Source organism: Coffea arabica, chromosome 11c, assembly GCF_036785885.1.
Source record: "Coffea arabica cultivar ET-39 chromosome 11c, Coffea Arabica ET-39 HiFi, whole genome shotgun sequence".
Classification (NCBI taxonomy): domain Eukaryota; kingdom Viridiplantae; phylum Streptophyta; class Magnoliopsida; order Gentianales; family Rubiaceae; genus Coffea; species Coffea arabica.
Genome location: NC_092330.1, coordinates 29,016,371 through 29,088,459, shown reverse-complemented (window position 1 = coordinate 29,088,459; position 72,089 = coordinate 29,016,371). Strand labels below are relative to the sequence as shown.

The window sequence follows — 72,089 nt, the reverse complement described above, 5'->3', positions numbered from 1 at the left end:
ACTAAATGTAAAACCTGTAACAAAAGTCATACGGGAGTACGTCATTCAAAAACTGGTGCATATTTCAAATGCGACTAACTTGGACAGCAAGTGAGGAATTGCTCAAAATGAATGAATTTCATGAGGGTGAAACTGCTTTAATAGTTAAGTTAGCCATTAGTGATGTTTTGCTTGAAATAGTTGTATTTATTAAGCTATGTGTAGTGAAAGATTTATATATATGTCGTTTCTCCATTAGGAACAGTGAACGTGAGGTCTGATGTTTTGATTAGTGATATTACATATCTGTGTTTGGTTAGAATTAAACCCCTATCTGTGATTCAATTTCTACACCTTGTTCCTGGATTTGAGCATGAATTCTTTATTTATGACTAATAATGAGGAAAGGGGTTCTAGGAGTTGAATTTGAGGCAACTTAGATGGGTTAAAATTTTGAAAGATTATAACTGTATGCTTAACTACCACCTTGGAAAGGAAATTTTGGACAAAATTATAATGTTGCATGGGATGCCTGTGAGTATAGAATTGGATCGGGACCCTACGTTGTGTCTCGATTTTGGCAAAAGTTGCAAGAGATCTTTGGGACTAAACTAAATTTTAGTACCACCTACCACCCGCAGACCGATGGGCAATCAAAAAAGACAATCTAAACCCTAAAAGACATGTTAAGATCTTGTATCGTGGATTTTGGAGAAATCATGGAATTGAAGTAGCGACTTGGGAAGTAGAAGAGGAGATCCGAAAGAAATATCCAGAACTGTTTCTGAATCAAGATATGAATTTCGAAAACGAAATTCTTTTTAAGAGAGGAGGATGTGAGGACTCGAATTTTACTTACTTTTATTTTATTTTACTGACTTATTTAATTATCAGTTTTCTCCAATTAATTTATTTCATCCATTTTAACTTCATTTGCATAGAACAATTTCTCATTTTATATTTTAAAACGTATCGCGAGTAAATTTAATTTTTCTACTGCTCGTTTAGTAAGAAATAGCGAATACACGTTTTTTGAAGCAAAATTCGATCCGAGAATGCAATGATCTTGGAGAATGATCAATAGTAGACTAAGAAAAGTTAATTGAGGGATGAGAGGTGAGTGAGTTTAATTAATGTCAATCAGGAGCACTAATGACCCACTATTCATATGTTGACTTTTTGCACCAAAAGCAACTTTAGGTCATGTGTTCTTTCACTCCATCACTTCACCAACAACCCACACAAACCCTCCCTTTCCCCTTCCCTCTTGGCCAGCTTGTCTTCCTCATTTCCTCACCAAAATTTCAGCTAGCATTCCTTCCAATTTGCTCCAAAAAACTCACACCAATTTTACTTGTTGTCTTGGAACATCACTCAAGCTTAAAAGGGGACTTGGAGGAGGAAGATACTTGGAGTCTTAGAACTTGGTTTCCTTGTAGTCTTGCACCCTATACTTGGAAGAAGGGTAAAACTCCTAAAGCTCTCATTTTTCCTCCTAACTTATGGTTAGTTTAGTTAGTTTTAACTAGTTAAACATTGGGTTGTTGATAGGTTCTAAGAACCTTGATACTAGGTAGATGTCTTGAGATTACTTTTAGGTAGTGGCCTTGAGGAATTGCTTATTTGGTTGCTGTTTTGTGAATGAAATCTTGGTTTAGGTAGTGAGAGTTGAAAAGAAAACTTGAGGAGAGAAAGAAGCATGCTGTCCGAAATTTCTGCTGTCTTGTTCCTTTGCTTTAATTTCGAATTTTGTTGCTCGAATAGCTTAAAAAATGCTTGTTATATGTTGTATTGTGTGTGTAAAAATTATATCTCAAAAATTGTTTCAATTGGTTGGGTAAAACTTGAGTTTTGAGAAAAGGAAGAAATCTGGAAAATCTGCATAGGTCAGCCGACCAGGGTCTCTTTGACTGTGCACATATAATCTTTGTACAAAGTCAAAATCAAGTGCTGTTTGCGGCATTTGAAACTAGACACCAAGGGCTTTCTAATGGTATAAAATTCCCCTGCTAATTTGTTTTCTGTGAGCCGTAGCGAACCAGCAAAATGGACTGATTTGCTTCTACTGTTTACCTGAGAAACTTGTACAGCTGCATTTTGTAGCTCAATTTCACTCCTCTTGCGAAAAGAATTTAAACACGATTTCTTCTGATGATTTATAGCCTTTTGAATCTAGTTTTCAACACCATAAAGCACTTTCAATTTGGACTTGTGTAGCGTGAGTTTTGACCTGATTTCAAAAACTGTGTCGAAGCTCCAAGGCTGAGAATTCGTGGAACAGGTTCCAAAAACCAGTTTTCTTAAAACTGTTGTAACTTAGTGTAGGAGAATCCAAATTGAGTTTCGTTTGTTGCATTTGAAACTAGACTTTGAGTTATTTCAGTGGTATAAATTTTAAGAGCTGTTCTACTTCTATAAAGTTTTTTGAATTTTCAAAGTTTACTGAAATTGCAAGCCTATTTTGCTCTGTTCTGTCTGTAACAGTGGCTTTGAGCTAAGATTTGAGTAATTTCGGATTGCAATGTGGAAAAATGTCTTCTAGTGCATTGAGTCTAGTTTCTAACAGTACAAAGTTTTCAATTTTTCGAATTACGAAACTCGAGATATGATTTTTTCAAATAGTGTCGCACCAAGTTGGAAATTTTCTGGTTTCAAACAAAAATTCCTTTTAAGAACTTTCAACCTTCCTTTGAGATTGTTTGTCCATTTTAAGTTTAATTTCATGGTTGGATACAAGATCTCTTTGAACATTAGAACTTCATTTTGAATCTTGGTTTCCAAAGGATTAAACCTTTTTTGATGCATTTTCTTGGTTGCCTAACTTTCTTGATTAATTGCACCTCATTTCATACTTGAGAAGTGGACTGCAACCTCTAGTCTTGTACCCTTGGTTTCATGAGATTGAACTCTAAAAATGGAGTGTTTTACTAGAGTAATTCTTGGAGAATTTCACTAGTTTTAAACTCAAAACTTGGAACCTTTAGCTTTGATATTTACGATGAAAATAAGTGGAGTTTTGATGAATTTTGACTCCATTAGTTTAGAAAATGTTAACGTTCCTTTACATTCTAAAACCTGGGCATGGGACTAGAAGTTTTGAGAGATGAAAACTATCTATTCTTTTCTCGATTTTCGTGCTAAAAATATATATGATACTTTTTTTTGGAATTGAGATTACTTGCCACGACTTGAATCGAAACAACTTTTGAGTTCCCTTTAAGCATTATTTCAATGATTTAGCGAGAAAAGCTCCTTTAACTTGACTCGAACTTGTGACCTTGGGAGTAGATAGCAGGAAGATGTTTTTCTTTTTAACCTTGGTCGAATACCTAGATAATCGTGATTATGCATGTCTCAGGTGGTCATGAGGACGCTGAGGAGCTTGTCTGATCTCTTGCTTTGCTCTTGTTTTGCCTTGACTTTTGGTGAGTGTCAGGTGCATGTTCAATGTTCCTATGATTGAAATAATATTTGTACAAGTGTTATATGATACGTGAACTTGTCGAGGTGAGGGTGTACTTTACTGCTCTCGTTTTCTCTCTTTCTCTCTCTCTCTCGATTGAATGATACTTATTAAATGAATGTATATGACTTACACTTGTGCTCGAACATGTTTTTACTTATGGGCACTGAGTTGTAGTATGTACCACACCCTATTTGGATGGGAGGTGCCTCTCATTTCGACTTAAAGCTATGAATAATTCTAAGTTGATTGGAGCGTTGTGTCATCAACCAATTATACTTGTGGGGACGCTCCATCCCATTAGTTAACCTTGTAACTTGAGTCGACGAGTGCTTGGTCGAGAAACTTGGTGAACGATGGGATATTTTATAGATTGATCTTTTGAAATCTTGTTTGGCATAGTCGATTAGTATTTCCACCTTATACGTGTTTGATTCCTGATCCTAGAGGGCATAGTTATTAAACCCGGCCCGGTCCGGCGGTCGAACCGGTCAAACCGGTGGACCGGTCATTGGACCGGGCCGGGTTTGGAATCAGATTGTTTGTGCACAGAGACCGTTGACTTAGTCAACGACCCGGCGGTCGAACCGGGTTAAACCGAAAACCCGGCCGGTTTTGGCCGGTTTTGTCACTAACTGGATTTTGTGGAAAAATTATATTGCTATTGTTGGGACTCGAACTTCCGACCTTTGCCCTCACACTACCGCTTGCTTACCACCAAACCACTTCCAAATATGTTGATATAGTAGCTTTAGTATGATATATAAATGTTTTTTCAATTCTATCTTTTTTTCTCTAAAACAAATTTATTTGGAATCTTTTAATAAAAATTTATTACCCTCCAAACTCTATAAGTTATAAAATGGATTCCAAAAATAACATATTACATAATTCATTTAAAGACAAATATTATTTTTAATAAATTTTTACACTTAAAATTCATAAATAAGCTAGATAATTACACTAAATATAGATAAAATTTTACACTTGAAGTTTGGTATATTAATAAATAACTTTATATTTGATTGATTCTTATATGAATTAATTATTTTATAACAAATTAAATTAAATGAGCTTTTGTTATGACATTATTTATTACAATTTATATCATATATCTTATATAAATAATTATGAAATATAATATTTAAATATATGTAGTGACCCACCGGTTCAACCACTCACCCACCGGTTCAACCAGTAACCCGTTGACCCACCTCCTTCGCCAGGTTCCTTCTCGGGTTGGGTTTAATAACTATGCTAGAGGGTGTTATGTTGGATGGCGAAAGTAAGTGGAGCACTATGGTCATGTTACTACTTGAGTTGACGGAAAGTCAACCTCAGATGGCTTGAAACGTTCAAGACGTGGAAATAGTTCCTGAGAGCTCCCGTATCCTTCCAATATGTGTTTATTTCCTATTTGTGTACTTAAATGCAAGTTCATGTTAAAGTTGCTTTCAAGAATGCTATTTGATTAATTGGTGTTACTTACTTGCTTGCTTGATTTTCTTAGGCTCACTGAACATTAGTTCATCCCTTTAAGTGTATTTTCCTTAACAGGTTTTGGAGGTGAAAGTTGGAAGTTCTAGACTAGCGACTTTTGGTGGAAACTAGTATACTTTTGTATGTTATTGGAGACCATTAATGTGTAAATTTTGTTATATTTGGGATTTGTGGTTTGTAATCATAAATGGTTTACTTGGGAGTTTTGAACTTGTATCTTCGAAATACTTCTTAAGTAAATCGATGGTTAATTGTGGTTTTTTATTAAACTTGAATGAGTGTGTGAGTCCTGACGAGAGTTGGGTAGGCGTTCCGCTGATACTATAGGATTTGCCCCAGGGAGAGGGAGAGGTGGGGGCGTCACACTTTGTCCTTACTCAATGGTCTATTTTTTTGCCAGGAAAGAATTTTAAAAGGTTTATGGTTGAGGTTGATTAGGGTTCATTAGTGGCGTTGCTCTCTTCTAGAACTTTGACACATTGGCCCATTTGCAACGTTCTACGAAGAATTCGTTAGCTTTTGTCTAAGTTGGAAGCTTCTCTATCCCACATCTTTTGGCAAGCTAACCTGGCTGCTGATACATTAGCTTCCTGTCAGTTAGGGTTTGACTAGTTATTTTTTTGTGAGAAGTCTTTTCCCTATAAGGTCAAAGCAGCAATTAGGCTAGACAGGCTCTCAGTCCCATCGATTAGGCACTAGATTGTAAATTGTAGTACTCCATGTTCATGATGTTGTGATCAGCTCGCTTTGGCCCTCCAATTCTCTGTACTTCTCATTGACGTGATTAGTAGAACTTAGGTTTGGCATCTCATCTCTGCGTATGGGGTTTGCCGATAAAAAAAAAAGAACCTATCTATTTTTCTTTGTAGTTTATATGATACATGTCAAGTAAAATCTTAGTAATTAATTAGCTAGTTTGAGATATCTTGTTCAATCTCATCCTACAATGGATGATTCACAATTTCTCTCATGACCTTATTTATTAGTTATGTGAAAAGAGTATATTTTGAAGGAATATTTATGGTATAGCTATGTGGAAATGCAAATTATTCAAAAATCTTGTCTATCCTCCTGAATTTGAGGCGCACCAAATTGTTACAGATGCAATGGGATTAATGTCTGGTTAGAGGGAATTTTAAGATCTTATAGGAAGTTTTTAACCCCTATGCAACATTAAAATATTCACAAACTGTCAATAGGTTACCACTCAATTAGAAATTTAGTTGCCGATTTATGGATTATCTTCCTAATCTTGTTTACTTGATAAGGGACCTTTCCTTCACTTTTGAGATATAAAGAAGAAAAAAGGAACAACCTCATTTGTAAATCAAGCAACTAATTAGAAATTACCTTATAAATCGTTTATGAGTTTTGAGTTTAACCATCTATGGGTGGCAAAAAATTTTAGTTAAACATTAGAGAATTAACTAATAATAGCACACTATGTAATTTTTTCCCCAAATAAATAAGAAAAATCATGGGTAAGGACTTATGTTTTCCAAACAATTAAGTATTTCTTTAATTTTTTTTTTCCAAAATGGGAAAACTCCCCAACTTTTATTAATTGCAAACGCTAAACATACGAAAAAAAAGTATTTCTTTAATTTTTTTCCATGAAATTCTTTAGTGAGACATGTCTCTTACAATTGCATATACCACATTTTAGATTTGCGTGTTTCAATATCATTAAGAAAAGTAAAAGGAGTAAGAATTGCATCTACCATTCAAAAATGAAATGACAAAATTTTCTTTTACACTTCTAGAAGAAAACATCAAATACTAGAATTAAAAAAATGAATATAGTGGAATTCAAGAAGATATACATAAGTAAAATCAATGTTTTTACAACAACAATTTAAAAGGACAAGACTCAACAAGAGCAACATCTATAGTATTCTTACTCAATAAGGATTGCTTCTGTTTCATTATCTTGTATTCTAATTATCTGCAAGGTAAAAAAGTGAATTAGGTCTAAGTGGCTTAATATGTAGGATATCATAATTATTTCTAACTCTATAAGTATATATCACTCAGCAAACTGAGGTATTCAGAAGTATGAAGTAAAACATTTCCTTCTTCTTTTTGGTATATGCCATTTAAATATATACATGTTGAATTTCTACTTCTAGTATTGACTTTTTTTTAAATTAGATATATTTTGGCAAATATCTCTCCCGTAAATTTTCAAAACAGAAAAAGAAAATTGTAGATTTTTTCCTATTCAATAAAATTATTCTTTTACAAACTCAATAGTATCTTCTTTAACTAAAGAAAAATACCATGACTTACACTTTGTTTCAAAAATATGATTGAATGCTAATCCTGATTCTTGTGCTGGAAAGGGCTCACATACTTATAGCCAGAAAATTAACTATGGTGTGGATTGAACGTTGATCAAGAGATTGAAAGGAAAAAATAGGGATGGATTTATTTCACATTTTCTTTCTCTAGAGTGTTGTTATGCTTATATCCTCTAACAAATTTGATTTATGGAAACTGTTTACACTTTTACATTTATCTTCCAACTTTAGAATTGTCGTTTCTAGGGATAAAGCCCTTTTAATTAGCTAAATGCTAAAACTACCATATATCATAATGTTGGAGAAATTGTTTAATTTTCTTTGATAAGTTTATTGATATAGTTTGCTTTTAGAAGTTTGTAAGCTTAATAACACGCTTCCTAATTGTTCTCCTATTGTACAAGTGACACTGACTATGCTCTTGATCTATGTGTATAATTTAGAGTAACTTTTGAATTGTATTGACGTCAAGCGTTTAGGTTCACACCATGTTTTGGTTAATTTGATAGAATTTCTTTCCCCAAAGTATATAGACACATGAGCAAGCCTACATTAGTGTTTTGGTTTATGTAAATCAAAGATTTGTATTCTAGGTTGGGTACCCAATTTTTAAAAAGAGCACCTTATAATAGATTGTAATCAATTATTTTGTAGAGAATTGCAAATTATGAATGACATAAATTCTTATCTATTTACTTCTATTAGCCTATATGGTAGAGGTCTTTGATCTGTCTAGGATCATGCAACTCGAATTAAGTCCGCTAAGTTCTCTTCATATGAGTTGAATATATCCATTAGGAAAATTTGTGTTGCTTGATTTATGGTTGCGTCCTCTTACAAAATGTCATACTTCTAGTTGTCCAAGAGCTATGGAAATATATATTAGGAGGAGATTGGCCAGCTTTAGGTAGGGCATTGATGATTATGGAAAATGTATTAGTTGATTTCAGGAAGATTATTGATGCTAAAGGTTGAGGATTTGTACTTAGGGACATAGGCTTACAAAGCAATGCTAGAGATTTGTAGTTATCTTAGTTAGTTGGTAAGTAGTTTGCTGAAAGCCAAATATGCGTAAAAAACCTATAACGATCCCACCTCCTCCTAGGGCGTACCTAAGGGTTTGGCGGACCATCTACCCAACTCTCGCCAGAACTTACTCACGCATCACAAAATTTACAAAACAATAATCTCAACAATAAGAACAATAGCAATTCCAACCTTAGATGTATACGATCTGGGACAGCAAATACCCAAACATCCCTAAATATAACCAGGGCTCCAAGCATATAAAGTAAAACCAAGCGAATCCCATATGGAGCTAAGAAGTGCTCACGCAAGCAACTAACAAAATTTAAACAAAGATTCCATCTTCTCCAACTCCTACTCTCACGTTCTCGCCCTCTGTAAAGAAAACAACCTAATGGAATAAGTTTTTACCCAGTGAGATTCTAAAAAAAACATGCAAGGTAACTAACATGCATGATACAATTCGCAGGATATCAAGAAGCAGGTCATATCCGGATAGATCATAACTTAATATACAGTAAAGCAGGTAAATCAGATAGATCATGCAATAATGTATAGTAAAGAACACATTTATGTCAAAGGATATAGTCTGGTCTCAGGAGTAGGTTCCACAGCAGTATGTCCAAGGTCTGTTGACACTCCGTCAACCAATTATAATGTCCATAGACCACCACTTGTCTCCAATCCAGTTTCTACGATCATCCCCTGTACCAGGCCTGCACGTCAAACAAGTACTCAGGGTTTGTCAATCTCCTCAACCAATCCCTTTGCCTGCTCGGTTCAACCAACTAGTCATGGGATTGGGTTTAGAGTCCTAAGTGTTCAAGTATTCATGATTTGGGATTGGAGTTCCAAGTATTCAAGTGTTCACGAGTAGATTCATTGGCTGTCACCCAATGCTCAAGTATGTTACGATTGGAGACGTTAGCAATTACCTAACGCCCCAGTATTTAAACATGTCATGAGTTCAAATCACTGGTAAATAGGTTAGGAAATTCTTCCTTTACCCAAGGCTGTACAACTTACCTGACCCCTCTAAAGCTGGTCTCAAGTAATAGTTCCAGCGAAGGGCCCAATTTAGCCGTTATCGGCTTACATTCGCGCATACGTACGAGTAACAAAAGGCTATCTAATTTACCCGACGTCTCAGATAAGGGTGCTAGCTAAGAGCCCAGTTCAGCTACTACAAGAAGATATATAGCTAGCCTACATTCATGCACATGTACATTCAAGTCCGCATACAGGATTATATAATTCAACTTTACAAAACGAGTGCAAATAAGTACACATTCGCCTAGCCAAAATCAAGTCAAGTAAACTTAGCATGTTAAGTATTTCAAGTATTTCAAGTCAAGCCTCAAGTCACATGTATATCAAGTTACTTATACATATATATCCGTTCACTTATAAACAAGATAGCCAGAGCCCAGTCAAGTTAGGTCTAATGCGATAAAGTATACACTCACCTATGAAATAACAATTCAAAACCCCTAGCAATTTCTAACAACAAGTCACATTTAATCAAGTAACATGGAATATGCAGTTGGAACACTCACCAATTGATCACAATCTTTTTATTTCAAACCATGGTTCTTTCCCTTGGTCACTCTCAAGTCATATGGTCATGTCAAACATACATCAAGAGTCTAGCCATTTCATCCCAATATAAATGTAAAATATGAATTTCGAAACTTTACTTAGCCAATAAAGCAATTTGCAGGTTTAACCCTTATATAGCTATCACAAGTGCAAAATTTTCTTATTCAAATCTAGGGGTAAAACATCATATATGATAAATTAATATGTCAAGTATCATATGAAGCAATAACATGTCAATGATAGCCAAGACTTGTAAAGAAAACGGGACAAGAATCTCAAGGTTCAAAGCCAAAAATTCCCATGCTAGTTCAAGTAATCGGTATAATGGCTACCTTTCTCACCTAACCATAATAATAAAATATCAATTACAATGTTAAAGATGCCACACTACTCCAAATTATCATAGAATTTTGTGAACATTGTATTCTGGAAAAACAAAGAAGAGTGAAATTTGGCACTGGTATCCATAATACCAAGGGTATTTTGGATTATGTGCATTCAGATATGTGGGGACCTGCCAAAACTCCATCCCTTGGTGGCAGGTATTATTTTGTCACCTTTATTAATGAATTTTCCAGAAGAATTTGGGTGTTTACTATGAAGAGCAAGGATGAGGTGTTAAGGATTTTCCTTAAATGGAAAGCTCAGGTTGAAAACCAGATGAGAAGAAAGATCAAGATCCTCCGAACAGACAACGGTGGAGAATACAAGAGTGATCCCTTCCAGAAGATATGCCAAAAATGTAGCATAGTTCGGCACTTCACAGTTAGAAAAACACCGCAGCAGAATAGGGTGTCAGAGCGTATGAACAAGACACTAGTGGAGAAAGTACGTTGCATGCTGTCTACCGCTGGGTTAGGCAGAAAGTTTTGGGTTAAGGCTGTGACATACGCTCAACATCTCGTTAATCACTTGCCATCATTTGCAGTCGGTAGCAAGACTCTATTAGAGGTATGACTTGGAAAACCTGTAATAGATTATGATTTTTTGCGTATTTTTGGTTCTACTGCATATTATCATGTAAATGAATCAAAATTGGATCCACGTGCAAAGAAGGCTCTCTTTATGGGCTTTAATACTGGAGTTAAGGGATACCGGTTGTGGTGTCTAGAAGCAAAGAAAATCATTATCAGCAGGGATGTTACCTTTGATGAATCTGCCATGTTGAATAAGGTAGCACAAGATGGGTCTAGTGATACTCCGCAACAGGTGGAGTGTACGCCGAAACCGATGGAGTTTGAGCAGATAATGGTGAGCCCAGCAAATAGCACCATCAGTGACTCTCCCATGACAGTAGAGGAGTCAGATGAGGAAAAGGTTTCAACCCAAGAACCTCAACAGCAGCAAGAGTCAATTGCCGTCAATAAGGCAAGATGAGAAATTCATAAACCTGCTCGTTTTGTTGACATGGTGGCCTATGCACTTCCAGTTGTTAATGATATTCCATCCACATTTTCTGAAACAGTTCGAAGTACAGAAAATGATAGATGGAAAGATGCTATGGAAGAAGAGACGTAATCTCTTCAGAAGAACAAGACGTGGAAGTTGATACAACTACCGAAGGGCAAGAAGGCAATTGGATGCAAATGGATATTTGCAAAGAAAGAAGGATTTTCTGACAAGATTGATGTTCACTACAAGGCAAGATTGGTGGCTAAAGACTACGCTCAGAAGGAGGGAGTTGATTATAATAAGGTATTTTCTCCAGTTGTTAAACATTCCTCTATTAGAATTTTGTTGGCCTTGGTAGTGCGGTTGAATTTGGAGTTAGCTCAACTTGATGTGAAGACTGCGTTCCTTCATGGTGACTTGAAGGAGGAAATTTATATGTCTCAACCAGATGGATTTAAAGTTGCTGATAAAGAAAATTGGGTTTGTAAGATGAGAAAATTGTTGTACGGATTGAAACAATCACCGAGACAATGGTACAAAGGATTTGACCAGTTCATGATGGGTCAGAAGTACACAAGAAACAAATACGATCACTGTGTGTATTTGCGCAAGTTACGAGATAAGTCCTACATATACTTACTCTTGTACGTTGATGATATGCTGATAGCGTCAAAGAACCAAACTGAAATTGACAAAATGAAGGCTCAGTTGAGTAAAGAGTTCGAGATGAAGGATTTGGGAAAAACCAAGAAGATTCTCGGCATGGAGATAAGTTGGGATAGAACGAGAGGCAAGGTTTGTCTGACACAGAAGCAGTATTTGAACAAGGTACTACAATGTTTTGGTATGAATGAAGATTCAAAACCTGTAAGTACTTCAGTTGCTCCTCATTTGAAACTTAGCAGCCTATTATCTCCAAAGACGGATGAAGAGCGAGCATACATGGCAAAAATCCCGTATGCTAATGCAGTTGGTAGCTTGATGTATGCAATGGTGTGTACGAGATCTAATATTTCACAGGCAGTTGGTGTGGTAAGCAGGTTTATGCATGATCCGGGCAAGGGTCATTAGCAAGCTGTGAAATGGATTCTACGGTATATCCAAAATATCGTATATGTTGGATTAGTATTTGAGCAGGATAAATCACTTGGTCAATGTATAGTTGGATATTGTGATTCTGACTATGCAAGTGATTTGGATAAACGACGTTCTACAACTGGCTACTTGTTCACATTTGCTAAGGTGTCAGTTAGTTGGAAGTCTACTTTGCAGTCAACGGTGGCTTTGTTTATAACGGAGGCAGAGTATATGGCGATTACAGAAGCTGTGAAGGAGGTAATTTGGCTTCAAGGATTGTTTGAAGACTTGGGAGTTGGTCAAAAACACATTGACGTGTTTTGTGACAGTCAGAGTGCTATTCACTTAGTAAAGAACCAGGTCTTGCACGCAAGAACGAAGCATATTGATGTTTGCTATCACTTTGTGCGGGAAATTCTCGAAAAGGAATATATTTTTCTCCAGAAAATTTGGACTATGGAGAATCCTGCAGATATGCTGACCAAGGTGGTTACAAGGTCCAAGTTTGAACATTGTTTAAACTTGGTTAATATCCTGCACATTTGAGTTGGCGCCTGAGGGCGCAAATTTTGGAAGTACCACTAGGACCAGTTGTTATTTTGGGTGAGAAGATTTGTATTTTTTGGGGTGGGATTAGATTTATACCAAGGTGGAGATTTGTTGAATTCAAAGCCACAATTATAGACTTTGACAATTTTTCCACAGCTCACAATTGTGGACTTTGGTGGCAGAAATTTTCATCCCACATTGATGGGTTTATGAATTGGAGAAGGATTTGAGAGCCATAAATAAGCTCTCAAGCCTTCCCAATTAATTGTACCAAACACCAACAAAAGAATTACACCAAAAAGGATTTTGTAATTCTTTTTTCTCCCAAAATTTATAATAGTGGGTCGCTTGAGTGGTACTCAGAGTTAGACAAAATTGGCCAAACTCCGTTATTAATTTTTCGGGTGCGTTCTTTCCTTATTTCTTTTATTTATTTCACATTTATTTAGTAATTTCTTTTCTATTGTAGTATAGTATTCAATATATTTGTCGGGATTATTTGTAGTGTTTTATACAATTCATTTGGGTGTATTTTCTTATTCGTGTGTACGTAATATTTATGTATACATGGGTCTAGTTGTAACAATACACCGTGCACGTAAATTCTGTCTAAGAGACTAGGTTTTAAGTGGGACCGCTTGTGACCCCTCCAGCCTTTCCTCGGAATTTACTTTGAATGGTAATTCTGTCTAAGGAAATTGTTTTGACGATCTTTTTTGGAAATTATTGAATCGGTTTAATCACTAGTTGTATTTTTGAATGGGAAATTACCCGATTTCCCCAACAGTCCAACTATTAAACCAAGCTAACACGACCTTATTTGACCCTTGACATGCAAAACAATTCTTGACCGAGGGAGAGAGAGAGAAAACATTTATGGTTCCTTAATCTTCCAGCCAGCAACCGAGAGAGAGTGAGGGAGAGAGTTAAACCATTTACTCTTACCAATTCAAAACAAGAAAGAGAGTTGAGAGTGAGGAAGACAATGTGGCTTCTTGGTGTCCAAACCAGCTACATTGAGGGAGAAACATTGGAGCATTTGCCTTTGAGAAACCGAGGGAGAAGGAAACAAAACAGTCTACAAATTTCAGCTTTTGTTGTGAGGAAACAAGGGGAAAAACCTGATAAATTTCCCTTATTTTCTCCCTAACTTAGTTCTATAATGTCTTAACTTGAACTACCATCAAGAAAAGAGGAATTTAATCCGGGAAAAAACACTTGAAAGCTGGAAATATTTCTGCTAAACACACTAGATGAAATCTGTCTCCAATGCTGTGGCTATTTCTCACAAAATCTGTTAAGATCAATTTGTATGCAACACACACACACTCTAGCTCTTTTATTCGGTCATGCATGCCGAATTTCACTTCAAGAAAAGAAGGATTAGTGTAAAAACTTGGGGGAAAACTCTGCTTAAAAGCTATTTACTTGCTAGAAGTTTTTTGTGTTGGCCGAGAGGAAGAATGCTTGAGTTTCACAGCTTTTCATTTGAAATTTTGGAAGAAATTTTACTAGGAATGCATGATATATGTTTTATCTCTTGTTTTATATAAGATATTTATCTTTGAAACTAGTAAAACGTTGGTAAACTTGGTGGAAAATGTTGAAAGAACTTGCTGGAAATTTGTTGAGATGGCCGAGAAAGAAAGGAAGAATTTTTCCAGTTTTCCTCTATGAAGTTTGGCTGCAAACTTTCATATTGTAGTTCAATACAAATTATAATACCTTAATCTTAACATGCATGTTGGATTTGAGTGTAAAATGAAGAGTTTTATTGGATAAAAATTTGTTTTTAAATTGTTGACTTGCTGGAATTTTTCCATCTTTGGCCGAGAGAAAAGGGGGGTTTGTTTCCCAAACTTATATCCAAATTTTTTGGAATTTGGGAAAGGTGAGCTGGTTGCTTCACCTAAACGTGGCTATAGTTTAAAACCCTTTTGGAATTGTGATTGGAGGCTAGGAAATAGCATGTATGTAGATCATTTCTTAAGAGTTTTACTAAGTGAATAGTTAAATAATTATGATAATTATAAATTTTCTCAGGAGGTAATGGGGTGCAAGAAAGGAACCTCGAAGCTAAGGTGTAAAATGTTCTCTTAGAGTGAGTGTTCTATATTTGTTCGTAATGATTGAATACATGATGAACATAAATGTTATGTGTTTAGTTGACCAATACTTGTTGGGTTATTGATGTTTGAATTGTTTAGAGTGAAATTTATCAATTACTATTGTTTTACTGAAAGGCAAGTGCATAGTTTATTGCACTCGACCTAGGTGAATTTTGGAAATGTTAAATGCCTAATTGTTACTGCAATTGTGCATGAATGTAAGCCGAATGTGTACTTTATCACATCGACTAAATTGGGCCCCAAACCCCACCGTTGGACAATCTATTCGAGCCGGTATCGGGCTTGGTCAAGTAGGCTAAAAGACCTTGGGTACTGAAATGTTTGGTATACTCGAATATTACCCCCTAAATGAGGTGCCTATTGAAGTGATGAAGTGACTAATGATTGAAGGCAATTTTTTACTATTTGGAGAATATATGGAGGAGATTGGTGGAGTGTGAAGTGAATTGCAGGAAGTTGTGCAATGAATTACTGAACGGAACTAAGTGTTACGTTTGGAAACGGACGGGAGCCGTCTCTAGAGTCCATATCGGTACCGTATCCTTTGATATTGATTGTGCTATTTGTTAAGAATTGTTTCGTGAATTATCCTGCTATTAATTGGTTTGTTACTCCTGTTATATTACTGAAAGTGTGAAATGCTGTGTTTAAGGTTATTTATTTTCTTAGAACCTCACTGAGCGTAAACTCACTCGTTAGTTTGTTTTTCTTAACAAGGGTTGAAACATAGAGTCGAGGAATGGTGAGTTCAAGAGTAGAAGTCTTTGTTTTAAGTAAATTGCCATCTTATTTGTATTTAGTAAATTGATTGAACAACTTGTATTTGATTTGTTTAGTAAAGGACGGGTGTGGCGAGTAGCCAAAAGTATGCTCGAGACTTGAATTGTACTTGGATGAATCCTTTCATACTTAATGTTATAGTTTTACTGACTTTATCATTTTTAAGGATTGTACATATTAAATGTTGTGGGTTGAGATGGCTTTAATTTTGTGGGAATGTATGATGGACTGTTAATGGCTTTAGTTAATGAAATGTTATCTCTCAAGTTAAAGTGAGTGAGTGAGTACTAGCAAGAGTTAGACAGGCGATCCACTGAACTCTAGGATACGTCATAGGGGAAAATGGGGTTGTCACAAGTCATATGCCCTAATGATCAAGACGAATGCCCAAGCATTCAAACAAATTTTTCTTTTAGGCATTCTAGCACATTTTCCCTTATTTTAAGCTCCAGAAGAACATCCCAACTTGATTTTCTCTTTGCTTGCTTGGGGAAGTTGAGTCTCTTAAGCAAAACTTGCAATTTCCAAAAAGTTTTCTTATGTTGGCTTACAAATTTAAGTTGGCGAACATGGATGTAAATTTGGAATTTAATGATGTAAAGGAGGTGAAGTTTCAAAACTTTGTAACTCACATTAAGGATACTCTAAAGAAACAGCTGAAAGACAGTGCTCTGGAAAAGAGTTTTGCAACTATGATAATTAGTTTGCGAGATGGCATCAAACCTTTTATGCAAATAATCATCGAAGCTTATAGTAGTTTGCCGAGTTTCTGGTCATGATCGCATTAGTCATGCAAATAGGTTTTATTTAAATTAGTTATACAAACAGGTTTTACTTTTCTTATGTGGACATAAGATTATAATTTTTCTTTATTTTATCTAATCTTTTTTTTTTTTGTGTTTCAGTGTATGAGTGTATGTGTACATATATATTATAATATTTTTGTATTTTTATATTTTTAAAATATATAAAAAATAAAAATTTGTGGGGCAATTTCATCCCAATTGGTTGGATACAAAACATCCTACTCAAAGTCTTTGCTTTTTAAAACACTGATTCCAATCTAGATAGTTGTGTATCCCAACAAAAGAAAGCTGTCTCATCCTCAATTCAAGCATTTAGGGACACCTGAGAAGAAAAATACGAGTATTCAGGGATACCTATAGGCTACAGCACATTTGTGCCATAAAACAAGAGAGATGCCCCATGCTCAATGTCTGAGAAAATAAGCTTTACATGCAATAAATAGACATATGGTTGAAATTACACAGTGGATGGGTGTTGAAAAGAATTATTAATGAATATGTCCAAATGATCGATCTGTTAAGCATGGAAAGTTAAAAGAGTAGCATTCTTTTTAAGTCTCAAAGAAATGAAGAGCAAGGTACAATCTACCAATTTAGGGAATCCAAACTCTATTTTTACTTGTATTTTTCCTTTTTCTAGTGCAAGAATTAAAAAAAAAAAAAGGTTAAAATCACTTGGCTTCAATCATGAACAAATAATTAATATTAGGACTAAATAGTTAATAAACTGAACGAGAAAGGGAAGACATCAACACTTAGAAGTTATTGCAATTGAAGACTTAAGTCAATCAATCTTTAGTTTTGATGATTAACAAACAAAAATGATCATTTGCACTGATGTTTTTAGTGAGAATTTTACTAGAATAGGTGCTCAGATATTTGGGAAAAATAAAAAGAAACGAAGATTGTCACTTAGTATCAAACACAGTTTTGAAAGCATAATACTTGATCGGACGTGCAAAACACCACAATGGAAATATCCCCCTATCATGGGATATAGTATCGGATGCATAATCAAGGGTTAACTGTCCAAATATTAAAGCAAATAACATTGGGTGAAGTGTCAAACATAACTCACTCTATCGGCCATCCAAAATGTTAGGAAATTGGCTTAATTTCTTTTAATCAAGATCATTATTTTGTGTGAAAATTAACTAGTTTCCTAATTGGTTTTAGTTGCATGAAGTAGCAACCAAGGAATTTCCTATTTTGTTTAGTATTTAGAAGTTATTCCTTATTCTATATAAGTCTAGGAATTAGCATTAGTTTTCTATTGTTATTTGATTTTTTTGGCCAAATAATGTTCTTTATAAATAGGTAGATTGATATTCTATAAAGACACACAAGAAAAGGAGTGAAAGAGTTCTTAGATTAGTAGATTGGTAGATTGGGCTTTAGGATCAAATTGTAATCTTGTAGTTCTTTTTTTCTCTCACAGTAAAAACAGTTTTTCTTTCTATGGATGTAGGCCTGGTGATTAAGCCAAACCATGTTAATTCTTGTGCATTGTTCATCATTCGTGTTAGTTATTGTTTTCTATTAAATTATTGGTTTTTCCCTTTTCTATCTCAAGCAGTTGGCTTGATACCCTAACACAAAAATCAAATGCAAAACTTGGAAAGCTATTGATCTCTTTCAAACGCATCTATTGGAAAGAAAACATTTGGATCTCAATCGGGTGTCAGATGCATGATTTGGATGCAAAGCATTTGATTTGGACGTCTGACAGCTCCAAAGGTTAGTTTTTAACAATTAGACTTTTTTGACTGTTGGAGAATTTCTTAAACCAGATTTTCATCTTCTATAAATATTTCAAGGCCTAAAATATCATAGCAACTTCTGCCTACATCGAACACAAGTTTTTTAGAGTGATTTTGCAAGAAAATACTCCTTTCTTCTACATTTGTAGTTCTTTCTTTGTGAGGTTGAAAAGTTCAAGTATTCTTCATTGTTTGGGTGAGTATTTGTAACTTAGAGAGAATTAATTAGGAAGAATTGTAAATTCCTTGACTCAACTATAGTATGAAAACTTAGTGTAAGTAAGGGTAAGCCTTTCTTATTACAAGTTGGTTTGCTTCACTAATATTGGAAGAAGCACTTAGTGGCTTGACTTCTAAATTTAGTAAAACTTAGTAGTGAAAGGAGGTGCCATAGAGGGTACCATCTCAATTGGTTTACTTTCTTGTTTAATTTATTTTTTTTCTTGCTTATTTGTGTGATTTCATTGTTTTATCTCTTTTTACTTTCTACTTGTTTAAGTCTGTGATTATTTAGATAATTTGGCTAGTTTAAATTGGGTGAAAATTTATCATATTTTGTTCAGTTTTTAATCAATCTAATTTACCCCCTCTTAGGTTGCACTAGAGTCTTATAATTGGCATCAGAGTTTGATCTCTTAGAGATTAAACTCAATTGGCTTAGGAGTAAATATGGTAACCAACAATACTTTATATTTAGAGGGTGTTAATTATGTTAGTTGGAAAGAATGTATGAAAATATTTTTGCAATCTATTAATACTGAGTTATGGTATATTGTTAATGAAGATTCATAGGAAACTACTATTTTAGATGTGAATTTGGGTGAGTTTAGATCTAAAATTACAAACGAATTAAATGCTCAAGATAAGACTAATCTTACTTCGTATGCCAAGGCTATGAATATTTTGTATAATATTTAGATGCCAATGAATCTACTGAAGTTAAAAATTGTAAGTCGACTAAAGAAATATGAGATAAATTCAAAAAAAAAACTCATGAAAATAGTGATAATATTAGAGAACGAAAAAAAAAACTTTGCTTATCACCAAATATGAATCTTTTACTATAGAGTCATATGAAAATATTAATAAAATGTATTGTAGATTTAATGATATTATTAAAGATCTTGAAGTGTTCGGTGAGAAATATTCTTTAGGTGAAAGAAATAGGAATATTTTGAATAGTTTTCCTAAGGAATGATAAAGCAAAACAACTGCCATAAAAGAAGCAAAAAGCTTGAATTCTATATCTATTGAATCTCTTATGACTGCTCACTACAATTGCTATAATAATCAACCAGGCCCCTCATCACCCCTCTTACCATAATCCCTTCAAGCAACCCCGCCCTTCATTTCAATTACCACTAGCTCCCTAAACCGCACACATCCCAACTCCCCTCCTTCTAGTAGGGTTGCCTAAAACCACCAAGCACTTGGAGACCAACTTATACCATCTCCATCCTATCATGGCAATGGCAAAATGGCTACTCATTCAATACTTCTCAACTTGGAATATACTCGAAATTAAACAATAAAGCAAAAAATTTCTGGGGAGAGAAGGAGAGAGAACTGACTTTCAGGGAAAGAGAGTTTGTCTGAGTAAAGAGCTCTGGAAAGATAGAGAGCTTTGGAAGTGATTTGGCGGGATAAGGTAGTTAGTGGCCAGTGTTAGTTAGGAAAGATGAAAGAATTAATTTTACCCTTTTTTGGGTTAATTACATCTACCTCCCTTATGATTTGACCAAATAAGATCTCCAACCCTAAGGTTTAGCAAAATAATGGTCACCCCCTTGTGCATAACAGAGTCTAAATACCAAGTTTGAAATAGAGTTTTATTTCTAACATCATATTTTCTTCCTGAGAAGAAGTACTAAAATTAGGCACATCAGAAGAATAAATATCCTCCAAAATTTAGGAACATACTAACAAATTCTAGACAAGAACAAATTGCGTCTAAAAGAAAACCAGCCAAAAAATCCAAAAAAAAAAAAAATTGAGTTCGTAAAAAATTTAAAGATCCATGAAATAATTCTAAGAACCTTTTTGCCCGAGTACAAAAATCATTCAGCAATTTTTGTTTCTTTTTTCTTAAAAAAAATCGACGGCTAAGGATGTTTCATGGCTGGATTTCGTGTTTATTTTGTTGGACTTTCTTGAATTCGAGGTTAAAAATGTGTTAAATTGATTGGGATCGATGAACAGAGGACACAAACCGACAGAGTTGATTGGCAAAAATGCTGTAACCTTACGTTTTGATGGAGGTAAAGTTTCCAGATTTAAAGAAAAAAGGAAAGAGATGAAGGATCATTTGTTAGGATGGAGGATCATTTGTTAGGATGGAGGATCATTTTGTAATATTGTCAAATTTCGAGGTTTAAATATTGTAATATTGGTCAAATCTTAAGGCAAATATATGTAATTAGTCCAAAATTTTATGTATAACTAGCACAAGTGGTGAAATTAATACATTATGAATTACTGTTTTTCGAAAATAATTTTATTGAGGTGTACCAGAAAGAAGTTCTCTCTAATACAAATACAATGCAGTGGAACCTAGTTCTATTCAATGTCAATTGTTCATCTTCGTAGCCAATGAGAATTCATGAAATAGGTGTCAAATCTTGCATTTTCCTGATGTTGCACTACTTAGGTGTGCATTCCCTGATTAATTGCCTTTTCCTGATAAGAATATGGCAATTTGGGCATTTGATAAAGATTTCAAGACTTGGAGCAATACTAATTATATGGTTTTCAATTATACAAAATGTAGCAATTTCATTATATGGTAGTTTCCCGTTCACTCAATTTTTGAACAAGAAATTACCTTGAAACCTGAAAATGGATGAAGAATTACAACGCATTTTAGAGTATCATATTGACAGATTTTTTTTATAACTCCAGTTAACATTCGATCCATGTATCATTACTCCTTTAAACATTTAAACCATCCTTGATTCTTAAGAATATTTTTATGAGTTGGTGATGAGTAAGGCAAAAAAAGGAAAAAAGTTTCAAACTAATATCTTTTTATGAGTTGACAAAAGTAGAAAAAAATGGAGAAAACTCTTTACATTTTAGTGAAGAATTGTATTTTTCTATTGCCAACACCTGTACCAACAAAAATATTTGTCACTAGCACCTACACCAACAAAGATATTAGCAAAAATATTTTTCACATTAATTAGCATAGCATATCACTCCAAGAAAACTGGTTTTTCGCGAATTGTGCATCAAAAAGTCAAAAAAGTGCAGCAAAAATTTCGTGGAACAAATTTGATGAAATTCAGTTGCATCCCTAAAGTAGCTGCCACCAGAAAAAAAAAAATCAATGGCGCAAATTATGTACGTCCCACAAGCATTTGCATCATTTTTTACAATGGTGGCTAGAGTGATGCCATTACACTGGCTACACATAAAAGTCGAAAAATGCCTAGAACGCTCTTTGCAGCATAAAATTGTGTTGGAAAAAATCCCTTTTAATGATAGTTTATAATAGGTAAAAAGTTTAGACTCAATCTTCTAATGATACCATATTTACCCTACTCAAATATACTAACATTTAATATCACAACAAAAATTAAACTTGCACAGTACATTGAGAATAAAATATCATACACCACTTCAATATAAGTCAAATTCCAAAAACTTAATTACATGTGATCATTTTAAAGAAAAAGGCATGAACATCTTGGGGTAAGTCAAATTCCATAAATTACATCACATGTGATGATTCTAAAGAAAATGGTATGAATTTCTAGGAGTAACACAATAGTTCACTTCAAGGACAAGATGTTAATCTATCCCAACAAGTGCTTATTTTGGAAAGCACAACTTTGGCTCGTATCTCCCAAAAGCATCTTTGCATCTTAAACCCTGAAATAACACAAAAATATATTAGTAAAAGAAAAAATCTAGCCATTTCCAAAAAGTCTTCCAATATCTTGAGCAAGTTGTTTGTGTGTAATCATTCTATTTTTCTTCTTTGTATGATAGGTATAATTAGAAATAGCAACAAAGTGGAGTTGGGGCAGGGGAACCAAACATTCCATCTGTCCCGCCCCCTCCTCCGTCACCCGCTCCCCGTGCCCCAACTTTGCCCCCACCTGCTTCTCCCGCGGATGCCCATGGCACTAATAGTAATTAGAAATTTTCTAAGTGTAAAAGAATAAAAGTAAAAGAATAAAATGTGTTTTTGTTTTAAGTAAAATGTGAAACTTTTATTGATAGAAGAATTGTAGCCTTTACACAATAGCAGGGGCTATTCATTCAACAAAATATCTACAGCTTTCAAAAGCTAGTCAATCTATACAACTTATTAAAAGCTATCAAAAAACTTTTGGGGAATATCCCACTCCATAACCAGCTTCCAGTTCTCATAGGTCTTAGGCACTCCCTTCTAGAAAGCACCAATGAGCCAAATAGTATCAATAATCTGCTTCTACTTTACCATAACCACATTAGACACAACTCCATTCTAGAACAATATTAGGTTCCTAGTTCTCCAAGTGAAATACATTGAGATAGTCTGAGATAGTCTAGGAAATCTAGTATACTAATAATATCAATTAATAATTTAGTATAAATATATTAGTAAACTAATTAGTAATTTGTATTAGTATAAATGTATAATTATTAGTATAACAAATAATATTAATAATATTACATATACATAATTTGATATTTATAACTAATAATATTATATATATAATATTTATTCTTTTAAGCGGGTGATGGTGTAAGCACAAATTTCATTTCTTAAAATTAAAGACAAGAAAACTTGTGCAAAATATCAAATATATTAAATCAAATAATAAGAGGATTACAATCTCTGAAAATTCTTGAATCAAATAAATAATCCCCTAATTCTCTTCAGATGACTTCAATTAAAAGGCCGAAAAGGCTTATTCTTCGATCAAGATGGTGTTTTCTATAATTTTGGTGTAGAAAACGGATGATTTGATGATGATATAGAATGTTTGAATCTTTAAGTTTTCAACACGAATGGAAGGAGGATTTATTTAACTTGATTTGGATTTGGATTTGAGGGAAAAGGTTCTTAAGAGAATTTGACAAAGTTTCTCCAAAATTCAGCGATTTCGATGTGTCTTTTGTCTTGAAATAAGATATCTATTTATAGCTAATATATGTAGACGGGGTCGTTGAAAAAAAACCCTTCCAGAACTTTCCTACATTTTGGGTGACTTGTAACTCAAGAAACTCATTTAACTTGGACTTAAAAAATAGGTCAACCCAAACAAGCCATTGTAAATTAATAAATCAATTAATCCATTTCAATTTAAATACACATCACAAATTTAATTTGATTTAATAGCCCACACAATATTGACCCAATTAAAAAGTGGCATACATTTGGAATATTCTTAGCTTAGGCAATCGCCAGCCAAATAGGTTTAACTTTCACAGCCTTACATGAGTTTTCAATCCAGGAAACAAAATCGGTGACCACCTAATCCTATTCACAAGCAAATTGGAATTTGCCGAATTTCATTGATTTCTTAAACTTGATTCAAAGAAGTACACTTGCCGAAACTTGTGGCTTCCAAATTTTGCTTCCTCTTTGCCGGCCAATAGGACCTCTGTAAAAGAAGCAAGTCATGCCTTCGATGGTTCTCATCAGAGCTTGTCAAATTCTAGTGTTCAATTAATGTTGATGGGAACTGGAATTCCGTTGCACCGAAATTTACAAGTCCTCTGTTTCTTAAAATTTGCAGGTGGAATTAATATCTCCCACGTAACGCAGTTTGCAGTTTGACTCACGACAACAAAGATTACTCAAGTAAGCCTTATTGTCTCTGTCTTTCCTTTTTTTTTTTAAACTACACAACTTCTGCTGAAATTATTTGTATGTAATTGTAATCACGTGATGTTGTTGGTTGGCTAAAACCCGCAACAAACAAACATGTCCCTTGGGAATGCATCCTGCACATCATTTTTTTCCGTTCTTGCAGTTTCTCTTTTACAAAACAACGACCACCAAAAGAAAATTTCCAGATTACACCTTGCGTGGGCACCCTAAATTGAAGCGAGTCAATGCTCCAATTCAATTGTGTCGGTAATTTTAGGGCCATAGCTTCTGACATTCAAAATACAAAGGTAATTTACATACTACATGGCTCTTACATCTTGCCAATGCCAATCTCTCTCTCTCTCTCTCTCTCTCTCTCTCTCTCTCTCTCTCTCTCTACGTAATATGATAGGAAGATCTCTCGTCACAACATATATGATGAATACTTAACTTGAAGAGAGTGCAACCGCAAACTCCCATGAAAGCCTTACCATGACTTGAGAAGTACAATGAAGAAACTACAACCAAGAAATTAAAGAATACACAATCGTAAACTCTCACGAGAGCTTTATCAAGGTTTAAGGAGTACAATGAAGAATGTGCAACTAAGAAGTTGAAGAAGGCACAACTGCAAACTCCCACGAGAGCCTTATCATGATTTAAGGAGTATAATGAAGAAGGTACAACTAAGAAGTTGAAGAAGGTGCAACTACAAATTCTCACAAGAGTGTTATCATGACTTGAGTATAATGAAGAAGGCGCAACCACCCATTTCAATGAGAGTTTACCAAAGGTTGAGAAGTCCTTTCATTTAACTTCACGTTGATGATTTACTACCCTTCTCACTGTCTTTGATCACGCCATTATAACCAAATTTTCTTTTCTCTTGCTTTTATTGCAGATTGATTCCGACGAAATGGTGATGTTCAAGGAACTCACATCTTCAAACAAAGGTACCTCCTTGTCACCAACACCTCTGACGACTCTACTGACAAAGGAACAAAATTATTGGTGCATCTCCCTATCTAAGGAACTTACTCTGGTGAATGGCTTTCTTACAAGTATCCTGAATTATAGGATTGGTCACTAGAACTCTCTTAAGATGATGACATGAAAGTTCACTCCTTGAAATCTCTTATTCATAACAAGGAATCAAGAACAACTCCCTTTCAAACTCTTGCCAGGCGAATCATAGATGGAGATGCACACTGGAGTACTTTCTTGAGACTCAGCAGCCAATTTTGTTATACCGAGAATTATTGGGAGTGGTTGGAAGATATCCTTGGAAGAAACAAACAAGTGCTTTGCAATCGATGCCTTATATGCTTCACTGTTCATATATGACAGGAATCCTCATGTGCTTAGAATATTTTGCAAGGCATGGTGCCCAAACACTTATACATTGCATACATCAATTGGAGAATTGTCTCTCTCACATTGGAATTTCTGCAAGTTAGGAGGACTCCTAATCATTGGAGGCATTTATGAAGAGGTAATGTCATGTGCAGAAAAACTAACTGGAGTTAATGAAAATAAATCAAAACATATTCCATAAAGTTGTGAGTATTTGTTTACGGCCCTACACCACCTTCAACATGGAGAAACCAACAAATATGGAGTTTCGACTAACCAATGGATTAACTTCTGGTATAAATGCAAAATAAGGTATTCAAACCAAAGTAGAGAATGATAAAGAGGGCATCTCATGCTCAAGTGATCCAAAATCCAGATGAGGAGATAGGACAACCACACAAATTTTCAAATTAAGACAATGACATATTTGACACCATCGGAGTCATGCCTCACTTGCAAGAAGAGACTTATCTGGCATCATTTGTATCTTGCTGGTTCTATGTCTTTGCTTTACTAGATGAGGACTTGCATTATATTAGGCCATCTATTTTCAAAATGGCTAGTATGATGGCTACTAAATGTAGGACTTGCCTTGTTGTTCTTGTCTTGCCGAGTATCTATAGCAAACTTAACAAAATTTCAAATTCATATATCTCAGGGTGTGCGTGCACATCTTTTTTGTACTAGGTTTGCGAATTATTTTTCTACCCATTACTTAACTCTGAATACCATGCCTACTTAACTCCAAATATCATGTCTGGACCAGCAATAGCGAATTATTCTGGAGAGGGTGGATCATGATATTTTGCTAAAAATAGTGCTCGCAACCTCATTCATCAGGGAGACAAAATAACTTAAAAGACAACTTCTCTTATAAAGAACCAAAATGAATTTTTCTTTGATGATGGCAAGTTAGCAAACCTAGAACTACATTATTTCATAAGCGTCTGTTCAAATTATTTAGTCTTACATGCTGATTCCTTGTTGAACCATACAATCCATATAGGTTTGCATGGCAATTCTGGCTTTATCAAGACACGTTGTAGGCACTTGGAGCAGATGTTTATTCCACAAATTATGACTTGAATCGAATACTTTGGTGTACTGCTATTCATAATTAAATGGAGTCAAAGGTATTTTTTCTAATTATTCCTTAAATGCTAATGAGCATACATCTCCAAGTTTTGAAGCATTGTGGTCCATAGTGCATGGTGCCTATCTTCTCAAAGAACGTGATACTTTGATAAAAAGTGCCCAAATTTGAAGTAGAAGAAATCAAAGGGAAAGGAATTTGCAAACCTGAATAATCCTTCCAAGATTGGCAATATTCATGAGACAAAATGAAAAATCACCAAGACTATGAGAAGTGAGGAGCAAGTTTTGAAGAGGTCAAGCAACATGGTGGCTATTAACGGACTTGCTAACACTTGATTATCTTTGACATCTACACCATAATGCTCAAATATCAAAGTCAAGAGACGAGCATAAGGCATAGCCTTGTCCGTCCATTTATAACGAGTGACATTAGTTAAGTGACCAAGAATAATATCCCTTCGTTCCATTGAAAGTATCATATTTTTCATTCTAACATGTTTCAAAATATATGTCATATTAAGAAACTCAAAACACTTTTTAGTCTTATTTTTTAATATAGTCTCTCCTTCTAATCATATGCATATCATTATTCAAATTTAAAATTTGAATTTATAAGAGTAAAATTGAAAAGAGAAGTATAAATACCACAATCAAATCACTTTTTTTAAAAAATTGATTTTCGAAACCTGACAAAATAATTGAAATGGAAGAAATAGTATCTAAAGGAATGCTCTCAATGTCACCCAAACCAAACTCCATTTTATCCAGGAAATAATAGTTGGAGACTCTCATGACGTTCTTACTATTAGAACCAGGTAAAATATTATGATTAAGCAAATATACTAACAAAATACACCTTAGTTGCAATAACTTAGTACGAATAACTGCTTTTATCTTTTACCATTTTATCATCTGCAACACGCTTCTCTTTGTGAAGGCATCCATAACAAAACTTATGCAAAGAATATTCAAACACCCAGTTTGGATCAAATTGCACAGTAGTCTTGCCAAGTTCAAGAGCAGAGCCCTCATCTTTAGCATCAATTAAATCAATCAAATAATCACCAGTAAGAACAACAGACACTCCTTTCACATAACTCTCAATAGTATCACCACTGAACTTATCCTTGTTTTTTATATTGGTATAGACAAATCCAATATCCGCCCCAACCAAGTTCAACAAACATATCTCGAAATTTATAGCTTTCATTAATAGTGACATTTAGATTGACCTCAGCCAAAACAGTATTATTTACTTGCTGCATATGCCACTGCTCATTCTCGGCATTCAAAAAGTGCAAATTATCAAATTGAGAAGCCTCACGACTACTACTAGACCCACCCACAGCTGGTGGCACCCTCTTACACGGAGTGGGTGCTCCACCAGCATTTTTAGTATGCGGAAGACTATTCACTAGTAACAATAACAAATTCCACTAGTAAAATCAAACCAAACAACCCACAAAATATATCACAATAATTCCAGACAAAATCACTAAACAAGCTCCAATATGTCAATTTATCCAACAAAATATATCCAAGAAGCTTCTAAACTTATCCCAAATCACCACGAAATTGCCAAACAATTTACCAAAACTCCGTTTAAAAAATTTGTAAAAATTTGCACACACTACACCAAGTGCATATACTAACCGTAATGTATGAATTTAAGGCAGTCTGAAGCATTTAAATTCACGCGTGCAATTGAGAGTTGGTAGAAATATGAGCAATAACTATGAGGCCCATAATATTGTATTTAAACATCATATCCACCATTTGAAAGTGGGGCAAAAATAGGAAATCAAAAGATAACTCTTTTGAGTAAGTGACAATATCTTCAAGATAGACAAAAACGAAGTAATAGGTTAGAACATTTTGAGTTCACTATGGAATTTAAGAACATTTTTGAACTTTGAAGGGGGAAATATGAGAAAACAGAGACTATAATGAAGGCAGGAGATGAGAAACTGCAAAAACATATAGCAACTAAACAGAATTTGCCAGGCTATTTCATTGTTTTCTTGATTGAAGGAGTGAAGCAATTGCCTATCATCGACAAAATTGCAGCTTTGATGAAGACAAACAGTGCATTTGTTTTGGTCAATCATAACTTTATTTGGAAAAAATTAATTGACATATCAATATTAGCAATTAGACAACATTTTCATCGGTTTGTAATTTCTGTTATTATGACTTAAAAATAGTCTAAGACTCTCTTAGAACCATAAGTTGATTGACTTGAGTGAATGCTATCTTTGCGACAATACTAAAATAAGAAAAATAGTATATTGTGTGACTCTGGCCCTAGAGATCCGTTTTCTTATGAAAAAGCTTAAAATAATTATGGAAAATAAATTATCGTTTTTCTACATGAATCACTTTAATTTATGTTTATATTCTAATATTTTAAAGTTATACATTTCATTGACTTTGTTTTTATTCAAAATGTGAGATTGTGATAGAAATTCACATTCTATTGAACTTTTCAATTTTAGCATTTCATGTACCTTATATAAATTATTATTGTTTAGATTCAGACGTGTAAGACCTAGAGAACAATAAGATGTTAGATCAGTGAGGGAAAAAAGGCAAGAAATGATGCCAAAAAGGGCAAGAAATGATGCCAAAAAGGGCAAGAAAATCAACGGGAAATTGGATTAGACATAGGACTAGAAACAACTTCCACAATGATTATGAACAACATCCAAAGAAAAAAAAAAGGACAATGGACAAAAAATATTTCCCTATAATTTAGGGAGCCTGACTAGTGTTCAATTCAGCCGTTAGAATTCAAGAAGGATTTCTATGAAATGCAAAATTGGTCAAATTTGGCAATTTTCTAATGTGCACTTCTTATGTTAAGTAATTAATTTTTTGGTAATTGCCCAAATTAACAATTTACCATTTGGTCCCAAATCGTATCTATCAATCTTTTGGTATATCTTGCAATATTTGAAGAATATTACATCATAATAAATGCTCATATAGAAGTTTTTAAAAATTGTTATGGCAGCTGAAAACTTAGAATACATTAATTTTCTAAGATGATTATTAATAAATATGTAGTGATATTTTTTACATCTTTCTTTTTGAATTTTGGACCAATGGTTTATTGATTTTGTTTTTTGAGAATATCCTCATTAGACATCTAATAACAATTATCATGAAAGCTAAAGGACATCTATAAAGCCTTCTCATTCAAGCTTTGGTGGAACTTCAGAAAGGGTTTGTCGTTGTAGGCTGCATTCATGAAAGCAAAGTACTGCAGTCTGCTACATCCTTGTCAGGTAGAAATCAGGACAACAGACTCGGCTCTCTGGCGGAGAATGGTCAATGTTAGTCGACAAGTGGAGCTCTCTATGCTATGGGTTGTCAAAAACGGAGCTTGTCACTTTTGGTACGATAATTGGTTGGGGAGTGGTGCTTTGTTCCTCCGAGCGACGGTTGTCCCTAATCTATCATTTGACAATGTTTTCATCAATGGATATTGGGATGTGAATAAGTTATATCAGATACTGCCAAGGGAAATGGTGCTCTCCATTTTAGAGCATCCGGTTCCTGAAGAAGGGGGTGAAGCCGAAGTCATTTGGATGCCCACGACATCTGGAAATTTCTCTCTAGCATCTGCATTTTCGGAAATTAGGCAAACCCGCAATAAGTCTATGGTTTTTGACAGAATTTGGCATCCTCAACTCCCTTTGAAAGTTTCATTCTTCATGTTACGATTGTTGTTGGGGAGGCTGCCCCTACCGGACAGGTTATGTAAACTTGGCTTTCACTTACCGTCAAAGTGTTTTTGCTGCTATTCGGCATCTGAGGAGTCAATTGAGCATTTATTTTCTAATGGCCATATAGCATCCACAGTTTGGAATTATTTTGGAGCTGCATGTGGACTGGCCTTTCCAGGGTCATCTTTACGGCCCCGCATAGTGGGTTGGTGGTTGAGTTCACAGCATTCTGAGATACGACGATATATTGGAAGCATTCTTCCCAGTGTAGTTTGTTGGAATATTTGGAAATCAAGAAATAAAGCAATGTTTGAGAATGTCCACATGAGTTCGCCTGCCATTTGTTTTGCCACTTTCTCGGATATCCAAAACATGGTTGAAATTCATTTCAAACAAGTTTTCCGAGTACAATCATTTTATCATTTGTATGATTGGCCGTATTCAGCTAATACTGAGTTTATATACAAACTTGTTCGTTGGGAAACGAAGGAATCCGGTCGGTTCATACTAAATACGGATGGTTGTTCTAAGGGTAATCCAGGATTGGGTGGAGGTGGTGGAGTTCTTCGAGATTCAAATGGCATACCTTTGATTGGTTTTTCGGCATATTTTGGGGAAACTACATGTCTATGTGCAGAGGTTCGAGCCCTCCTTATTGGTCTTCAAACATGTGTGCATAGAGGGTTTGGGAATCTCTATGTCCAATCGGATTCTTTGGTATTAATTGGAATTCTTCAGCATCGCATTCAATGTCCCTGGAAGATTCGACGTGACATTAGGCAGATTTGGCAGTTTGTCAAAGACCCACATCGTTTTTCACATTGTTACAGGGAAGCTAACACAGTAGCTAATGCGTTATCCAATGTGGGAGTATCTCATCCAGAGCATCAAGTCAAGCTATACGAGTCCTTTAATACATTCCCAACTATGGCTCGTGGGGCAATTCGCCTTGATAGATTAGGGATGCCATCAATTCGGAAAATTAAGCGTATGAAGGGCTGAGTACAAAGGAGATTTGAAGTGAGTTGGCTATGAAATGGGGCAAGGAGGTTTGTCTTTGATTTATTGTCTTTAGTATTGTCTGTTGTACTTCGAAATGGTCTCTCTCTGTTTGTAAAATTTGTTTCTATTAATAAAAGTGAAAAAAAAAATCAAAAAAAAAAACAATTATCTTTCGTACTTACAATCATGTTTTAAGATTCTTGGAGTCATTTATGATATTGAGGTTTCAATAAAACAAAAAAAACCATTCAAGTAAATTTTCTTATGAAATATGTTTTGGCATGTAATTCTTTTGTGACAACTACAGTAAAAATAAATTGATAACCTTGAACCATGCAAATTCTATCAATTTCAAGAGGTGTCAAATAATCAATAAATTAATATTATGATATTGAGGTTTTAGTTTAGTAAAAAAATCATTCAAGTAAATTTTCTTATGATATATGTTTTGGAATGTAACTTGTTGGGATAACTACAGTAAAACCTCTATAAATTAATAACTTTGGAACCATACAAATTCTATCAATTTAAAGATGTATTAAATAATTAATAAATAAATAATTTATTAATTTGTCGAGTGTACTTACATTTCAAAGAGATGCTCATTTAATCAACCAAAGTTTCATTTTATCTTATAAAAATACAAATTATTCAATCAGTAAAAAGAAGCTAACCCATTCCATATCTATTTGATTTGCAAGTATAATTTAATTCTATTAATGTCTTTAATTTGCTAATCATGAAGTTGAGGATGATACAGTGGCTTTATAACCTGTTATGTGGAAGGAAGCACTCGACTGGTCAATAACTTTTCATGATTTCTTATTACAATATGAGAATTCAAGTCCAAAAATTTAAATGCAATAAGAAAAATTAGGGATGAGATTCAAGTAGATTTAAATTTTGAAAAAAAAACAACAGTGGACTCATATTTTAGGAAAATATGATGTGTGATCTTAGTGAATTATTAATTTATGATATGAATGGAACCAAAGGATTATGTAAAGTTTTCAAAAAAAAAATATTATCTTATTATTTTATCAGAATTATTAGTTTAGCTTGTTAGCCCAAGTCAGGACTAGAAAAAATTGTTATTTAATAGAGGTTATTAATTTATAGAAATTTTACTGTATTAGGAGCGAAATAAGAATGGAAAGAACATTTTCATAAAGAATTTTAGAATTGAACGAGAAAAGCGAATAGAAGATCATCATCATATTTTATTATATTTCATTTTTGTAGGTGTATGTGTATCCTAAGTTCCACCTCCGACGAGTGCATCATGTCGAGTCTAGATTGCTTATCTTTAAACTTTACATCCAGGAAAGTTAACAGAGAGAGAGAGAGAGAGAGAGAGAGAGAGAGAGAGAGAGAGAGAGAGAGAGAGAGAGAGAGAGCATCACCAGTCCCAAAAGAATCGACATAAAGATTCATTGGAATAAAGAGAGCAAGAGAAGATAGAAGAAACAAGCCACACATTTCTTATTGAAAACTTTCATAATGAACATGCTTGGTTTCCTTGGATTTATAAATAACAATCTGCCTTAACCCAAAAGCATTGAATCAACTCGAAGGTACAAAATCCAAAATAAGCACACAGTTTTATGACAATTCTGAACTCAGCGTGATTTCTTTAAATCATTTACATTTAATTCTAATCATACCCTGGAACGATCAATTATTTCGTCTGAGCCAAGCTTTGCTCTTAAAAGTACCTCTATGAGCCCATGTTAACTAAATTACATGATTCCAGCAAAAGTATAAAGGTTTTATCATCTTCAAACAAAGTATATTAATAAGATTATATTTTGATGATTTCCACCATGTTTTTACAAAATTAAATAAAATGCTATTAGAAAATCTAACTTCAAGTAATTCTTAGTAATGATAATTCAATTAATAAATACTACATAAAACTTATGGTGATAAAGCATTTACCAATCGCAAACCATTAAAATTGTGTAATTCCAAAGCATGCATGAATAAAACGAAAAATTGTAACTTGTAACTTGTATCATGATGATATTGCTTAGGGTAACCCTAGCAAACTAAAAAGACCATAACTAGTGAATTATTTAAAATGACAATGAATAATTTTTACTTAGTGAATTGATCAACGGAAACGATGGGTAGAAGCCTGCCAAAGGTCGTTGAGATCTCCCATCTCCGCGCTCCGCGCCGGGTTCTGCAGCTTTTGCCTTTCCTCGAGCAATTGGCTCTCCTTCTCTATTAGCTGGCGAAGGTGGCCAGTGGCCCAACTCAGGGCTGCTTCTACTTGTTGATCGATACCTTGAGAACGGTAAGAAGCAAGGCTTCGCTCATATTCACGCTTCTCACTTCTCAAAGTTTGTAATTCTTGTTCAACTTTTGCAAGATTTTCAGCAATTTTTCTATCCATGGTTAATGCTCTTTTTGCAACTTTCAGGCTGTGTCACCCTGGGTAAATCCATTTAGGAAAAAGAAAAGGAGTAAAAGATAAGAGCATATTAAAAAAAAAAAAATCAATATCGTTCCTAGGTTAGGCCGTTTGAACGATATTAAATATGAATTTCTAAGTACATACAAAAAATAAAACTAACACATATGCATGAGTTATTTCAATTATTTTAGCATTTTTCAACAATCTAATTGAGCAAAATTAGGAACACAGAATGTAGCTACTGGGTAGGAAGAATTTTATCTTCCTTGTTATTTTTTATTCTTTTGGTTTCTTATATTATGTTTGGCATGAAATCAGATGCTGCTAAAGCTCTATCAAGTATAAGTTAAGAGTTGCCTAAAACATTGATGTGAGTAATAACAGCAGAATAAGAGCACCTGAAAAAAAATTATACTTTTGGTCCTCGTTTTACCTTTATTGGCCTGAAGGTAAATCTTTAGTGTATACTACAGAGCTCTGGAAGTGCACGAGTATGATGCAAATTTGCATGTTTGACAACCGAAGATTGATCATATGTTTTGGGACGAACAATATAAACTATTGGTTCATGATAATTTTTTTTTTGTGTGTTCATAAACTATCACCGTTTGAGAATAACGAGAAAGCTTACACTAAAGATATACATGCAGAAGAAGTGCCGAATCATAGCAAAACAACTACTTATACATGCGTTATCAAACTTGACTAGGAATACATTGAAAAAAAAATTAGTGCAGTTAACAAATGCACATTCAAAGAACTAAACAAGATTGCAAAATAACGAACACATGTAAGAAGCAAAATTTATTAGAAAACACAAGTTAGAAGCAAGAGTTTTGAAGTAAAGGAAAAAGAAATACCTGTATTGGTAGCTTTTTTGAGAGTCAACCAGGTTGAGAAACAAGGGTTATTGTTAGCAAATATAAATAGTGTGTACATGGTGGATCAAGAGAACTAGTTTGCAATTTTATTGAAAAGAAAAGGAAAGAAATGTTCAACTGAAAAAATAAGAAAGAAACAACAAAGAGGTAATCTAGGGCTATGACACAAATGCAGTTATTACATCAAAATATGGCAGATGGCGTGCAGTCTATTAAGAAAACGGGTAACCTTACATTTTTTTTCAGAAAGTTTCTATATTTTGGCTTAATAATTGTTAAGGTAATTTGGCTTTTCAGTATTTTTATAAATGTGGTCCCTTCTCTTTAGTGGCATAGGTGTGGTGAGATTTGGTAGTTTTGGAATTAAGGATTGATGACAACGTAGAGTAACTCAAAGAAATATCTTATTAGCAAGTTATTTCTGTGTTGTTACTTTAGGAATATCCCAAATAATGTTCACGTTCAAAATATTCTTAGGAAAGACACTATTCCAAACTTATTTTTGCTTTGGGTTAATTTCATTTTACACCTTTCAGCCATGCTATAACTCTCAATTTAGTCCCTAAACTGCGAATTATGATAGCTTAGTCCCTAAACTATTAAAAAAACCCAAAAAGATTAAACAATAATCCAAAAAAAATCCAAAAAAAAAAGGAAAAGAAATGCTCAACTAAAAAAATAAGAAAGAAACAACAAAGAGGTAATCTAGGAGTATGACACAAATGCAGTTATTACATCAAAATATGGCAGATGATGTGCAGTCTAGAAAGAAAACTGGTAACCTTACATTTTTTTTCGAAAATGGTGTAAATTTGATTGCCGAGGTCGGCTTTTAGGAGCAGGGGAACATGTCAAGAACGCGGCCTAGGCAGCGCTCGATGGATTGGAGATAGGACAGAGGGCGGAATGGAGATTTGGATTTTTCTGGAGGGCTTTGGTGGGGTTGACATTTCCAGAGCCGGGTAAAACGATACAGCAAATGCTAGGCTTAAAACTTTCCAAGATTCCTGCTATGCAAACAGCCAAGATACATGAGGTGGTAAGTTGATTGATACTGTTGGATGAATTAATTCTTCATCAAAATAAACATACTTTAAAGTGATTCCACTAAGGGTTTATTTGATGACATAAAAAAGTACTGAAAATAAACTTTTTCAGACATTTAGATGTTTCGAGTGTTTGATGAACGAAAATCCATCTACTAAACTTGTTAAACAGTGTTGAACTTGTGTATATTTTTTCAACGCAAGAATCCTAATTTAATACTTAATTCTGATAAGAATCAATAGAATTACTTCAACTACCTTATCTTATCAACCAAATATATCCTTGTTATGTTCAAAATTCTTATTTAATTAAATAATATGATATTCTCTATCTAACGGTTTTCTATTCTCTTTTCTTCCTTTTTAATAACTTTCACATCTTCTCCATACTCCTTATATAACATATTTTATCTTTTATATTAATTTGATTTAAAAATAAATATTGTCATTTTCATACCTAATAATTTTAAGCTAATTAAATCATAGATTCTATTTCTTTTTGGATAAAAAGATATAAGGGCAAAATTATCAAATTTAACTTATTAAGTATTCAGTTATAAATGTTTATAAAATAGTATAAATAGGTTTAACATTATAATTCAGACATTCATATATTTCTTTTGAGTGCTTAAAATTCAGTAAATTAATTGTTTCAGTATTCAGATTTCAAAATTTAGATTTCAGAATTCAGACTCAATTTTATCAAATGGAATCTAAATTTATTTAGCAAACAAAATTTTGGAATTTGAGCAAACAGATGTATAGCTAATGTATCAGGTCTTTTTTTTGTTTCATGTGTCTATATCAAATTATGAAACATCAAACTTAGTTACTCTTTTATTGTGTCTCTAGTTACTTAGAGATGGCAACAGGAATGGGTGTCTGCGCGAAAAGGTATAGGGAAGTAGGAGGGGTTTTCTCTCTCCCCCCTCGCTTTAAATGGGCAGGGGCGGAAAAGCATAACCTTGCCTTGTCACCTTGTATTAATCAAATAAATACATATAAAATTATTAATACATTTATTTTGTTTATGTTACGTTGGGTTAAAGTATTAGTAGTAGTAGTAGTAGTAGTAATTAGTTTTTCTTAATAATAATACTATTACTAGTAATTATCCCAAATAGTTGGGTTAAAGTTTGCCTTGTCACTAGAGTATTATTATACTGATGAGATCATTTGTGTACTTAAGCTACCAGTGGAGAAAACTTATTCTGAGCTGATCCTTTGAGCATGTTTAGCTGTGAAGACAAATTGCTTGCCACGTCTCAGTTGACATGTCCAATTGAGATTGTAGTTCATTATCAGGAGCCAAAACCTAAGTTCTGGTTTACTTGTTTGATCGTCCATGTGCTAAGTATTAAGGGAACTCTTCAAGCATGCCTAGTAGTGATAATAAAGATGCTAAGAGGAAAAAAAGCCTCGTGGACACCCGCAGGGGAGCGGGGTGGAGAAGTTACATGACAACAACGGACGAGAGGCTGCCGTTCCAGTAGTTAGTACCTATAAAATGGGTAGTGCCACTGGCCCGAGAAACGGGTAAAAATTTGGGCAAATTACATTTTACTTCTCTATAATTTAGTATTTTTTGTACATAATCCTTTATGGTTTCAAAAGTTATATACAACCTCTTCATGATTTGGATTAAAGTATCAAAATAACGAAAATGATAATTCGTAACAGAACTTTTGAAAATGTCAAAATTACCCTTGTCTAAAAATTAAAATGGTTGAACTGACCAAAATATATAAATATAATATACATGACGCACTAATCCCATATGATTTTATGTTTTACCACATAACCCCTTTATAATTTAATATTTTACCATATAGTCCCCTTGTGGTTTTCAAAATATACACATAACTCCTCTGTGATTAATAAATAATTTTTAATTTTATATAAGGGTATTTTTGACATTTTAGATTATTCCATTATGGATTGTGAAAAGGTTATTTCTGGACAGTCTAGCCGAATTGACCTAATACGTCCTCTTCCTGTGCGAGGTAACTTTGTACTATACCATTCCTGATACACACACTAGACAGGACTTTTTCTCCCAAAATATCTCCAACGATTAAGTTAGTTTTGTGGGAAATGAATAATGGGAATGAAAACAGTAGAGAGTTCTTCCTCTTTATTTAGGAGGGAATGGTATTTCTAAAAGGCCAATCGGAGGGAAGGATGGTGGACTCCAATTCTCTAGGATCTGACAGCCTGTCTGTGTTAACAAGCCGAAAGAAGCACTTCATCAAGCCTCCCACAAATTTGATTGATTTATTTATTCTATTTTTACATGTCAAATCTTGTCAAACGTCATGTCTTTTTGTTATGTAGGTGTTGGGGGTCCCCCAAGGTGTCAGTTATTAGGGACAATTCATTAGTTGAGATGTTGAAGGCTCGGTATTTTACTGGGGAGCCGAGTTGATACAACCTTGGACCGAAGTGACCGGAAACACAGGAAGCCCCGGTCCTTTCTTTATAGCAGCTGAGCTGAGGTTGCCGTCCTCAATAAGCCCCCCGAGCCTCAGGAAGGAGGAGCCCAACCGTCTCCACATTCCGAGGCTTTCGCCTGGAGCAACTGTAGAATGTGACATGTTCAGCCATAATGACAAGTCAAATGAGGGCACGTGAACCGGAGGAACGTGGGGTGATGGGACGGTTAGAGTGGATGACACGATATGAGATCGTGGAGAAAGGCACAAAGCAGTTTGTCAGAAGAACAATCATGCATTAATGAGGAAAGAGGGGCACGTCTTTTTGAAATTCAAACTTGCTGCCCATCCGCCTTCTTTTGCACCCTATAAATAAGGGGTCATTTTCACCATTTATTCACAGTGATAAAAGATTATAGTAGATACGGGAGCAGACGTCCAAAGTCCCTTTGCACCAACCGACATCAGTTCCCTTTTGAAGAAGAGTAAGTTAGTGGAGTGGCAAGGTGAGGCCAGATGTCAGTGGAGCGGAGAGACCCGACCCATCTAGGAAGGAAGAGGGCACTTCATCTAGCCCTAGAAAGAAGGCAGCCAAAGTGCCCCAAGAGGCAGAGGCATCCCAAGAGATTGGTTTGGAAGAGTCCGAGCTGTTGTACAATGACGTCCTCGGGTTCGAGGTGCCAGTTGATATGGGGGTGCCGAAACCACTCACTCCACCGAATCATGCCGAAATAGATGTCAGCCAACTCCCGTCATTTAGCAGCACAGTGGGCTTAACCGGAACAAACGCTAAAGAGCTTTGCGACCGAATAGCTGAAGGCATTCAAGCTGGGAGGAAACTGGCAGAAGTATGGGAGGAGTTCAACTAGTGGCTCTCAGAGTTCGAGCTAAAGCTGGAGGATAAAGAACTAGGTGGGACCGAGGTAGGTGAACTATTGGCGAGGAAGAGAGCACTGGTGGCACCGAGACGGGGAATGTTTAGAAGCGTCCTTGACCTCAGGCCTTTGTACTTGAATTCCCCCTCTAAAAATTCCTTTGTAATTCTTGGTGATCAGTTAATGACAATTTTACTTATTCAATTTTAGTCGATTCTGTTCTTCCTACTTGTCCCCCTTATTTTTAAACAATACAAGTAGTAGTGCTAAAAAATAATTAAGCAAGACAAAAATCAATAAGCATTTTGGATTATCACGGATAATAGGATCTAAGATTATCGACATGTCAAGTTCTAGGCACCAAAATCCATCTCGATATGCCAACTTACAATAACCATTCTGACTAGATTTAACCACGCAGTATGGCCCCTTCCACTTAGGAGCTAACTTGCCTTGAGACTCAAATCGGCTAACCGAGCTTTTTCGCATAACCAAAACTCCCGGGCTGAACTGAAGGTGCTTAACTCGGGCATTATAGTAACTAGCCAGAATGTTCTTGTCACCCAAGCTGCCGCAGCATCTCTTTTCTCATCGGTGAGATCGAGATCCACCCTCCTTTCTTTTTCATTAATTTCGGTGGCAAAAGCTGCCATCCGAGGACTCAGGATAAGGAATTCGGAAGGAACCATCGCCTTGAATCCGTATGTTAGAGAAAACGGGGTCTCCTGTATAGCGGATCTCGATGTAGTTCGATAAGACCACAAGACACTGGGGAGTTCGTCCACCCAAGATGATCTGACTTGGTGCAACCTAGTTTTGAGGCCATGTAAAAGTGTTCGATTAAAGTTCTCAGCCTGTCTATTAGCTTGGGGATGTCCCATCGAAGTGAAGTGTTGCCTAATTCCGAGATTTTCGCCCTATCTCTTGAATTGATTATCCACTTACTATCTTCCATTATCTGAAATGATCACTCGAGGCAATTTGAAATGACAGATAATGCACTGTCAAAAATATTTATGAATAGCAAGGCCGGTTATACTTCCCAACGGTTCGACCTCGACCCACTTGGTAAAATAATTAATAGCCACAACTAGGTAGGCATAGTTGCCAAAGGCCCTAGGGAAAGGACTGATGATATCTGTCCCCCATTGTTCAAAAGGTCAAGACGAAGTGATGAAAACCATGAGATTCGTAAGCTGATGATATTCAGGAGCGTGGTATTGGCACGAAGAGCTTTTAAGGACTAGGAGTTGGACATCTCGTCGGATGGTAGGGCAAAAATATCTGAATAACAAGGCCTTTTTGACCAACATCTGATAGCGAACGTGGGATCTGTATAGTTTCTCGTGTATTTCACGAAGGACACTTTCTCCTTCCTCGGCAGTAACACATTACAGCCATAACCCGAAATAAGATTGTTTATAAAGATTGCCGTCCCGGAGTGCATACGGAGCTGCCTTGCGTTGAGTCCTTCTCGTTTCGACTCGGTCATCAGGAAGGATTTCCTAACTTAAGAACCTGATGAGAGAACTCATCCAAGTGTCCTCTAAGTGTACAAGATAGATCGTTTCTTCCAAATACCCAGGTTTAGTGAGAACCTCCACAAGAACTATGACCAAGACAAGGCATCAGCTCACCTATTCTATAACCGAGATATCTTTGGATTTCAAACGACTCAAAGTACGCAGCAAGTTGGGTGAATCTTAGAGAGATATCATTGCATGGTTTCCTCCCTAGTTCCATATTCACCAAATACCAGGCATACGACGAGTTGGAAGTCGCTGTTGGCCCGAATATGCCTAGCACCAACCGTACGGGCCAATCGCAAGCCCACAATCACTATTTCCTGCTCGAATTCATTATTAGATGCCAGAAAGTCAAGCTAGAGAGCGTACGAGCACACTTCTCTGTGAAGATCTTCTAAGAGCAACCCAACTCCACTACCATCACTATTGGAGGATCCATCTACATACAATATCCATCATTGCGGCTTAGCGGTATCCGAAATGGCCTCCTGGCTTGGAAAATGTGACCTCATCCAAGAAATCTGCCAGAACCTGGGCTTTAATGGCTGTCCGAGACTCATAAGAGAGATCGTATTCCCCTAACTCAACAGCCTATTTGGTAAGACGTCCTGAAGCCTCGGGACGTGGCAGGATCTGCCTAATTGGCTGATCTGTTAGTATGCATACGGGATGAGTCAGGAAATAAGGTTTTAACCAGCGAGTTGCATAGACCAGACCCAACACTAACTTTTTCACTTGGGTGTATTGGGTCTCCGACCCACGGAGGACCCCGCTGACATAATATACAGGTATTTAGATACCATCGTCTTGTATCAATACGGCACTTACTGCCTCGTCAGTTGCAGACAAGTGGAGTTACAACCCTTCCCCTGTCCGTGGTGAAGTGAGAGTAGAAAGACGGTGTAAGTACTCTTTCATCTGATTGAAAGCTTGCTGACATTCTTCAGTCCAAGAAAATTTGTTAGCCTTCTTTAACACCTTAAAGAAGGGTAATTCTTTCTTGCCTGACTGAGACAAAAATTGGTTTAGGACCGTCACCCGACTGGTTAACCTCTGCATATCTCGGGAACTCCGGGGAAGCGACATTTCCTGGATTGCCTTTACCTTGTCTGGATTGGCCTCTATGCCTCGGCGTAACATGAGATAACCCAAGAACTTTCCTGAAATTGCACCAAAGATGCATTTCTTGGAATTCAGCATCATTCAGGTGTCACGGAGGATTCCGAAAACCTCTCTCACATTAGATAGGAGGGTTGATGTAATCTTACTCTTTAGGAGGATGTCATTCACGTATGCTTCAATATTTTCGCCTATTTGAAATTTGAAGACCCGGTTTACAAGTCGTTGGTTCATGGCCCCGATAGTGGTCGAATACATGCCCAATGGAAGTCTTGAGAAATGGCTTCATGTAAACCATCATGTCCTAAGTATCAGGCAAAGGTTGGGTATCATGATAGACATGGCTTCTGGTTTGGAATATCTCCACTATGGCTATTCAATGCCTATAGTTCACTGTGACTTGAAGCCTAGCAATATTCTCCTAGATGAAGACATGGTTGGACATATTTGCGATTTTGGAATTGCGAAGTTGTTGGGAGATGGAGAATCTGTGATACAAACAAAGACTCTTGCTACATTTGAATATATTGACCCAGGTGACTTTTCTTGATTCCAATTTCAAATTTTTTATGTCATTCAAATTAATGTTTCAACTTTTAACAACTAGTACAGTATATGAAATATAAAAAATTTTTGAAAAAAATGTTAAATTGGTGAACTGGTACTAGTACTTGACTTTAACAACTAGTTTCAAATTTTTTGATGTTAGAGTATGGACTGGAAGGATTGATTTCAACAAGTAGTGATGTTTATAACTTTGGGATTATATTGATGGAGGCATTTACAAGACTGAGGGTGAGATGTTTATAGAAGAATTAAACCTCAGGGATTGGATACAAGAATGCTCACCAAATTCTGTGATTCAAGTTATAGACACAGATTTGCTTCATCCTGAAGAGAATCTGGTACAAAGGAAAATTGAATGCATATCATCTATCTTGCAACTTGGTTTAAGTTGTACAACAAATGCTTCTGAGGAGATAATAAACATGAAAGAAGCTCTAGGAGCATTGCAGAATATCAAACTTCAGTTTATCAAAGATATCACACCTTGAAGTAGATGGTAAAACCATTATATATGAGATAATCCATTAGCAACATTTTCTGCAATCGTATAGTATATCAAAATCTCATTCCAAGGCTTACCATTCATTCAAGTAGTACTCATGTTTTTCTACTGAATATATGGCAGAGCCCTGGAGTGCAAATGTATATGTGGGAACTCTTTGTCTTGACTTGGTGTCCCACCGAAATGCTTAAAGTTCAAGACGGGAACGAGATATGTTGTATTGCCAATAAATTTGTTTACAAATATGGAGACCTTAAGTTCGTGACCCCAATTTATACGTTGACTTATTGTTTATGCTTGTCATAAATATATGTCAATTAAGGTGGTAATTTACATTTAGTTGTTCATACATCTTTCACCTTTTCAATTTTTGCATATAAATGAAAAATAAATTGATCGTCAATATATATCACCATATAGAGGTACATATAGACATATGTGTTGAGTATGTCTTTGTATCCCACATCGGGACTTCTATAAAGAAGTATCTCCTGTTGATAGTTATAAATATAGTGGACTCAAGTGAGTTTAATTGTGCTAAGAGCATCAGCCCAAGTGTCATATGCACCAGTCCATAAGAGTTTTGGCAGGTCCCACACCCTAGTCTAAGAGAGGTTTTCGTTTGGCATCAAACCAAAAGACCAAGTCATGGGCCTTTGGGCCATTAAGCATTTAGTGATATTAAGCCTCTTTTGTGTTTTCAGTTTTATGTGCCTTTTGGACTTGGGAATTATTTTCTAGAATTTTGTATTCTCTCTTTTGTACTCTCTTTATATTATAGTAAATCTGTTATTCCTTTGCCTGTGGATGTAGGTCAATTGGACTGAACCACGTAAATTTCGTGTTTCTTTGCTTGATTTATTTGTTTTGTTATTGTCATTATTGAGTTGCCAACAACTCTATTGTTCTCGTTGGTTAATTTTCCGAAACCAGACCTAACAAATTGATATCAGAGTTTAAAATTTCAGATTCAGCTTCAGGTTTTGGGTCATGGTTAGATTTTGGATTCTTGATGACAATAACAGGTTTTGGGTGCTACAGAGAGTGAAGAAAAAAAAAATTTCATTGGAGTTCAGTTAGGTTTTGAAGAAGAGTTATTTGACCCGTTGGAACTCGTTAAGGGTTTTGAGAAGAAGGTGGAGCAAGATTACTATGTTCATGGTTTTTAGCCCGTTAGAATCCATTGAACCTTTTGTGAGATTTAGCCCATTGGGACCCATTGACCCTTTTGTATCTTGGTTAGTTTGTGGCTCGCTGTGGTTCGTTGGGACTTTTATGATTCGTTGAAATCCGTTGGGACTTTTATGGAGAAGGTGGAATTTGTTTGTTATTTGTCTATTATTTACCAATGTTGGATATGCGCCAAGGTGGAAATTTATTGAGTGTGTCTTTGTGTCCCACATCTAAGCTTTTATAAAGAAGTATAAGTATCTCCTTTTGGTGGTTATAAATATAGTGGAATTAAGTTAGTTTAATTGTGCTAAAGGCATCAGCCCAAGTGCCATATGCACGGTCCATGAGAGTTTTAGTGGGTCCCACGCCCCAGTCTAAGGGAGGTTTTGGTTGGCATCAAACTAAAAGAGCAAGTCATGGGCTGTTAGATCATTAAGCAATTAGTACTATTTAACCTCTTTCGTGTTTTCGATTTTAGGTGCCTTTTGGACTTGAGATTATTTCCTAGAGTTTTGTATTCTTTCTTGTGTACTATCTTTCTGTTATAGTAAATCTGCTATTCTTTCGCCCATGGATATAGGTCAATTGGACCGAACCACGTAAATTTCGTGTTTCTCTACTTGATTTATTTGTTTTGTTATTATCATTATTGAGTTGCCAACAACTCTATTGTTCTCGTTGGTCAATTTTTTGGAGCCAGACCTAACAAATTGATATCAGAGTTTAAGATTTCAAATTCAGCTTCAGGTTTTGGGTCATGGTTAGATTTTGGATTCTTGATGACAATAACAGGTTTTGGGTGCTACAGAGAGTGAAGAAAAAAATTTTTTGTTGGAATTCAGTTAGGTTTTAAAGAAGAGTTATTTGGTCCGTTGGAACTCGTTAAGGATTTTGAGAAGGTGGAATAAGATTACTATGTTCATGATTTTTAGCCAGTTGGGATTTGTTGAACCTTTTGTGAGATTTAACCCATTGGGACCCATCGACCCTTTGTATCTTGGTTCGTTAGTGACTCATTGTGGTTTGCTGGGATTTTTAAGGTTCGTTGAAATCCGTTGGGACTTTTATGGAGAAGGTGGAACTTGTTTTCTATTTGTCTACTATTTACAGATGTTGGATACACGCCAAAGTAGAGATTTGTTGAGTGTGTCTTTGTGTCCCACATCGAAACTTTTATAAAGAAATATCTCATTTTGGTGGTTACACATATAGTAGAGTTAAGTGAGTTTAATTGTGTTAAGGACACAACCCAAATGCCATATGCACCAGTCCCAGAGAGTTTTGTGGGGCCCACATCCCAATATAAGAGAGGTTTTTGTTTGGCATCAAATCAAAAGAGCAAGTTATGGGCTTTGAGCCATTAAACATTTAGCCATTAAACATTTAGTTCTATTTAAGCTCTTTTGTGTTTTCAGTTTTAGGTACCTTTTGGACTTGAGAATTATTTCCTAGGGTTTTGTACTCTCTTTTTGTTATAGTAAATCTGCTACCCCTTCGCCCGTATGTGAGAACTCAAAAATTTATGTGTACACTTTGAATTTATTTAATTACATTTAATCTGTTATTAGAAATATTATATGTAACAAATAAATGGTTAAATTAAATGCATAATTGAATTCCTATAAAATTGAAAATTTAGGGAAAAAATGATATAATAAATAAATAAAACAATAAGCAAAATGATAGAATGGTGTAGAAAAATTTAGGAATCAAATAAACATATTGTATGCATACCGTAATTTGTATGATTTGAATATATTATAGTTGAATAAGTTACATGTCTAGTTAATTTCCTTTAAAACCAAATGTATGAGAATCTACGAGATCAAGGAAATACAAATAAGGTTGGGAGTTAACGTGGGAATTAATAAAAAATTGCAGCCTTAGTAAGCAAATGAGCTAATGTTAAAAGACCTAACAAACCTTGAGCCTTGGTTAGAACTACCATGCAGCCAGCGGATTGGCTGAGCTTTAGAAGTAGGATTGAGTTGAGGAACTTTGGAATTGTCACCACCGACTGAAGTGGAAGTTTGAGTGATCAGCTTCTTTAGAGTTAACAATCGAGAGAAAAGTGAGGACTTAGCTCATTCTCTTGCCTCACTTCAATACCAACCGAGAGAGTGAGAGAGAGAGAGAGAGCTCTGCATTTTTCTTAGGCAGCAACAACCGAGAGAGAAAATAGGGCATCAACCCATTTCTTCCTTTCAAACACCAAAACTGAGAGCTAAAGTGAAGGATAGGAAGAGAAACTTTGCTAGTTTCATCACTTATTAGCTTCAATCGAGAGAAAGAGTGAAAGCTACTGCAATTTTGAGGAGCCGAAGCTAAAAGAAACTGGAGCAGTCAACAATTGCTGAATTCTAAGGGAAAAGAGGTAAAAAATTCTGTAATAATCCTTTACTTATTAAGTATATGCTGAATACATAAGCTGCATGTTGAGGAAAACTCTGATTTGAGACTGTACAGCTGCTGGACTGAAACCTGTAGGAACCAAGAGCTTACATGCTGAGTTGCAACTTGCTATCGGTGTAGAATGGAAACTAATGATAGGAAATGCATGTTATACATTAGCCTTATGTATTATAGGAAGTTTAACTGAAGAAACTTGTGAAAAGCTGGAAATTTGGATTGAAAATACTGATAAGAGGTTGCTGGAAATTTCTCAGCTTCATCCGAGAGTAAGAAATAATGAAGTACCAGTTTCCTCTTTGCGAACCTTGGTTCTAAAATTCTGTACTAAGCTGTAAAATATTGTATAACACCTTGATTTCTTCATGCATGAAAGATTTGATTATAAACTGAAGGGATTGTTGGAGAAAGTTCTTGCTTAAAAGCTGATTGCTGCCTAAAAACTTTTCCAGCTTGGCCGAGAGAAAGAGTTAAACCTCTGATCAGTTTTTCTTTCGAACTCTAACTGTAAACTTCCACGTGTGCTGGTTAAGAATACTCTGTAGCTGAAGAATCATCCTTTGCATGATGAGTTAGAGTTAAAACTGAAGAAATTATGGAGGAAATGCCGTGTACTAAAATGCTACATTACTGAATGTTTTAGCTAGCTGATGACAGATTGATGTGTGCAATTTCTTGGTCGAATAACTTGCTGGAACAATATGATATCTATTTTGGTTTAAACTGGATAGAATGTATACTCAATGTTTAATATTTTAACCAAGTAAAAGATGAAATATTCATGAAAATTATGAAGTATATTACTGGAACTTGATTTGATGGCTGACATGGTAATGAATTGAGCTTCTATGATGATTTGGAAAATTTAAGGCAACTTATTGTAGTTAGATACATAAGACGGCTGCTTACCACTTAATCTAGTCTTCATGAACGTTTTAAAGACTTAAGAATTTAAGGGGGTAGGTATCGTGAAACAAAATTTAATTTACAAATAACTTAGAGTTTAGTTGATTTAAAGGGGAACAAATGGAGTGTCTATAAGCCATAATTAATGAATATTGAATTGAGAAAGATATATTCCTAATTTAAATATTATACAAAGATACAAACCTGGGAAAAATGTATAATTCTTGGTTTGAAATGATAAAGTTAATAAATTTTGGAATAAAAAATAAAATAAATATAAAATATGTTATATCTTGTATTTTAAAGCTAAAACTTGACTTTAATAGTTTAAATCATAAAATAATAAATGATAAGTGGTCATCTATGAATTGTATATTCATTTTAGAGTTATAAACTTGTCCCAGAGGATAGCTGTGAGCCAGGAAGCAAATCCGAGGCTCGAGAGCAATTTATTTGGAATTTGGTAAGTGTTTTTCGAATTTATGTGTTTAACTGTTTATGTGTATGTAAGTGAAATTATGTGACAAATGTGCTTATCATGAATTATTACTAAATGATTCCTTGTGAAGTGTATCTCAATTGTCTCTCTCCTTCTAAATTGAAGGTGTACTTTATCGCACTCAACTTAGTTGAGTTTAAAGGTCGATAATTGACTGAATGTTACTGTAAGTGTGCATGAATATAAGCCGTATGTGTGCCTTGCCGTATCGGCTGAACTGGGCTCCAAAACCCTCTGTTCAACAGACTATTCGAGCCAGCAAAGGGCTTGGTCGGGTAGGACAGTAGTTTTGGGTAAATGTTTCGGTATACTCGAGTATTACCATGAGGTTGGGAGATTATTGAATTGATTATTGAATGTAAGGGATTGTTTATTGTTTTGGAGGACATAAGGAGGTGAATCGGCGGAATGTGCAATGATACTGAAATGAATGTATAATGACAGTGAAATGAGTGTCACTTGACACTGAAATAAATGCTCAATGACATTGAAGTGACTCTAATGCAAGCATCGTATCCTTTTGAAAGTGATTATATAGTGAAATATGCACTACTTGCTTAATTGTACTGATTTAAGTGTTTATTAAATGTTACTTGCTCGGCAAACCTCACTGAGTTTTAGCTCAGCCCTTTAATTTTGTTTTCCTTATAGGAATTGGTGGTCGGGGAACGAACGAGAGATCTTAGGAAGTTAACGTGAAGACTTTTGTGATTGTAAATTCTTTAGTTTCATATTATGGTTGAAACTTTTGTATTGAACTAGGTTTTGTAAAAGATTTGATTGGTTTTGGTTTATCAAAATGTTATCTCTGAAGTTAATAAAAGTGAGTGAGTCCTGGCGAGAGTCAGGCAGGCAATCCGCTAACTTCTAGGATATGCCTTAAGAGGAGGTGGGGTCGTCACACTGTAGACGTAAGTCAATTGGACCGAACCACGTAAATTCATATGTTTCTCTATTTGATTTATTTGTTTTGTTATTGTCATTATTGAGTTGGCAAGTATCCTATTGTTCTCGCTGGTCAATTTCTTGGGACCAAACCTAACAATATGTATTTATACATACAGAACATGAATGTGGCATTTAGATTCATGCATTTAGTTAATTACAAAATTACATTTTAAAGGTGCGAGTGAAGAACAAAGATAGCAAAGTAGTTTTCCGTGCAACAATTACTATTTAATTTATAGAAATTAATAGCACTTATTCAGAGCAAAATTGAAGGCTATATTTGTAATTTCATTTCCTTGTAGATTGCTACATATTACCTTTGCAAAACACAAAGTAACTTATATCTAATTCAATTCAGAATCTTGTGAAGCTTTGACGTATATACTTCTAATTTGGCATCCCAATTTGACCCTCAAGAAAAAATGGGGACTGTTGGCTCGGAAGACGTCCTCAGAGTGGAGCACCAGTTGGTGGCGCTTTATCAAGTACCTTCTCTTAATTTCTTCACTATCTATGGAAATGCTTGATAAAAGTCTCCTCTTAATTTCTTCACTATCTATCAAGTACCTTCTCTTAATTTCTTCCACCCAAAGTTTATCAAAGATGTTCCAATTCAATATGCTTGATAAAAGTCTTCCACTAATGGAAGAAAGTGTCCTTAACAAAAGGTGGATCAGACTTATAATTGATACATTTTGTTTAGACTATAACAGAGCCACTTTTACCATCTCATTTCTTGAGTGGAAATGGGCTGGTACAAGAAAAGAGGGGAGTAGCAAGAATAAATTAGTTTTAACTCGTACAGCAATTTACTTTTTTTTTTCTTTCTTGTTCACAACTCTTTGGTCTCAGCACTTTTTGTTTTTCTCTGTTTGAAGCCTCTGTTTTTTTTTTTTTTGGTGGGGGATAAGGATGCTAAGGTGTGGACTCTTTCACATCTAATTAATTAGTAAACATGGAGAAATGTATATTTACTCTAATTGTAGGATAATTAACCATATCTAATTTGAGGCTGGTTTCCTTTTTTATAAAAAAAGACAAAGGCGTGTTAACAAGAAGATGGACTACCGTGGCTTTATATATTGCATGTACAGATTGCTATCTATACAATTTGCAAAACCTGAATGCCATGGTGTGGAAACAACACACAGGGACTATACTTTTCTTTTGTACCCTTAGTGAAAAAAGTAAAAAATTCCAAACTTATTGATCAGGGAAAAAAATAAATAAATAAATAAACCCCACCGATGAAGGCTATTAGTGAAGCTGTAAATTAATAGCAGTTCGACAGTATTCAAATTTCTCAAACTACCATATTTTAAATAACTCCACAATATTCAGATTTCTCCACTTTTCCTCCATATCCTTTAATATTTTCGCTATCCTATTATTTTGTCACTAAATCCCACTAAGGAAATGAATAATTTTGCCATATATATATATATATATATATATTTTGTTACTTGCACAGACATTAATAGATATAAGTTTAATACGCTCGAAGTCACAAATGTAATGCATCCGCTCCCGTCCGATATATTGATGGCAAGCTATGCGTGCAATTCATTCCTCAGATTCCATTTCCAGCTAGAGCGAGAAGAAGTGGAGAGGGCTTATTTTCTCCTCGTTGCAGCCTTGGTACTGTTGCACTTTATAACCACTAGCTCCGCAATTTACCAATTCACGTGTAAACACATAATCGGCAACCTATTTTCAACGTTTATATCTAAATTTCTTCAACCTGGTAATCCAGTTTTATAATGGAAACACAACTACGATACGTTGTGAAAAAATTTTAACTCAACCCCTATAAGTCCTGCCTAATGTCACAATGTATGCTCATGTTTTATTTACCTTTTGTTTGGCATTCCTCAAGTTTTATTTACCTCTATAAACAATGAAGAGAACTTATTTTCTTTTCGTTGGAGCCTTGGTGTTGCACTTTATCGCAACTAACTCAGCTAGCATAATTGCTGCCAACAGCCAAAACAACACTGTTGATCTCATGGTTCAAAGTCGCGGTCGCGGTCACGGTAGCGGTCGCGGTAGCGGTCGCGGCCCGGAACGTTCTATATCGGTCTCGGCATATCGGTCACGGTCTCGGTGAGACGCAAATTTTAAAGCATTTAATATTCTAAAAACTGTTAATAATATAAAAAAAGTATGCTAAACAAAAATAATAAAAAATAACAAAAGAAAATTTGTAAAATGTACTATTTTTATACATATTACACACGATAAGTACTTTTAATTATTTAAAACAATGGCATCACAAATAAAATCAAAATAACATAGACCACAATTTTAAAACTAATAATTGCAAAAGTAATATCAACCATTAACAATACAAACTAAAGATTTATTTATAGCATAAAGTTGGAATATTTTGATCAATCTCCTGCCAAAAATAAAAAGAAATCATATTAGATAAAAGGTAAATATGTAAAAAGATATACTAGTACTTTATATTTTCGTACCTGTTAATACCAAGTAGAATGACGATGTGGTTCAAAATCATCCTGATTGGTCGATGAATGGTAAAACAGATGTGGAAGTGGCATAAGACCTTGAGTAGGTAGTGTAAACGAGTTATCTGGTGTATTTACTGGATGTGAGGATTGACTAGATGTTCCATAATCATTGGACGGAAGAACTTCTGGATTGGAGATGATTTGTTGATGGTAGTATCCAAACCCTCGATAGTTAACACTATCGCTGGTACCATATGATGCAGTAGAATCATGACCATAAAATCCAATGTTATTGGAATCAAAAGAAGAACCATCATGAGACTTATTTATTTCTTTTTCATAGTATCTACTACCATGAATGCTAGTAGACCTTTCAACCTGTCCAGGTCTGTCAAATGGCCGATATCCACTGTAATAGTCAGGAGTGATTCCATATGATTGGTCATAGCCATATCCCAATTGACTAGTACTACGGTTTTGATTAGATTCATGCTCATAAGTTGAGTATATACCCAAATTTTGCATCTGATCATTGACTCCTCTATATCTTTGTGACCCTGAATGGTGAGAGAAAGTATCCTCACTTGAAAATTGAGTTAAATCATTGAGGAATTGACGTTGTGCTTCTATACCAGGACGATAGCCATGATCAGTATCTTGAGTGGCATAATAATTATCTTGTCCTTGAGCCCATGACATACCTCCTGCTTGTTGGCTATCTCGATTGTAACCACTATGCCTGGAAGAATTGTTCTCTCCATCTCCATTGTCACCATTGTCATCATCATCATTACTGCTGTCACTTTTATTTGAAGATGACGGAACAGTCTGCTTACTGGTTTGTTTAGTCTTACTTTTTTGTTTCCTACTTGAGGATGGATCAAGACCTTTCTTATTTCTTTTGGTAATATATTGGGACAATGTATCACCAAAACCAACGTTGTCATGTTCTTGATATTCACTACTTTCTGATTCAGTTTGATGAATGCCCTTATCCAACCAATCCAGATTATCTTCAGGCAATGTGAGTTGTTCATTTTCTCTTATCCAATCATCCAATATATCATCTTGGTGAAAAATGTGATTCAAGTCAATTGGGTTGTAGAAATCATCAGTATCTCTTTGATGCATCAAATTTTTCACCTTCAATCGCATATTGTAATGTACAAAAACTAATTTATGCAATTTTTTAACTGCCAAACGGTTACGTAGTTTTGTATGAATTAATGACCATGTACTCCAATTTCGCTCACAACCAGAGGATGTGCAGGTTTGACTCAATATTTTCACTGCAATATTCCTTAAATTTGGCGCATCTTCACCATAGTTAAGCCACCATTCAGCTAAACAAACAAAGTAATAATAACATTATTATTATTATTTTAATATTATAAAAATATTAACTTCAGTTATATGATTTGGATGTTTCTGTAAGTATGAATTAAGTTGAAACCTGGTAAAGATTTTGGTAATGCTCTTGCTGCAATAGCACTTCCAAAGCCTCCCTTTTTGTCTGCAAAAATTTTGATCTACAAAAATAATGTATACACAAGTGTTAAAATTTTAAAATTTGTTGATTAATATAAATAAATAAAATAATCAAAAGAATACCTCATTTATTGAATCAACTTGTGCATCTAAATTTGGCTCCAACTTTGCAATGACGTTCTTTAACCCTCTTCGAACTTCATCCAGATTAAACTCACAAGTTCCAGAATATTGAAGGATCGGGTTCAAAAAATATGCTAAATACAATAAAATAACAAAATTAGAAAATAAATAAATAAATATTACATATTTAAATTGGATGTAATATTTTAAATTACCTGCCGCATGTAAATCCCGATGAAGTTGATTGTACCATCTATTATCAATCACTTCCCAAATTGTTTTCTAAGATTTCACCGACTTTTGAATAGCCATTTTTGCTCTATCCATTGCCTCATAAATAATTGGCAATGTTGGCTTATTATCTTGATCAATAGTTTTTAAAACTTTGACTAGAGGCTCCATTATTGCACACACATTTCTAACTTTTTTTCAAAACTTCTCTGACAATATCAACTCAACTACTTTAATAGCTTCTGCTTTTCTCTTGGTAGTGTTATTAAACTCTGCCCATTCATCTGAGGTGCACATTCTTTTCAGTTCTGTACAATGCCGAAGAAGACTTTCCATAGAAATGAATTCAGTTGCAAATCTAGTGATACCTGGACGTAGCAGTTCCCTTTTTTTTGTATATGTCTTCATCAGATTCACTACTTTGTCACTGTTATATATGAAACTTGTTATCTTCTTCCCCTGAGCAATAGTTTCTTTTACATTATCCATTTTGCCAATATCCTCCAACATCAAATCTATACAATGCGCAGCGCAAGGTGACCAGAAAAGATTTGTTCTTTTTTTCATCAACAGTTGTCCAGCAGCTTTCATACTAGATTCACTATCTGTCACAACTTGCACAACATTTTTTTCCCCCACAATCTCTACTACCTCATCCATTAACTTGAAAATATATTCAGCAGTTTTCTTAATATTGGTACAATCAACTGAACTATGGTATATCATGTGCCTATCACAGTATACCATAAAATTTATTATTGGATGTTTTGTACGAGTGCTCCACCCATCACACATAAGTGTACAACCAAAAGTTGAAAATTTATCATAAATATCTCTAAGATATTTCTCAAGCTCTTCAAATTCTTCATCTAAATATTCATTTCCAATTTGATAAGCTGAAGGGCCTTTAATACCAGAGCCAGCTTTGGCAATTTCATCAATCATCGATTGATAATAAGGATTGTCAGCTGCATGAAATGGTATAGCATTGAAATGAAAAAACTTTGAAACTGCCTTACCAACTCTTTTTATATTTTCCTTCGCAAACATTGATTTGACTGATTTTTGTTTCGAAGGAAACATATGTGAGTCAATTCCTCTGCTTGTCATTTCATCTGCTTGTCTGACATTGAAATTACGTGACAATCCTCTTTTATTTTCAGAAGTCGTTGGGTTTGAAGTGCCAACACCCATATTCCCTAAAATTCACAATATTTAACAAATAAAAAATGAATGACTAAATTGCAACTTTATGTAATTATATTTAATAAAATAGTATCAAATTTGTTATAATATTTTAGTTTACAAATCATACCTGACATAAACATAGAAGGTCGACTCCCAGATACCGAATGCCTTCGTTGTTCGTCTAAAAATTGCAAGTATTGGCTCTCTCTAATTGCTTGCTTCATTTGTTTTTTTTCCAACGCCATCCGACTTTCTTCATCAATTTCAAAAAAGACTTCGTCCTCCTCGTCGCTAACCATGTTGAAATTACCATGCATACTTTCTTGTTGGAAAGAATTCAATATTTCTTCTTTTTTCTATTTTATTGTAGCTCTTTGAATCTTACCAATCTTTAGATGCATTTTCATTAAATCTCTAACTTCACTTGAGGCCCTTGGACAAGGCTCAACTTGTCCTATGACATGACCGACATGTTCTTTCAACCTTGTAATGCCACCATGCATTATTTTTTCACAATAATTGCATCTCACAATTTTTCTATTCCCTCCCACGGGTTTACCATGTTCCCAACCAATATCCTTGCTCGTCATTGTAACTATTACACATATCAATATAAATGATTAATACATCACAAAATAATTAAAGATATATGAAAAAAAATACAACAAGCAGTTTCTAACATTTTATAATTATAATAATTTATTTCTATTATATTAGTAAGTTAAACATCTAATCTATAATGTAAACCTGCAACAATGATCATTTTTTCATTTATTATAAGAACTTCGGCATTTTGTTTGATGATGGGTGATTAACTTAAACATATAATTTAGCTCTCCATCTTCCTAAAGTTTTTAGTTCATGATCATGATCACCAGGATGATTATGTATTATAATAAGTTGGAAGATAATACTAAATGTCCCTCTCTATTAGCACAAAAATATACACGTACAGTGGAAGCAATTCTCATATCTCTCCAATTTCTTTGTTAACCATCGTCATATATATATATATATATATATATATATATATATATAACTAGACATGATTTTTCACTCACTTTGCAACCTAGTCGTCCAAGAATTACAAAAGTTTTTGTTTTATACATAAGGATTACTAAATTTATAGAGGAAAAATTATTCTTGGAAAAAAGAATAATTTAGTAAGCATCGCAATGGATTAGTAAGCAAAGTACAAATCTAACCTCCAAGATTGCTAACCATTAAAAAGCCAGTAAAAAAACGCGATTTACTCACGCTTTGGAGTCACTTGTGAATGCAGATTGCTAATTTCCACCTGGGGATACCTATCAGCAGGAGGGAAGAGCAGGACGACCAGCTATTCAACAACCTAGGCCCCCAAGAATTCCCTACTGGCATCAACTGAACAACACATGAGCAAAGCAATAATGTCGTGATTGCCCTCAAATGAGAATCCACCACCTCATTCTAGCTGTAAACAAATCCACTCCATTTCTTTCTGCTTCCCTTTCACCCAAAACCTTGGGACTCACCTCCCATTTCCCCTCCCTCGCTTTATTCATCTCTTTACTGCTATTTAGTCTACACATTGCAAAACCATCAGTACTTATGCCCCCACTCTCATGAAGACTGAGTACGATGGGAGGTTTTTCTATTATTCTATTCACTTGATGAATCCTGAAGCTACCACTACTTTTGTTATTAATTGATGAACACTCTATCCTAAACCAATCCGTATATTCATATCATAAGTGAAACGACTGTCTGGGAAAGCTACAGTTGGCCCTTGTAATGGATCAGTTTCTTTTAATAACTCTAATGTCTTAGAGCACCTTACAAGCAGAATATCTGAAGGTACAATAAGAAAATCAATTACCTGCTGAAACTTGACAAGGCAAGGGAGAACAAGGCAAAAAGGACATGAATCACAACCATCTGGGTTATCTCTGTGAAGGTATGGCCAAATGACTCCATTGGGCACTATCTTTTTGCAACATTCTACTTTGTTTCAGAGGGCGGAATTCCAAAGCTAGGCAAGAAGACAGAGTTAAGTTACCATGAAGAAGAATTGAAGGAAACGGAAAGGATTACTACGTTCTGTAACACTACTAGTCCAATAATTTAGTAAAGTGAAGGTAGTATGTTTAACGTGGACCATTCAACGTAGTACCTTCAAAGTAAAGTGCAGGTAGTACCTTCAAAGTAAAGTGAAGGTAGTACACCTCCAAGGTGGAAAAGAAAACGCATCTTTTCACGTGATAGTACTGTGGCAAATTTGTTTCTATTTCCCATCACTCGCATTTCTTTTCCCGTATGAAGGATCATCAGTACTAGCCATGGTTCGATATAGGCAGTAGAGAGGTTCTCGAATTTCCCTTTTTTAATTCTTTTTTTGTTTTTTTTCTATAGATTTTTTGTTAAATTCACCTTGACTCGGAATGACTCGGGGTGACTCGACCGTGACAATCCGTCGCGGTGACGTCTCGGCCGATTTCTCGGCGAGACGAGTATCTCGGTCTCGATTCGTCGCGGTATCGTCTCGGCCTAGGCCGAGACGGTTACGACTCGGCCGAGACGTCTCTGTCTCGGCCGAGTCTTCGAACCATGGTACTTGATCTGAATGCTCTTCTTGCCTTCAAAGCCGCCATTTTCGATCCCCAAAGGATCATCCCAACCAACTGGTCCACTTCTACCTCTGTTTGCAACTGGATTGGTATCACTTGTAATGCTCGTCATCACAGAGTCGCAGCCATCGACCTTTCTTACATGGGAATTGCGGGAACCATACCTCCACAGCTGGGAAATCTTTCTTTTCTCGTTAGGTTGAATGTCACGAAAAACAGCTTTCATGGACATCTTCCAACCGAGCTATCTCGTGTGCGCCGATTGAAGTACATCAGCTTGGAAGGTAATGCCTTTGAGAGAGAACTCCCGTCATGGTTGGGAGGTTAACTGCTCTCCGATACTTATCCTTCTGGGATACGGATTTTCAGGTTCATTATCGGGCAGGCTCTCTAATTTCACAAAGTTGGAGACCATCAGTTTGGCTTTCAACTTTTTTACTGGAAATCTTTCTGAATAATTCAGCGCTCGACCGAAATTGAAATTTTTGGAAATTCAATTTAACCAACTTATAGGCCTTCTGCCACGGGCTCTGTTTAACCTCTCCTCATTGCAAACAACTGATTTCACGAATAATAGCTTATCGGATTACCTTCCAGCACGTATCTGCGATCATCTCCCACAACTCCAAGGGCTTTATTTGTCACATAATTACTTCAAGGTGAAATTCCATCAGGCATCGGAGGATGTTCAAAACTCCAAGTTTTATCTTTGTCTGACAACAAATTCAGTGGACATATACCAAAGGGAATTTGGAATCTTACCACGCTCACACAAATATATTTGGATTGGACTGACCTGACAGGTAAGCTACCAACTTGGCTTTATTTCGAGCAAATTCTTGTCTATGTTTCGAGCCATCAATTGATCATAATTTAACTGTTCGTAGGGTCATGACTCATGAGTTTAGATACATACAATGAAGTTGCAACAATATACATGTTCATGCACCGTTGTCTTCTTTTTTTTTTTTGGGGGGGGGGGTTACAAAAGAGGGTGTAAGGACACATTAAAAAGCAACTAGCCGGGGAATAGTGTTAATCAAACTTATTTTCTAAGTAAACTGTTGGCTTGCCATTAGAAAACCATATGTAATATATCTGAGGGGATAATCATTGCTTCAGCAATCTTTCCTTCATGTTAGCTTTCCTTTCTTTGGACCCAAAAAAAAAACAACTTATTTAATCAAAGATATAAGTATGCTCTGGAATTGACACTAAAGTAAATGGCAATGTTTGTACGCAACCATATTACCATAATCAGGTCAGTCTTTTGAGGAATTCAAAAGTGATCGATGACAAAGTTGAAGTTCATCATGCATGAGCAGGTTTCTGCTTATTAACTGAACATGCACTCTAACATCCACACAACCGCCCCAAGGGGGGGTGAACATAACAGGAATAATGAAGAACCAAAAAAGAGCGACCAGAGAACTTAATAAAAATTCACCATGAACGAAGACTAAGATATCAAAGCTGAGAAGAGAAAAGTACCTGATCTTGCAAGTAAAAAATTTGCACCGTGTGAAAGGCTAATGAATATCAAACTTGAGAAACTAAGTGTTGAAGCCGCATTTGTTGACCAAATGCTTTTGGTGCTTCCTCCCACATCGGTAGAAGCCAAAGGAATTCTTCCTTTGGTTTCCTATAAATAAGGGAGCCTGATGAAGGAATAAACTCGCACCACTCAAGAGAGTTATATGGGCTATTAGTTTCTTGAGTCATCGAGCCCATTTAGTCAAATATTTTAGGCTCTCTTGTATTGTGTTTAGGAATATTTCCTAAACCTTTTATAAGTGTCTTTTGGCCTAGGAACCACTTTCCTACGGCTTTTGTATTTCTTCTTCATAGTAGAAATATTGCCCCTCCCTCGCCCGTGGACGTAGGTCAATTTGACCGAACCACGTAAATCTTCTGTGTCTTTTATTTGCTTTATTATTTGTCTTTATTGGGTTGCCACAACCCTTTTATATGGTCGGTTTTACCGCCTAATTATTATATGGCTGGTATCTACCGCCTATCTATTATATGGTCGGTTATACCGCCTACTTTGTTCTAACTTGAGTTTGTCTATTTCCTGGGCCAGACATAACAAACTGGTATCAGAGTTGGTTGTTATATTTTGCAAGACAGATTCATCCGGTGGGGCCCGTTCATCCTGTGGGGCCCACTCATCCTGTGGGGTCCGCTCATCTTGTGGGGCCCGTTCATCTCCGTGGGGCCTGCTTATCTCGTGAGGCCCACTCACCTTGTGGGACCCGCTCACGAGACTTGCATATTTGTTTGGCAAATTTTTTAGACAAATTTCAAGTTACAGATTTTGTGGCAACAATGACGATAACAAAGACGGTTGTCGAAAAATTCGACAAGAATGTCAACTTCGGCATGTGGCAGCTCAAGATGGAGGCCATTCTTGTTCAAGACGGAGTTGACTTGGCAATTCAAGGAATTGAGAAAAAGCCAGAAGATCTGACAGATGCAAATTTTGCTGAGATGGATAAGAAGGCAAGATCCAGTATTATCCTAAATCTCTCCGATGAGGTATTGCGTGAGGTAGCAACGGAGACTTCGGCCAAGGCTATGTGGGATAAATTGAAAGCCTTGTATATGAAGAAGACAGTCGAGAATCGGCTATATTTGAAGCAGAGTTTGTACATGTTTCGGATGTCTGAAGGTACATCTATACTCTCTCATCTTGATAAATTTGATTCCATTATTATGGATTTGGAGAATATAGATTCGAAAATTGATGATGAAGATCAGGCCCTATTACTTTTATGTTCCCTTCCCCAGTCCTTTAAGTATTTTCGTGATACTATGATATATGGAAAGGAAACAATTTCGTATCGGAAAATTAAATCTGCATTAAAATCTAAAGAGCAGATAGATAGGGATATTACTGGGGAAACTAGTGGGAGTCAAGCTGATGGCTTGTTTGTTTGGGGTAGATCTGAAAGGAGAAACACAGAAAATAGAAGTAGATCTAAATCCAGACATAAAAATGTGGTGTGCAACTATTGTAAAAAGAAGGGCCATATTATCTCTGATTGCTTTAAATTGAAAAATAAAGAAAAGCAAAAGGAGAAAAGGAGTGAAACCACCGAGGCTAGTATTGCCGTTGATAAGAATGATGGAACTATTTTCTGTGCAACGGAAAATAATTTTAGATCTAACAATGAGTGGATTTTAGATTCGGGTTGTTCATATCATATGTGTCCTAATAAGGACTGGTTTTCAACATATGAATCAACTGAAGGTGGAGTTGTCTTAATGGGCAACAACGTTGTTTGTAAAGTTGTTGGCAAAGGCACAATCCGGATTAAAATGTACGATGGTATTGTGAGGACGCTCACAAATGTTAGACATGTTCCAGATTTGAAGAAAAATCTCATCTCTTTGGGCACTCTTGAGTCTATTGGGTGCAGGTATTCAGGTGGAGATGGAGTTCTCAAAATCACTCGAGGAGCTCTTGTTGTTATGAAGGCACACAGATCTGGTACTTTGTATATTTTGCAGGGATCTACTGTTACAGGTGTTGCTGCTGTTTCAACATCATTTTTGTCAGATACAGACATCACCAAATTATGGCATATGCGTTTGGGGCATATGAGCGAAAAAGGTTTGGGCATACTGAGCAAAAGAGGACTCCTTTGTGGACAAAGTACCGGGCCATTGGAATTCTGTGAACATTGTATTTTTGGGAAGCAGAAAAGAGTCAGCTTCAGTTCACCAGCAATTCACAAGACAAAAGGTACTCTTGATTACATTCATTCAGATCTATGGGGTCCTTCTCGTGCTTCTTCTAAAGGTGGTGCCAGGTACATGTTGACTTTCATTGATGATTATTCAAGGAAAGTTTGGGTCTATTTTCTTAAGCATAAAAATGATGTTTTCTTAACTTTCAAGCAATGGAAAGTTTTGATTGAGAAACAAGCAGGAAAACATGTTAAGCGGTTGAGAACAGATAATGGCATGGAATTTTGTGGAGGTAAATTTAATGAATTTTGTAAAAATGAAGGAATTGTTCGGCATCACACCGTCAGGATGACGCCTCAACAAAATGGTGTGACTGAACGTATGAACAGAACACTTTTGGAGAGAGCAAGATGTATGATCTCCAATGCAGGGTTGACAAATGACTTTTGGGCAGAGGCGATCAATATGGCCTGTTATATTGTCAACCGTTCTCCTTCTGCATCTCTTGATTTCAAAACTCCTGAGTAAGTTTGGTCAGGTACTCCTGCTGATTACTCCAATTTAAAAGTTTTTGGGTGTCCAGCATACATGCACGTGAATGATGGAAAATTGGAGCCAAGGGCTAAAACGTGCATTTTTCTTGGATATGCTTCTGGGGTGAAAAGATACAGATTATGGTGTCCTGATCCCAAATCCCCAAAATTTGTAATCAGTAGAGATGTTACTTTTGATGAATTGTCTATGTTATCTTCCAAGAAGGAGTCTTCTAGTCCTTGTACTGCTGATAGTACACAGAAGCAGGTGGAGCTTGATATTGGCAGTTCTGGTCCTTCTCAATCCAAATCTTCTATTCAGCAAGTGCCAGTAGATGCACTTGAATCTACTATTGAAGATAGTTCAGAAGAAGAGGAGTATTCCATAGCTAGAGAAAGACAAAGGAGAGACATTCGACCACCACAAAGATATGCAAATTTAGTTGCATATGCTTTGTCTGTTGCAGAAGAAACTGATGCAGCTGGTGAGCCTTCGACCTATTCAGAAGCAGTTTCTTGTGATGATTCTGCAAAGTGGTTGATTGCGATGAATGAAGAAATTGAATCTCTTCATCAGAATGAAACTTGGGTTCTTGTAAAGCCGCCGTCAGCTAAGAAAATTGTTGGTTGCAAGTGGGTCTTCAAGAAAAAGGAAAGTATTTCAGGGGTTGAAGATGCAAGATATAAAGCACGATTGGTTGCAAAGGGCTATAGCCAGGTACAAGGTGTTGATTTTAATGATATATTCTCACCTGTTGTTAAACATAGCTCTATTCGTGTTTTGCTTGCTTTAGTTGCCATGTATAATTTGGAGTTAGAACAGCTCGACGTTAAGACAGCTTTCTTACATGGCGAATTTGAAGAACAAATTTATATGAGACAACCCCAGGATTTTGAAATTTAAGGTAAGGAAGACCATGTTTGCTTATTAAAGAAATCCTTATATGGATTGAAGCAGTCTCCAAGACAATGGTATAAGAGGTTTGATTCCTTTATGTTGGGTCATGGTTATTTGAGGAGCATGTATGATAGTTGTGTTTACTTCCGGAAGTTAAATGATGGTTCTTTCATTTACTTATTGTTATATGTTGATGATATGCTCATTGCTGCCAAGAATTTGTCAGAAATTCACACCTTGAAACTGCAGTTAAATAGTGAATTTGAAATGAAAGATTTGGGAGCAGCTAAGAAAATTCTTGGCATGGATATTAAGCGAGATCGAGGAGTAGAAAAGTTGTTCTTGACCCAGAAAAATTACCTTGAGAAAGTTTTGGAGCGTTTTGGCATGAAAGATGCTAAACCAGTATCTACTCCTCTTGCTAGCCATTTTCGGCTATCTGCTGCTCAATCATCAAAATCAGATGAAGAGGAAGATTATATGGCACAGGTTCCTTATTCCAGTGCAGTCGGCAGTATTATGTATGCAATGGTTTGTACTCGTCCAGATATTGCACAAGCAGTCAGTGTTGTTAGCAGATATATGTCTTGCCCTGGGTAAAACACATTGGCAGGCTGTGAAATGGATTCTCAGATACTTGCGAGGTACTTCAAATGCATGTTTGGAGTTTGGAAAAAATAATAATACTTTGGTTGGTTTTATAGACTCAGACTACGCTGGAGATCTTGACAGGAGAAGATCACTTTTAGGCTATGTATTTTGCATTGGCGGTTGTGCTGTTAGTTGGAAAGCTACTCTACAACCTGTCGTAGCTTTGTCTACTACAGAAGCAGAATATATGGCTGTGACCGAGGCAATCAAAGAAGCCTTGTGGTTGAAGAGTTTATTTAGCGAGCTAAGTCTATATCAAGGTGTTACTGATATTCACTGTGATAGTCAAAGTGCCATACACTTGACTAAAGATCAGATGTATCATGAGAGAACGAAACACATTGATGTGAAATATCACTTCATTCGGGATATCATTGCTAAGGGAAAAGTCCTTATTCAGAAAATCAATACTAAGGACAATCCAGCCGATATGTTTACGAAACCTCTTCCAGTTTACAAGTTCAAGCAGTGCTTGGACTTGGTTGGTGTTCGTTATTGGTGATTTAAGCCCATTGGAGCTTATATGAAGAAGGTGGAGCAAGTCTATAATCTCTCGATGTTGGGGACTCATCAAGGTGGAGATTTGTTGAAGCCGCATTTGTTGGCCAAATGCTTTTGGTGCTTCGTCCCACATCGGTAGAAGCCAAAGGAATTCTTCCTTTGGTTTCCTATAAATAAGGGAGCCTGATGAAGGAATAAATTCGCACCACTCAAGAGAGTTATATGGGCTATTAGTTTCTTGAGTCATCTAGCCCATTTAGTCAAATATTTTAGGCTCTCTTGTATTGTGTTTAGGAATATTTCTTAAACATTTTATAAGTGTCTTTTGGCCTAAGAACCACTTTCCTACGGCTTTTGTATTTTTTCTTCATAGTAGAAATATTGCCCCTCTCTCGCCCGTGGACGTAGGTCAATTTGACCAAACCACGTAAATCTTCTTTGTCTTTTATTTGCTTTATTATTTGTCTTTATTGGGTTGCCACAACCCTTTTATATGGTCGGTTTTACCGCCTAATTATTATATGGCTGGTATCTACCGCTTATCTATTATATGGTCGGTTATACCGCATACTTTGTTCTAAGTTGAGTTTGTCTATTTCCTGGGCCAGACATAACACTAAGTACGTAGAAAAAAAATTTTAAATCAAAATCTTATTTTATTTTATTTTTAGAAAATTTTGACAGAGTTTTCCCTTACAAATGGATGAAAACTCCCTGCCAACAAACCCAAATGCAAGAAAAATTAAATTTAAAACTCTCAACTAAACCCTCCTATAGGTTAGTCTACTTTTCTCCTCCTAGTAGACGGAATGCCTAACCTATCTACTCGAATTTCCCCGCCCACGAATCTTGGAATTGCACTAAAATGATCGTAAATGCTGATGTCAACTTATTGCATGCTATGACAACTTATCTTTTTCCTTGTTGACTAAGTGTGTTTTGTGGTAAAAAGGAGAACAAATATGTATAAATACAAATGTGATTATATGGCGGACAAAGTCTCTTACACAAGCTTTACAGCATTTCCAAGAGGAAGCTCTTTCAAAAGAGTGTCATAGGTTCAGAAAAAATGTATGAAGTTTTGGTAGGATAGACATTAATTAGGAAAAAAATTTCACTCGTATATACATGTATTTAATTTGTCATTTCCAGTTTCAGTTTCACTTTGCCACTAGATTGATTTCATAGAATTACAAATTAGACACGAAAGCTAGCATTATAGGACTGCCCTTGAAATAATTAAACATAGATTTTTTGTCGCCAAGACCTCAAATTTGCCCTAAACTTTTCTATGTTCAGGTTTTTGTCTTATGACACCACTATGAATATAATTCAATTTTCCGTAGTCACATGTATAATTTCAAAATAGCGTGAAAAATTCAAATGACTAGAGTTTGTTCTAAACTGGTTTTTTGGACCTACTCTTACTTTTTGATATTAAAATATCTATCATGTAATGTTCTCAACTTCTTTTTCTTTCAGCTTTTGGCTTTTCAAAAGTAAAAGAAAAACTAAAATTAGAAGCTACAAGATGCCTACTTTTTCCAATATTTGTAAAATTTGAATTCTAATTTTGAATTTTGAAGAATCAACGTGTACAAAATGCAAATTAATTGAGAAGAGGCTCTATCTGTTATAATGTTCAAACTATGACATTAATGGAATGTTTTTGCTGGGGGAGGGTTGGGTTAGGTAGTAAGGTGGGAGGGATTGTAAATAGGAAGTCTTTGGTTTAATACCTCCAAAAAAAAACTTAATGGAATATTTTTGTTAGAGTACATTTTCTAAATCAAAAAGGAAATTGCACATATACGAGCTAAAGTTTGCATTTATGAATTCAAAAAAAGTTAAATGGAAGTGCCATAGTAGTTCTTCTATAGTACCTTAAGAGTGATAAATAAGAAAAGTGGACAAATTATCTTTTTTTAAGTACATTTTTCTAAACAATCATGGTAGTCGTGATATATATTTTGTACAGGTCAAATTCTAGAAGATATTGGTAATCTTCAAGGCATGAGGAGTTTCTGGATAGCAGGAGCTAACATGAATGGTAAGAGTGTTATCTACATTCACCTTATGTTTTAAGAGTTAAAAATATGTAGCATAATACTAATCATGGTTTGTGTGAAATATGTAGACACATATACCTTGTATTATTGCAAGGAGAAATTCTAAGGGGAGGATGGATTGGATTATAAGGGAAAGAGAGTGTCAGTGAGAGGTCTTGGATTCGAGACCTCCAACTTACACAAAAAGAAAACGAGAAAGTCTAATATCAGTCTGTCAAAGCATGTTACCTTTTACCTCCCTGGTTAAAGCATTCAACTTTACTATCCCTTAAACTTTGAGTCTGCTTAATAGAAAATTATTTTTTTTAAAAAAATTGAGCATATTACCTTTTACCTCCCTAATTAAGGTGTTCGACTTCACTATCCCTTAAACTTTGAGGGTGTTTAATTAGATAGAAGATTATTTTAAAAAAATGTTCCAATGATCTGTAGTACTTTTTGTGATGTAATGTATATAAAATAAAAATATAACTTTTTGTGATGTAAGTCTGTTAGAGCATACTACCTTTTACTTCCCTAGTAAAAGCATTCAACTTCACTATCCCTTAAACTTTGAGTGTGTTTAATAGAAGATTATTTTTAAAAAAGTTAAAAAAAATCCCTTGTGGTAAATATAATATATAGAAAAATCCCCCATGGTTTTAAAACGTACAAAACGATACCTCATGCTTTTAACTGAATTGTAAAGATAACAAAATTCAATAAAATTAATGGAAATGACTTATTGGAATATAAAAAAAAAAGTTATACCTAATTTTTAACAAATATGCCTCTTTTACCCCTTAACTCCCAATTCTCTCTTTCAAGAGAATGAAACAAATGATTTTGTTGGGCTATCTTTTGCTTAATTATATCAGGGTATTTTTATCATTTTGTTTATCCCCGTTAAGTTTAACGAATTCCGTTATCTTTACAATATAGTTTAAAGTATGAGGTGTTGTTTTGTACTTTTGAAATCATGGGGGGCTTTTCTCTATATTAGATTTACCACAGAGTTTTTTTTTTTTTTGTTTTTTACCCTTTCAAAAATTTTGAGCGTATTACCTTTTACCTCCCCAACTAAAGTATTCAATTTCACTATCCCTTAAATTTTGAGTGTGTTTAATTAGATAGAAGATTATTCAAAAAAAATTTTACAACGATCTCTAGTACTTTTTATAATATAATATATATGAGATAGAAAAATAATTTTTTGTGATGTAATGCATGTGAGATAAAAATATACTTTTTGTAATGTAATCTATGAGATAAAAAAAAAACTGTAAAGATGAGATGCAAAGATGATTGCAAAGTGGGATCATAGTGCAACCGAAAATTTTTTTTCCCAAATAATGGCATGACATTCTTTATAATTGTATTACCACTGTCAAATAGGGGTATATGTGCCTAAATTTAGAAATAGGAGAAAGAGAAGCGTTGATTTTGAGCCTACCCAAAAAAAAGAAGAAATAAAATAGTGCAGGTTTTGAAAAGTTAAACATGTTAAAACAACTAAAAGTGTGGATGTCCCTTTGCATTTCTAAGAGGATTAATTCTTAATTTATTGCTAAATTATGTATAAAAGTTACAATTCATAAATCTATTCATGTAGTGGAGGAACCATTTCATAAGGTTCTTCATATTCTTGTAGTAATAGGTACTTAATAGGATTGATGTACTTTTAATCTTGTAGTACCTATATATAGAGATATATTGACACCTTTTGGGATGACTTTTGTATTAGTTGGAATATAAGAAAATCATTCTCCATTCCTCTACTCATTTCCCTAATTTTTCAATTCCTATTATACTATTTCATTTTATTAGTTTTATAACATGTTATCAGCACGAGTCTCTACTTTTAAGTAAAAGGTGAAAACGAAGCTTCTACTCTTGAACAAAAGTGAAACACAAGATTTTGCCAAAATTCTACCCATATTTCTTCAAGTAACTTGTGAGATAAATTTCTAACTCCAAAACTTATTTTAATTTCTTATGGCTAATCTTACAAAACAAGAGTTCGTGCCTCTTGATATTTCTGGAAAAAAAATATTTATCATGGGTATTGGATGTTAAAATTCATTTTGAGGCAATGGGTCTTAGTACTACTATTGTTGAAAAAAATAAATCCTCAAACCAACACCGTGCCAAAGCTATAATTTTCCTTTGTCATCATTTAGATGAAAGATCAAAAATAGAGTAATTTACTGTCAAAAATCCTCTTGTCCTTTGGCAAGATTTGAAAGAAAGATTCGATCACCTGAAGTTGATCGTTCTTCCAAAAGCTTGATGAGATTGGCTTCACTTACGGCTACAAGATTTCAAATCTGTCAATGAATATAATTCAGCTATGTTCAGAATTACTTCTCAATTATTACTATGTGGCGAAAAAGTCACCGATGAACATATGTTAAAAAAAATATTTTCTACTTTTCATGTCTCTAACATGCTCCTGTAGCAGCAATATCGAGAGAAGGGATTTAAAAAATATTCTAAACTTATCACATGTCTTCTCTTGACTGAACAAAATAATGAATTATTGCTGAAAAATCATAAGTCCATTCCCTGAAGTGAATGCGACTCAATTTCAAAATTTTGGTCGAGGTCGTGGACCTGGCCGTAGAAGTAGCTGTGAAGGAGGCCGTGGACGTGGCCGTGGCCGTGGACGTGATCGTAGTAGATTTGTGCCCCGTGAAATTTATAACCGTGACAAACAACAAAATATTTTCCAAAAGAGGGAAAATAACTACGATTAGAAATATGAAGAAAAGATAGTTTGTGAAGAAAAATGCTACCGTGTGGTATGGAAGGTCATTCGTCTCGTAACTATCGTACGGCTGAGCATCTTGTTGACCTTGTGGCGCCCCCACTTCTCCCTAAGGCGAACCAAAAGGGTATCCGCGGGACGCCTGCCTAGCTCTCGCCAGGACTCAAGTAATTCCATTCAAACTTATTATCGAACTACACAATACATGTAAATAACTTAATACAATAAATGCGGAAGCGTTCAAGCTTAGCAATATTCATCGATTAACCCACCCGCATGTCGGGTGTTCAAAATACATCATGAATTCCAAATATACTTCATGCCCCAAAGGTTACATTTCAAATCTAAAAGTACAACCCAAAACTAAGACATAGCCAAAACATAATAGAAATCCCAAACAAAAGTACATCAGGAGGGTTTCTCCATTTCACCTCCGAGTTCAAACCTGTTAAAGAAAACAAATCTACAGGGTGAGCGAAACACTCGTGAAGCCAAAAACATATATGCAGGCACATAATTCAGGTAACAAGCCCAAATAACAGTTCAAGTGATAATTTACATGTACCTAATAATGCCAACAAAAATGTAACCAAAAACAATTCAAGGATACAGTAGCTCTCAGGAGTTAAGTTCCACATTTTTCCGATGTCATTCGTATATCTCCCTCCGTCAACCGGGTTGATATTTCATATCCGTAGTTCACCACTTACTTCTCATCCGTCCACCATACATCACTTCGGTCCCGCACGATATTTATAGGGCGATACTTCACGAGTATGCCAAGCGAGATCTCTCAATAGATCAAGCTTATCATGTGAATCTCATGACTCACCGAGATTCCCGACCAAACCCATGCCAGCTCGAGTTCCAAGGTCGGCCTATGAGTTTGTGCGTCCCCCATGTATCATGTAAGTGTCGAGGAGATTCACTCCAACGACGTATGCAATCATAACATACCATGTCATGTATTCAAGCATTTGACATGTTTAAGCATGTATTTCAGGTCATGTAAACCAGGCAAATCATGTTAAGCATGAGTCATTTGTTTCAAATGAGAACGAGTGCGATAAAGTACACACTCGACTCCATTTTCAAAACCAAGTAGGCTAAGCATGTAATCAAGTTTATAGAGTTCAAGTAGTCAAACACTTGACACTCACCGAGCAAATCAAGAAGAAATATTTTCTGGAAATTCAAGTGTTCACGGTCGGATCCTCTTGAAGGTCCTCGTGTGCGCCTGAGCAAATAATAGTGAATTATTATTCACACAACCCCATTTATCGAGAAATAATTTGTGCACTATAACAATCTAGGGAATTTCGTGAAAAGGAACCTTAATTACTTGTAAATCGAGGTTCGAGTGGCGTTTTATAAAGTACAGGAGCATTTGGATTTTTATCTTGGAAATCGAGGTTAAAACGTTTGCATAATGTCGAAAGAATAAAGAGTTCTTGGAAACTCTATTTCCTTGAAAGTTGGAAAATTTTAGTTTTCATATGGATTTTTGAAAAATCGTATCTCACTCGATACAAGTCTAAAATTGGAAAACTTTATACCGTTGGAAACCACTCGGAAAGTACTAAAAGTTTTTAGAAGACACTTTTCCATGAATCTAAGTGAAAAGTATTCAAAAATGAGATTAAAGTTGATGTTCCAGATCACCCAGGATTGAGCCGGGGTTGGTTTTTCGCTAACTTTGGAAATTCGGCAGAATTCAATCGTTGCAAATCAGCCCTTAAAATTTATAACACAATTAAAGGTGCAAGTAAGGTTTAGGACAGAATAAGCGGATCGAGAATTGGAGTTTCGAGCACCAAGATATGGTAGTTCAAAGTTGGGGAAAATTCAAAACTGTTGAACAATTTCCATATTTGGGTTTCCGACTTTGGACCTTTAGTTAAGTGTCGAAACGGATTTGGATTGGTACCAAATTTTGCAGTATAGTACTCCTATATGAAGGGTACCTCTCTATCAAATTTCGTGGAAAAATGGCTTCGGGAAGATAGTTAACCAATCAACCAAAGTTTTGAAATTACTAAGGCAAAACTGCCTTTAGCTCCATTTCTCTCCGTTTCCAAACATTCGGCTAAGGAAAACCTCCAAACATGGTTCATTTGTACAAGAAAAGTCTAAGGAACATTCATGGTACATTTGGTAGATGTTTAGCACCAAGAAATTCATTTAGTAAGACCACAACAAGTCTCACATCAAATCTGTCCAAATCCAAGGGTTTTCAAGAACAAGGCAGTCACCGTATTTTGATAATAACTCACTCAAAGTAACTCGGATTTGAGCATGGTTAATAGTATTGGAAAAAACATTCATAGGGTTATAATTTTACAGAAGAAATCGTTATAAGATTCAGCATGCAACTGGCTCGAAATTAAGCCTAAAGTTGCAGCAGCATCAAATCATTTCAGCAGAATAGAGAAACAGGGCAGCCTTCTTAAAACGATTGGTTTGGATCACACACTTGGAACCAAAAAGTGCTTTTTATACCGTTGGAAAGGTGTGGATGTCTAGTTTCAAATGCCACCAACGGCACTCGATTTGACGTCGGAGGACAAAGTTACGGCCGAAACACTATCGCTGGACAGAACTGCACGGAAACAGTTTTCCAGCTTGACTAGTTTCACAAAGAAATTCATTTGCCCAACCAAATTTCAATATTTTCCAATGAAAATTTTTACATAACTAATACAACATATAAACATCATATTCAAGCCATTAGATCATCAAAAATTGGCCTTAAATTAACAGAACAGGGCAGGAGCAAAATCAGAAGTTTCTATCCCATGAGTTCCTTGAGGTTTCTACTAATTATACTCCATTAATCTAACATTTCAAACACTAAACCAACATTATAAACAGCATCAATCACCATATCAGCCATCAAGACAGATGTGGGAGTTCATAGAGCCCACCTTCGAATTTTTCAACAACAACAACAACCCATAAGAAATTAAGAGCTAAAAGATATACTAGAACTTTCAAAAATTGAAGTTAGAAGGCTTGATCATGACTTACTCTAGTTGATGTTCAAGTCAGAAACTCAGTCCCTCCTTGTTCCTAAGTGAGCCGTGAAAAGCCTCCCCTTTTTAGCTAGATATGAACTCCAAGGCTTAGGCTAAGTAGTGCTAAAATTTGAGAAGATTTGGTGGTAATTTGAATGAGTTTTGTAGAGGAAATGTTGGAGAGTTTTCCGTTGTTCCTTTGTTGTCTGCTAGCCGGCCATGGAAGTTTGAAGAAATGAAATGTATGGTCTAACCCTTTGGCGTACAAAGAACGCTTAACGTCTAATAGTTTAGGTGCGCAAAAGTCAATTGCAAATAGTGCGCATACGCGCGCGTTTTGTGCTCGATTTCTCTTAAGTTTGTTGCACTAGTGCACTAAACCTCTAGGACACTTACATTCATATAAATATTATTCATTCTTAATTGTCCCAAAATAATGGTCTAAATTCCCTCAATTAAGCGCGAGCGTGAAATCGCGTATTTCCAATTTAGGCGCAATAAAGTAAAACCTTCGAGAAATTCTTATAACAATCGTAATACTAACTATCACTTGAGTTTTTAAACCTAAAATTGCCTATTTTAGAACCATTGTACATGTCTCAAATTTTCCAGCTTAATGTATTCCCAATTGACTAAAGTTTTCAGACACGTTTTCACTTTTTCACTAAACAAGTTTCTAAGAAAATAATTTTTTGAAACGAGACACTTTAAAAATATAACAAAACTATAAAACCATGTATTTAGGTCTAATAATGTTAGAAAATATTATTCGTGGCAAGAATCCAAATAAATAATTAATTAAGCCAAAATTAGAAATTTTAAAATAATAGATTTTCGAGTCCTCACATTCTCTCCCCCTTAAGAAATTTCGTCCTCGAAATTTACCTTGTTTGGTGAACAGGCCTGAATACTTTTCTCGAATTATTTCTTCGACCTCCCAAGTTGCTTCCTCCAACCCATGGTTCTTCCAGAGGACCTTTACTAATGATATCTGTTTATTCCTCAATTCTTTTACCTTCCTATCCAGAAGTTTAACCGATTTTTCTTCATAGGTTAAGATCTCATCAATCTCAACATTTTTCGGTTGTAAGACGTGCGAAGGGTCCGGATGATACTTCTTAAGCATAAATATATGAAACACATTATGAATTCGAGATAAACTCGGTGATAATTCTAACTTATAGGCTACACTCCCCACACATTGGATAATCTTGTAAGGTCCTACAAATCTTGG

General features: G+C 35.3%; 3 protein-coding genes across 3 annotated transcripts; 1 reads left to right on the top strand and 2 right to left on the bottom strand.

Moving 5' to 3' along the window:
* Nucleotides 1–39,437: 39,437 nt before the first annotated feature.
* On the bottom strand, nt 39,438–39,875 carry LOC113715985 (uncharacterized). The gene has a single exon (XM_027240287.1). It carries the CDS (start codon nt 39,873–39,875, stop codon nt 39,438–39,440), a length of 438 nt encoding a protein of 145 aa, XP_027096088.1.
* Nucleotides 39,876–41,895: 2,020 nt separating this feature from the next.
* Nucleotides 41,896–42,694, top strand: LOC140016528 (receptor kinase-like protein Xa21). The gene is made up of 2 exons (XM_072070066.1): nt 41,896–42,175; nt 42,417–42,694. Exons 1-2 carry the CDS (start codon nt 41,896–41,898, stop codon nt 42,692–42,694), a joined length of 558 nt encoding a protein of 185 aa, XP_071926167.1.
* A 10,460-nt stretch (nt 42,695–53,154) lies between these two features.
* LOC140016527 (uncharacterized) lies at nt 53,155–56,100 on the bottom strand. The gene is made up of 5 exons (XM_072070065.1): nt 56,003–56,100; nt 55,659–55,848; nt 55,452–55,527; nt 54,530–54,739; nt 53,155–54,155 (listed from the first exon to the last, which is right to left on the bottom strand). Exons 1-5 carry the CDS (start codon nt 56,098–56,100, stop codon nt 53,155–53,157), a joined length of 1,575 nt encoding a protein of 524 aa, XP_071926166.1.
* Nucleotides 56,101–72,089: the final 15,989 nt, after the last annotated feature.

What these genes read in the sequence shown, in the direction of transcription:
- LOC113715985 (XM_027240287.1), bottom strand. Translation starts at nt 39,875, where the DNA reads ATGGGACATCCCCAAGCTAATAGACAGGCTGAGAACTTTAATCGAACA.
- LOC140016528 (XM_072070066.1), top strand. Translation starts at nt 41,896, where the DNA reads ATGCCCAATGGAAGTCTTGAGAAATGGCTTCATGTAAACCATCATGTC. An exon ending in ATTTGAATATATTGACCCAG is followed by an intron (nt 42,176 to 42,416) that starts GTGACTTTTCTT and finishes ATATTGATGGAG; the next exon opens with GCATTTACAAGACTGAGGGT.
- LOC140016527 (XM_072070065.1), bottom strand. Translation starts at nt 56,100, where the DNA reads ATGGAGTCATTTGGCCATACCTTCACAGAGATAACCCAGATGGTTGTG. An exon ending in CGAGGGAGGGGAAATGGGAG is followed by an intron (nt 55,528 to 55,658) that starts GTGAGTCCCAAG and finishes TGTGTTGTTCAG; the next exon opens with TTGATGCCAGTAGGGAATTC. An exon ending in CTCTTCCCTCCTGCTGATAG is followed by an intron (nt 54,740 to 55,451) that starts GTATCCCCAGGT and finishes TATGTGTAATAG; the next exon opens with TTACAATGACGAGCAAGGAT.